At 39.1% G+C, this 60,948-nt stretch overlaps 1 protein-coding gene and 1 non-coding gene across 2 annotated transcripts; both read right to left on the reverse strand.

The window, feature by feature from the left end:
• Window positions 1-15,551: 15,551 nt before the first annotated feature.
• Window positions 15,552-15,658, reverse strand: LOC112082415. The gene has a single exon (XR_002897084.1). It is a non-coding gene; the product is annotated as a small nucleolar RNA R71 (small nucleolar RNA).
• Window positions 15,659-53,650: 37,992 nt separating this feature from the next.
• On the reverse strand, window positions 53,651-59,669 carry LOC112088923. Its single transcript, XM_024159441.1, has 9 exons — window positions 59,536-59,669; window positions 58,780-59,441; window positions 57,868-58,664; window positions 57,599-57,722; window positions 54,452-54,550; window positions 54,226-54,340; window positions 54,004-54,128; window positions 53,831-53,915; window positions 53,651-53,744 (listed from the first exon to the last, which is right to left on the reverse strand). Exons 1-9 carry the CDS (start codon window positions 59,667-59,669, stop codon window positions 53,651-53,653), a joined length of 2,235 nt encoding a protein of 744 aa, XP_024015209.1.
• Between the last annotated feature and the right edge of the window lie 1,279 nt (window positions 59,670-60,948).

The raw sequence follows: 60,948 nt of genomic DNA on the forward strand, positions 1-60,948 counted from the left end.
CTGCGCCTAAAAACATACCTCTCTCCAACAAGATCGGTCTTAGAAAGGAAGATGTCCAAGCTTTATGGAGATCAATAGCTTCTGGGAAGTACACAACTGGATCAGCTAAGTCCTCTTGGATAAGAAATCCAGCGCTGAGATATGTCCACAAGATCCTCTCTCACAGCTTCTTCTTCAAGCTTCATGTTGGGAGTTCATAAAGGTGATCTGAATCTCCTTGGTGTGGGGCTGAAACAGTTGATGCCAACTTATGAAGATGGGAAGCCCTATGAAGGAGATGCTTACACACCTTGCCTTGCCTCTCAATTAGCAAGGTCTTTGATGTTCTACAAGGAATGCATTTGGGGTTCAACAAAGAAGGATGCAAGGCTGGCCCATGGTTGGGTTGTAACAAAGATCTTGAAGGCAAGATGGTACATGTTCAAGGAGAACAAGGCAAGGTTTGACCTGATTAATGAAGCTCATTTGTGTAAGATCGGTTTCTTTCAAGGAAGAGTTGGAGCCAAGCTGGTTTACAACTTCAAGTCCTTTATTGATGAGCCAGTCAAACTCTCCTGCCCAATCCCTCCATCACCATGGTCCAAGTAAAGAGGAACATTCACTTCTACTTGCTGAAGTAAGAGCTGTACAATGTCCAAACTGATCCACCAATTCTCAAGTACAAGAAGGCTTGCAGAGAAGAAGCTTCCAAGGAAAAGAAAGCAACCGCTGAAGATGCTACCACTAGTGTTGCTGGTGTTGGAGATGATGGTCTGCCTCCACCTCAAAAACGTTATGGTGGGAACAGATATCACTTTGATGATTACAACTGGGAGGAGCCAGGCACTTCAGGGTTTAAAGCTCAGCAAAAGATCGGTGTTCTCCAACAATGGTGCAAGTACCAGGACAAAATGATACACAAGATGGCAAAGTGCATCAAGGAGATGAAGAAAAGGATCAAGAAGCTTGAAAACCCTTGCAAAGGTGGATCTCCAACACCGGTTTCACCAAGGAACAAAGAAGAGGTTGGAGAGAGTTCCATCAACTGCACAGCCCTGGTCCCATATGGCACAGCATGGGTGGATCTTGAAGACGGTTCTGATGAGGCAAGCCATCACTCCTGGGAGACACCATCCGGTCACACTTCAAACCCCTCCTACTCCTTGGGGTCTGACTTCCACAGCTCTTAGGTAACACTCCATCCTTGTAAATATGCATCTAGCTTAGCTTATATTCTCTTTGCATTTTGTGACTTTGCTTTGCACTTCTTCTTCATGCTTTTATAACACATAGCACAAGGGACTGTGTTATTTAAGTGTGGGGGAAGAGTTTCATCCTTTACTAATCATATTCTCTCTGTTCTTATTTTATACTTTGAGTTTTGAGTCTCACTCTTGCATGCATTCATGTAGTTGCATCTAAGTGCATGTAAAAAACCATAAAAAATAAAAAAATCAAAAAATTTTCACAAAAAAAAAATGTTCATGTAGTTGCATTCTCATTCTTTTTAGGCTTGAGTCTAGTTGCATCATATAGGTTGCATTATGCAATGGAGCAATGATAGGTTTTCCTTGAGAATAAATCACTTTGAGAATTTGGATTGAATATGCTTTTGAAATGACTTCTATGCTTGCAAGGCTTGAAATGATCTAAATCTGAGAAACAAGTTTGAATTGAACTCAACTCTAATAAGTGAAAACCCTGAACTTGACTTGAAATTATCATTTGGTGCATTGTTTGAATAAGCTTGTGGATACCATGATACATATTTGAGCTAGAATCCTGTTTTTGCGACCCTCTTCCTTAGCTCAAATAGCTGAATCTGCATAATAGATCAGTTTTCCTCACCCTGAACCCATCCTTCTTTCAAGCCAATTGTTTGTGTGTGATTGAGAGGCCCCCTTGGACCAAACTTAGCAGAAAGTGTTAGGTTTAGGGCGACAAGGGCAAGTCTTTTTGTGAGTAAGTTCCATCATTAAGGAGCTGAGAGATTTGGCGAGATTTAAGTGTGGGGGAATACTTGTTGGTGAGTGGAAAAAGGAGAGATGAGGGGAAATAAAAGGAGAATGGTGAGAACTAGGGGATAGAAAAAAAAGAAAAGAAATCAGTCTTGGAGTTTTGAGTCAAAGAAAGTGAGCTCTAGTGTTTTAAAAAGAAAGAGTCTAGCCTCTAAGTGAAAAGAAACGTAAAGAAGCCAAAGAGCTCAAATGTTTTAAAAAAGAAAGAAAAAAGAGGCTAGAGGTTACAAAAGAAAGTGAAAAAGAGCTATGAAAGTTTGAACTCCAAGACTTGTGCATGGAAAGAAAAAGTGAATCCCCTAGTGAGAGAGGAAAGAGTGTGAAAAGTAAGCAAGTGAGGAAACTTTGAGTAGAGTGTGGGGTGGGATGAGTTTTGCCCTTGTATGCATAGGTCGCCTTTTACCTTTAGCATTCTGCCAAAGTTTGGTCATTCATAGAGAGATCCCTTTGCTGCATTAAACCCACTCAGGAGCTGATGAGATCATTTTAGTCTCATAACCTCACCCTAGCCAAACCAGCTTGTTCAGACATTGCATCATCTGATTCACTTGGTTAAAAGCTTAATGAATGTCAAAAAGTTGAGGAATAAGAGAACTTGTGGAGATTTCTTGTTGTGTTGATTAAATCTGAGTATGGTCTTGCTTTGCATATTGAGCATGAACTTGAATTCTCTTAGTGGTCACTTCTCTCAAAGGAAATACGAGCTCCCAATGCATTCAACCTCTTTCGCTCATTTGTTCTTTGTGCTTGAGGACAAGCAAATGGCAAGTGTGGGGGAGTTGATATTCATAATTTGCATCATTTAGGTTGTACATTTCATTCCAAATCATGTATTTTCTCATGCATATTAGGTCCTTAGGTGTTGTTTTAGGGCTTAGGAGTTGCATTAGATCCCAATGAGTCTTTGCATGTCTCGGCCAAAACTTTCGGGTACACACACATTTCAGAAATCGCATTACCGGAAGGTCTTTCCAGTCGATTCAGTTGTGGGATATTTCACCAAGGTTGGAGAGGATTAGATCATGGTTCCAGAGCAGGTGGAATCATAGGATTTTAAGGCGTGAGGAGAGAGTCAAGCTCGTTGGAAGGCACGCCTTTCTCGCTACCGTTTTGGACCGACCCGATGAGCTCCGAAGAATGTGAAGGACGATGCACTTCCAGACCGATTCAGTCTACAAGGCCTTCATAAAGATTTGAGATATTTGAGTCCTCTTTTCAGAACGTTTAATATCATTCAATTTGGAGCTATTAGCAAGAAGATAACGTTTCTGGAATGGACGCATGTCTAGAAGCCTCTTTCTGGTCGTGTCAATGCACTGTGAAGATGAGCCCTCCAGGGAACCTTCCACTTCCCAAGCGCCAAAGGATCCTTCACCAAAGTTGAAGATATCTGAGTGTTCTTTCCACTGAAGTTTGAATCGCGCCATTTGGCCCAGTATCCTGGGAGTTACTCTCCCACGAATGTGAAGTGGTCCGAGGAGACCTGAAGCCTGCGAGATAGTCTTGCGACTTGGTTAACTCGCAATGCCTAGAGATTAATGTCTGGGGTTTGAGCTGCGTGTTGAGATGTGCGAGTAAGATAACACTGGGTAAGGTCTAAGGTTCCCAAGCAAGAAAAATACTAAGTCCACAAGCGTGCGACTTGAGCATGCGAGTTGGCCAAGCTTGGAACTGAGCCGCATGAAGACTCGCAATTACACCGACTTGAGCATGCGACTTGGGAGTGATGAAGACCATCCCGCACATATTTCTGAAGGCCCCTGCTACATGGTCGTGCGAGTTAAGGAGCAAAGGGAACTGAGCCGCATGAAGATTCCCGTTTTACACCGAGAGAGTAATGCGGCTGGGCTTACATAGATTCTATCTAGCTGAAGCTTCTTTCTAGGATCATGCGAGTTGGGCATGCGACTTGGGACTAAAGGAGGACCAAGTCGCACACATATTCTTCCCAGATTTCATCTTGGTCATGCGAGTTGAAGAGGAGGAAGACTGAATCGCACAAAGACTCGCAGAACACACCTAGATGGGCATGCGGCTGAAACTAAAGGACTTAAGGCTCACAAGACTGCTTCTTTGGCTGTGCGACTTGGGCATGCGACTTGGGAAGCTCCTGACCAACTCGCAAACTCGTCATATTGTCCATTAAAGCTGGATCAGGACCCGTTTTGTTCCGGGTTGACCCGGTTCATTTTAGAACCTACATATAGTTTTTTAGGGTTTTACCCCAAGGACTTAAGCTTGATTCTTTTTGTTTCTTGCCTCTTTTGTGAAAGACTCCCATTTGAGAAGAGTAATATCGAGTTTTAAGAGTTCTAATCAAGAGAGTTTGAGAGATCTTTGTGTTTAAAGCTGCAAATCCATCATTACCTATCTTCTCCATCTACATTTCTCATCATTAATCATGCCAATCTTCTCAGCTTGCAAAGGTTTAAGAGAGATTAGCATGATTAGTGAGTAATCTCCATATTAAGGTCTTAGATATGTAGATTAGGGTGCTTAGGTGTTAGATTAGTGAGTTTAGGGATTAGATCATTCATATTCCATTCTCTACAACCTGTTCTCTATGCTAGATCCATACACATCATATGTGGTCTAGATTCTGGGTATTTCATGCACAAAAGTGTTTGATGAAATGCCTGAACCAAGGTTGTTAGAGGTTTAAGTATTATTCATCATGGAAATGATTGTTTATATGCTTAAATGACAGATTAAACTGGTTCTCAATGCTTGTTGATTCATGTTTCACTAATGATGATTAGGTTGGAAACTGTTTTAACATAGATGTTAATGCCTTCATGAGAGGATTAGCTTAGTTAATGATGTTTAGGTTGAATGGTTTGCTTGATCACATGATTCATTAGTTCACTAGTTTAGCACCAAAGGCACCCTAATCCACTATCATGTCTAAGACCTTTCTCATCATCATACAAACATTCTCATCTCATTTAGCTTACTTACTTGCTTGTTTAAGTTGATCATTAGTTTTCATTCTTGTTTTAAGTTCTTAGTTGTCATTAGTCACCAAAACATCACTCATTTGGCTTGAATTAAGAACTGAACCAGCATCTTAGTGTCTACACATGATGGATTGATACCCTTTGTACTGCAAAGTGACAAAAGGGATTGATAACCCTTATTTAGAGCCTTGAAAACTCTAAGTTATCACACATTCGTTGGATCCATCCGAAAGAGATGGATGCTAATCTTACCCAAATCACTGAGCTGATGGAGCGCATGAATCAACAAATGGATCGGTTGGAAAGGCAGCCACGACAGTCTGATGCAGAACAAAGTGGTCACCAGAATCGAGAGGAAACAGAACATTTGAGGAGGGATCGAAATCAGGAAGAGGTCCTAGACAACCCCTTTTATGATGATGGTCACACGTCAGGAGCAAGCCGGTCCAGGCAACGGTATGACCGAGGTGCACGCCGAGGTCGTGGAGGTCAGTTCCGCATGCAGGAGCTACACAGACAAAACCGCAACCGGCAAAACTCAGAAGATGATGACCAATATCCACCATATAGACGGGATGAGCATAACGATCCAGGCCGTGACCGAGGCTGACCTGATAACGACCTCGCCGGGATGAAACTCCGGATACCACCATTTTACGGGAAGAACGACCCGGATGCCTTCCTGGAATGGGAAAAGAAGATTGAGCAAGTTTTCGGGTGTCAAAATTTCTCCGAGCAAAAAAAGAAGAACTTGGCCGCGACTCAGTTCCACGGATACTCGGTTGACTGGTGGGACTAGGTGGTGACTAACCGAAGAAGAAACGGGTTCCGACCTATTTCTACCTGGGATGAGATGGCGGCCCTGATGAGACACAGGTTTGTTCCAGCCCACTATAACCGGGAGCTGAAAACTAGACTCCGACGGTTGACTCAGGGAACAAAGACCGTGGAAGGTTATTTCCAAGAGATGGAACAGCTTATGCTAAAGGTCGATGTGGATGAAACCACGGACGCGACCATGGCCCGATTCCTAAGTGGTCTGAACCGGGATCTACAAGACTGAATGGAGCTACAGGAATACACGAGCTTATCCGAGATGTTGCACAAGGCCATATTGGTGGAACAACAACTCAAGAGGAAGGGAACCTCTCGGCCCGCCTATGGAACTAGCTCCCGGTCGAACTACCGAGAAGACAACGCCACTTATCCAGCCCGGACCGATACGCGGCCTAAACCAGAAACCAAGCCAAGTTGCTCCACAGCCGACTACCGAGGAAAATCCAAAGCTACACCGGCCAGGACGCGAGACATCGAGTGCTTTAAATGCCGAGGTAAATGGCATTACGCGAATAAGTGTCCTAATCAGCGTGCCATGTTGATTCTTAATTCAGGTGAGATCGTGTCTTAGGGAGAAGAATACATTGGTCCTAAATATGATGATGACGACGCTGAGGAATATGCGGCTGAGGGAGAGTTATTAGTTGCAAGGCGAGTTCTACTAGCTCTGGAACTGGTCAAAGAGGAAGACCAAAGGGAGAACGTGTTCTATACGCGGTGCCATGTGAGCCTTATTATCGATGGTGGGAGCTGTACGAATGTCGTTAGTACCACTATGGTGGAGAAGCTCGGTCTGGAGACACGCAGGCACCCTCAGCCCTACAGCCTCTGTTGGTTAAACAATCAAAGACAGTTGAAAGTGACCAAACAGGTGACAATACCCTTGTCCATTGGCCGATATGAAGACCAGGTCGTTTGCGACGTATTGCCTATGGAAGCGGGTCATTTCCTTCTAGGTCGTCCCTGGCAGTTTGATAAGAAGGCCATCCATGATGGATTCAACAACAAGCACACGTTTGAGCACCATGGCCGAAAGATCACCCTGGTGCCTTTGTCACCACGAGATGTATATCTGGATCAAATGAAACTTGAGCAAGGCAGCAAAGGAAAGAATGTTGTGAACAAATCCCCAAACACCACCACCAAAAATGAGAGTCTGACCGAACCCCCAGAAAGGCCTTTGAGAGAACACCCGTGAGCAAAGAAACCCTTTTCATAAGACCTTGTGAGCTTAAGCACGCGGTGCACACCAAACAATCTCTCGTTCTACTCATGTTTAAATCTGCTTTGACTAGTCTCACTGACCCACAGCCGGAATTTCCGAGCAGTGTTTTACCTCTCTTGCAGGAATTTAAAGACATTTTCCCAGATGAGAGCTCCATCGGATTACCACCTATACGCGGGATTGAACACCAGATAGATTTTGTTCCCGGTGCTTCTCTGCCTAACCGGCCCGCGTACCGAACTAACCCTGTCAAAACCATGGAGGTACAAAGACAGGCCGGAAAGCTCATGGAGAAAAGAAACATTCGGGAGAGCATGAGTCCCTGTGCGGTCCTGGTCCTGCTCGTGCAAAAGAAGGACGGATCATGGCGCATGTGCGTTGACTGCCGGGCCATAAACAACATAACGGTAAAGTATCGACATCCCATTCCCCGTTTAGATGATATGCTTGATGAACTTCACGGGTCTTGCCTGTTTTCTAAGATAGATCTAAAAAGCGGATATCATCAAATACGGATGAAGGAGGGAGACGAGTGGAAGACAGCCTTTAAGACCAAGAATGGTTTATATGAATGGCTTGATATGCCTTTCGGTTTGACTAACGCGGCCAGCACCTTTATGCGGCTCATGAACCATGTCTTGCGATCTTTTATAGGTGTCTTTGTTGTCGTATACTTTGACGACATCTTGGTTTACAGAAAAACCTTGGCCGATCATTTAGAACACTTGCAGATGGTCCTAGAAGTACTTAGGAAGGAACGGCTCTTTGGTAACCTGAAAAAGGTTACCTTCTGTGCAGATAGTGTCATTTTTCTAGGTTTTGTTGTAGGAACTAACGGAATCCAGGTGGATGAAGAGAAGATCAAGGCGATTCAGGAGTGGCCTATTCCTAAGACCGTTAGTGAGGTCAGGAGCTTCCACGGCTTGGCCGGGTTTTATCGACGGTTCGTCAAAGACTTCAGGACACTCGCCGCCCCACTCACCGAGGTCATTAAAAAAGATGTTGGCTTCAAATGGGACGCGGCACAGGAAGAAGCTTTCCAGCTCCTAAAAGACAGGCTTACTCACGCCCCTTTACTCTCTTTACCTGATTTTACTAAAACTTTTGAAATCGAGTGTGATGCTTCAGGTATAGGTATCGGTGCGGTCTTGACTCAGGAGAAGCGACCCATAGCTTATTTCAGTGAAAAATTGGGTGGAGCCACATTGAACTAACCCACGTACGACAAGGAACTCTATGCCCTTGTTCGCGATTTACAGACTTGGCAACACTATCTCTGGCCAAAGGAGTTTGTGATCCACATAGATCACCAGTCGTTAAAACATCTTAAGGGGCAACAGAAGCTGAACAAGCGGCACGCGAGATGGGTTGAATTCATTGAAAGCTTCCCTTACGTCATTCAATACAAGAAGGGAACGGACAACATCGTGGCCAACGCTTCATCTCGACGATACAGCCTGATCTCCACTTTGGACGCCAAGATACTCGGCTTTGAAATGATAAAGAGGCTTATGCTTCTGACCCTGACTTCCAGGAAGTTTATCAATCTTGTTCTAAATTTTCTAATGGCAAATACTTTAGAAATGATGATTTCCTGTTCTATGAAAACCGATTGTGTATACCTAATGTTTCACTTCATGATCTTTTGGTTAGGGAAGCACACGGCGGCGGCTTAATGGGACACTTCGGAGTTACTAAGACCCCCTCAACATGGTCCAAGACCATTTCTTCTGGCCACACATGAAAAGGGACGTGGAGAGGATCTGTAGCCGGTGTGTTACTTGTAAGTTTGCTAAATCCAAAAGCCAGCCACCAGGTATGTACAAGCCTTTACCCATCCCTAGTTCACCTTGGTCCGACATTTCTATGGACTTTGTCTTAGGTTTACCGAGAACTAAGAAAGGACGAGACTCAGTCTTTGTGGTTGTAGAGCGGTTTTCAAAAATGGTCCACTTTATCCCTTGTCATAAAACAGATGATGCATCTAATGTAGCCGATCTGTTCTTTAGGGAAATTGTTAGGTTGCATGGCGTACCTAGAACCATAGTCTCTGATAGGGATACCAAGTTTCTCAGTTACTTTTGGAAGACTCTGTGGTCCAAGTTAGGTACTAAGCTTTGTTTTTCCACCACCTGTCACCCTCAAACTGATGGACAAACCGAGGTAATGAATAGGACTTTGTCGGCCTTGCTTAGGTCTGTCATTAAAAAGAACCTCCGAACTTGGGAAGACTGTTTGCCACACGTAGAGTTTGCATTCTCCGTTTCAATTGGTTTATGGCTTTAACCCCCTTACCCCACTTGATCTTTTGCCTTTACCATTTTCTGAACATGTGAGCATGGACGGTAAGAAAAGGGTCGAGTTTGTGAAACATATGCATGAAAAGGCCAAGCAAAACATTGAACGAAAAATGGAGCTGTACAAGAAACACGCAAACAAAGGCCGAAGCAAGAGAACATTCGAACTAGGCGATCTAGTGTGGGTCTACCTAAGAAAGGATTGGTTTCCCGAAGAAAGAAAGTCCAAGCTACTACCCCGCGTGGATGGTCCCTTCACAGTCCTAGAACGGATCAATGACAACGCATACAAGCTTGATTTGCAAGGTAAGTATTCAGTAAGTTCCAGTTTTAATATTGCTGACATACTTTCTTATGTTTCAGATGGTCCAGACTTGAGCTCAAGTCCTTTTCAAGAGGGAGGGATGATACGATCATGGACCTAGAGCATGACCCAGATAAAGAAGTCGAGGTTCCGGAAGCTCACTTGACCGTACCAGAAGGACCCATGACGCGATCCAGTGGCAGGGGCGGTTCAAGCTGTGCTTAATGGGATCAAGACTGGACCAGATGACCCGGCATCACCCAAGGTCGTGACCGTGCTTGTGAACGCCGGCTGTAGCTAACCTGGTCCGGGTGATGGCTTAATACTCTTTTTCCTTACACCCGGGTTTGTCCCAATGGGTTTACCAGGTGGGGTTTTAACGAAGTTAAGTCCATTGCCCAACTCTCGACCTAGGTTCGTTTACGGTATGGTTCATGGGACGGAAGCTTAGGAGTCATTCTCGGCAAAGACATTCAAGAGTCGGTCAAGGGCCAGCCGAAGAGTTATTCAAACGTTTTCTTTATTTCAGTCAAAACATTTATGTTTTTAGTTATTTCCTAAGCATGGCTCTTCGCCTGCTTTCTCTTCTATTTAAACGCGATGTATTCTCATTCTGGAACTTATTCACTTTTATCTTAATAAAAATTTCGAGATTTTTTATTTGTTCTTTCAAGATAAAAAGCAACCTATGCATAGATAGAGGTTGCTAGAGGTAAAAAGCAACCTATGCATACAAGGGCAAAGACTCATCCCACCCCACACTCTACTCAAAGCTTTCTCACTTGCTCACTCTCTCAAGAACCTCACTTTTCACACTCATTTTTCTCTGACTAGGGGACTTACTTTTCATTTTCACACTCAAGTCTTGGAGTTCAAACTTTACACAGCTCTTTTTCATTTTCTTTTGTAACCTCTAGCCTCTTTTACTTTCTTTTGAAAACATTTGAGCTCTTTGGCTTCTTTTCTTTTCCTTTTGCTTAGGGGCTAGACTCTCTCTTTTCAAAACACTAGAGCTCACTTTCCTTAACTCAAAACTCGAAGACTGATTTCTTTTCTTATCTATCCCCTAGTTTTCTCTCCACTCTCCTTTTTCCACTCATCTCTCCTTTTTCCACTCACCAACAAGCACTCCCCCACACTTAGATCTTGCCAAATCTCTCAGCTCCTTGATGATGGAACTTAACACTCAATGAGACTTGCCCTTGTCGCTCTAAACCTAACACTTTCTGCTAAGTTTGATTCAAGGTGGCCTTTCAATCACACACAAACATTTGGCTTGAAGGAAGGATGGGTTCAGGGTGAGGGAAAACTGATCCAGATGTGTATTCAGTTATTTGAGCTAAGGAAGAGGGTGGTAAAAACAGGATTCTAGCTCAAATATGTATATCGTTATCGACAAGATTATTCAAACAATGCATCACAGGATAATTTCAGGTCAAGTTCAAGGTTTTTACTTATTAGAGTTGAGTTCAATTCAAACTTGCTTCTCAGATTCAAATCATTTCAAGCCTGCAAGCACAAAAGTCATTTCACAAGCATATTTAATCCAAATTCTCAAAGTGATGTACTCTCAAGGAACTATCATTACTCCCTGCAAGATGCAACCTATATGATGCAACTAGACTCAATCTAAAATGTGAAATGCAACTAGAATGAATATTTTCCTGTGAAAATTTTTCTGATTTTTCAATTTTTTTGGTTTTCATATGCACTTAGATGCAGACTCAAGATGCAAATCAAAATAAGAACAAGACAAAACATGATTAGTAAACACAAAACCCCTTGGTATCAAACCGCGTGACAGGCGGGAATCATGTTCATAATTTGCATCATTTAGTTTGTACATTTCATTCTAAATCATGTCTTATTTCTTGCATTTTAGATCCTTAGGTGTTGTTTTATGACTTAGGGGTTTGCATTAGGTCCAAGTGAGTCTTGCATGTTTTGGAGTCTTTACAGGTGATTTGGAAGCGGTTTGGGCCTGAAAAGATGAAGTCAGGAGAAGAAATGGTTAATGGAGCTTTAAAATTGGTGAAAACAGCCTTTTGGAGGTTCTCGGCGATAGCCTGTACCGCAGGAAGCTTTTTCTCGGCTATTTCATGTACCGCGGGTGGATTTTTCGGCCAAAACACGTACCGGGTGTTCAAGGTTCTCGGCTAAAAATTTCGGGTGCGGATACATCTCCGAAACCACGTTACCGGAAGGTCTTGTCGGCCGATTCAGCCTTTGGGGTCTTCATCAAAGATCAAGATAATTGAGTCTAGATTTCAGAACAGTTGTAATCGATGGATTTGGAGCATCGAGATGAAACATACGGCCACCGGAAGACAGATCTCTCTCTCGCATCCATTCTGGAGCAATCTGATATGTCTGAAAGATTGCCTGTCCGTGGAGTTTTAACGTCCGATTAAGCTTACAGTGTCTTCAAAAAAGTTGGTGATGATCCGGTCACAGATCCAGAACAGGTGAAATCATTGGATTTGGAGTCGTGAGCAGAGAGTTAATCTCACCGGAAGGCACACCTATCTCGCTACAGTTTCAAGACCGATCTGATGAGTCACAAAGATTGCATGGGACGATGCCTTTCCAGTCTGATTCATGATATGTCTATATTTTACATCATTTAGAGTTCATTTTAGAGTCCTCATCATGTGTTTTCCCATGTAAATTGAGTCTTTAGGCGTCAAAATAGGATTTAGGGCTTGCATTAGGTCCCAAAGAGTTTTGCATGTTTTGAAGTCCTTATCAGGTGCTTTGGAAGTCATTTGGAGCTTAAGAAGAGGAGCAGAGAAGAAAACGGTGAAGAAATGGGTCAAAAATGGTGTAAACCGCTTGGAGGAATTTTTCGGCCAAAACTCGTACCGGTTGGACAGAAACCTCGGTCAAAAAGCTTACCGAACGCTCATTACCGACCAAAACCCTTACCGATCGACCAAAATCAGCCTGGGTCGAGTATCGGGTGCAAAATACCACGGGTTAAGTTTTTGGCCGAGGCGAGAGAATTTTACGGCTTAAAAGCTTACCGCGGTACATAGCCCTCGGTCATTTTCCTTACCGCGGGAAGCTTTTCTCGACCAAAACCTGTCTTTGCCCGTGCATTTCAAAGATCAGCAATCTGGGGACTCTTCCAGTCCGAATCAGTTGGCGTGGTCTTCATCAAAGTTGTAGAGAATCAAGCAAAGATCCCAGAGCCGTTGGAATCATCCAATTCGGACCAGTGAGGAGAACGATACAGCTTCCGGAAGATGCACCAGCATTACGCACATCCGAGAAACGAATGGCGGATTCTAAAGACCACGGCGGACGGAGCCTTTCCGGACCAAACTAGCTTACCCGGTCTTCATCAAAGTTTGAGATCTGTGAAAGAACTTCTCAGCAGTTGGAATCGCTCAGTTCGGAGCAGTGGTTCAAAACATAAGGTCTCCGGAGTTCACATTGGTTCAAAAGCTTATTTTCTGGTGAATCCGATGCGGTGCAAAGATGTGAAATCCAGGAAGCCTTCCACTTCCCAAGCTCCGACAGTTCCTTCACCAAAGTTCGATTTTATTGAGTCATCTTGACTATGGAACTGGTCTCAGAGCAATTGGAGTCGTGTGTTGAAAGTTACTGTTTCCGGAAGGCAATATGGTCGATACGAGCCCAAATGAGTTGCGATACGCGCTAAGTGTTTTCTCAGGACTCGGCATCATTACCACGACATCGTCCAAGTCAAGGCTCATATCTTGGGAGTATTCTGGATTAGACCTCGTGCTGATGCCTCGGCATGTTGGGATCAAGGCATGCACACATAAGAAGTGAAGCTGAAAACAACTAAGTGTTGAACATGCACCTCGGTGTAATGACCTCGGCGTGCATGCCGGACTCTGTTCTCCCGAACCCCTCCACTACCAAGCCCCTCGACATTTTATCCCGAGGTCCCTTGTCACAAACCCAGAATCAAGAACAAGACGGCTCAAGAACACACACATGAAGATGGATCAAAGACTAGGGTTCATGCATGTTCTTGACGTGTTCTTCACGAGATCTTCATTTGGATCCAGACTCACGTGCACTCCTCGACATGAAGACCTCGGCTTCACTCTCCGACACACCGTGGCACTCACCCATCAACCCAAGAAGGCGGCTCAGTACCCGGTTTGTTCTGGGCTGACCCGCGACACTTTCCCTTTGCTATAAATACATTTTAGGACCAAAAACCTAATCATCTTATCTCTTATCTGTTTTTAGCTCTAAGAACTTGCCTCTTTTGTGAAACCTGATTAATCTAATCCGATATCTCGTTTTTGCATCAGAATCTCGTTCTTTCTTTATTTCTTTTATCATCCAGCATCAAACTCCTTATCATGACTAGCTACACGTCTTGCAAAGGACTTAGTGAGCTCGTTATGATCAGTGAGTAGTCGTTTAAGCGGCTTTAGATAGGTAGATTAGGGTGCTTTCAAGATAGATTAATGGGTTTAGGTGTCTAGTCTTGCATGTTTCATTCTTTAACCGACGAGATCTCTAGGCTGGATCCAAGCACATCACTTGAGGTTCAGATCTGAGACATATCTCGCATCAAAAGTGTTTGTAGAAATGTCTGAACCACTCGGTTAAAGGTTTAAGATTCTTTCATCGCGAGAGTGATAGTTTGTTCTCTTAAATGACATTTTTGAACTGAATCTTATTGCTGACTGATTCATGCTTCTCAAAAGGGATTTTGGTATGAAAGAGGATCAGTTTAGATGTTCAATACTTTCATGAGAAGATTAACATGCCTTGAGTTCAAAGTTAAATGAAATCGCTTGATAAAATGATTCATTAGCCCATTAGTTTAGCTTGGAAGCACCCGAGTCAAGTATCCTGTCTAAAGCTTCTGCCTTTATCATATTTATTCATCATTCGAACCATTTATTTGTCATTTGCATTTTTCTTTGCTTAAATCTCATCTTTTGTTTTACTTCTATGCTCATTTGCTTGTTACTTAGTCTAGCCAAAAACCATTATTATTCCCTCTTGACTTAAGGCAACAAATGACATAGATAGTGTCTCCACTACATGTTTGGTTTGATAACCCCTTGTACTACAAGGACAGGGGTATTGATAACCTCTTTAAAGGGTGAAAACTCTTAGTTATCAATTGGCGCCGTTGCCAACTTGTGGGAGCATTATTCTCTTATTTGTTCTTCAGATCAAGACTTTAATTTCTTTTGTTTTACTGACTCTTTTGCAAGTTCTTGTTTTGATTTCAGGTGCATGAAAACCAGGTCTCGTAGCACCGAACCGCCTTTACCATACGACAATAACATCAACAGGATTGAGAGGCGAGCTCGCGAGAGAGAACGGCACTTTGAAAGACTTGGAATGGCAGAACAGCAAAGGATCGAGCAACAGGCTCAAGAAGCCGAGCACCAGGCTCAGGCTAATCAAGCGCAGGCAGGAAGAAATGAACAACAAGCCTATGTTAATCAACAACAAGCTCAAAGAAACGAGAGGCTTGCTCAGCAAAATCAACAACAAGCTAATAGAAACGAGCAACAAGCCCACCATGTTCATCCGCCACCGCCACAAGCTCAGAGACAACCTTCTCCGGTCTTTGTTGGAGAGAACGACCGAGCTAATGCGCACCAATACCGAGCCGGGATTCAAGCTCCACCGGTTCAGAATAACAACTTTGAAGTTAAAGCTTCCCTGCTCAATATGGTGCAGAACTCAAAGTTTCACGGTCTAGCCGGAGAAGACCCTCTTGAGCATCTAGATCAGTTTGATCGAGTTTGCGACTTAACCAAGATCAATGGCGTTTCAGAAGATAGCTTCAAGCTACGTTTGTTCCCATTCAGCCTCGGTGATAAAGCTCACCAGTGGGAAAAGAACCTCCCGAGGGGTTCTATACAAACATGGGAGCAGTGTAAGATGGCGTTCTTATCAAAGTTCTTTTCCACATCACGCACGGCTAAGCTCCGGAATCAGATCTCAAGTTTCACGCAGCACAACAATGAGAGCTTTAGTGAGGCTTGGGAACGGTTTAGAAGCTATACTAACCAATGCCCACACCACGGCTTCTCAGAGGCATCCCTCTTGAGTACTTTATACCGAGGTGCACTCCCCAAGATCAGAAACCAACTCGATACAACTTCAAATGGAAATTTTCTTGGGAAAGAGATCAATGCGGCAATGGAACTAGTCGAGAACCTAGCCATGTCCAATGACACGTATGGAGAGGACTTTGATAGAGAAAACCGTACAGAGGGATCTAGTGATGAACAGCGTATGAAAAAGGATATAAGAGAGCTTCAGAGCAAGCTTGACAAGGTTTTAATGGCGACTCAAAAGCCAATACACTTTGTAGGCGAGTTTGATGAGCAAGGGCCAAGTTTTGACAATGTTAACGAAGATGGTCTAACTCAAGAGGAGCTGAACTACATTGGGAATCAGCAGAGGTATCAGCGGTTTAACAACTACAGCACTAACCCAAACCTCTCATACAGAAACCCAAATGTAGCTAACCCTCAAGACCAAGTATACCCTGCTCAACAACAACAACAAAGCTATGCTCAAAAGGCTCCTTTTCAGAATACCTTCCAGCCCAAGCAACAGTTCAGTGGACAACAGCACGGCTACACTCAGCAGAATCAAGCGGCTCCGGGTAACAACTTCACCAGCCAACCGCAGCAACACAAGTTTCCACCAGGGTTCAATCCGCAGCCGATGGGTAATCAGCAACAAATTCAGGGAACGGGTCAGAATCAGATGGGCACCGATGTCTGTGGGATTTTACAGCAACTGTTACAGGGTCAGCAGAGAGTTGAGAGCCAGCACGCGACAATGCAGCAAGATATCAGAGCGCTTAAGCAGAATCAAGCTTCTACATCATCACGAGGCCCGACTTTACCAGGTAAGCCGGAGCCGAACCCCAAGGAATATGTGAACGCCATCACATTGAGGAGTGGTAAGGAATTACAAGCTCCAACGCCTAAGACAAATCTCATTGAGGCCAATGAGCAATTAGAGGGGGAGGCAGCCTCAAATGATGCACGTAAAGAAGAGGTTTTTGAGAAAGAACCGATCAAGGACAAAGGAAAAGAGGTGGAAAAGATAACTGAGCTTGAAAAGCCCTACGTTCCACCACCACCTTACCAACCCAAGATACCATTCCCAGGGCGTTTCAAAAAGAAAATCTTAGACAAAGCCAAGGCGGTCTTTGAGAAACCCTTGGAGAACATGCAACTTACCTTACCCATCATAGATGCTTTCTTAGCTATACCTCAGCTTGGAAAGTTTCTAAAGGATGCGATCCTCAACAAGACAAAGGAGCTCCAGGGTATGGTAATACTAAGCCATGAGTGCAGTGCTATAATACAAAGAAGATCTATACCAAGAAAGCTATCCGATCCGGGCAGCTTTACTTTACCGTGTGCTTTAGGTCACTTGAAGTTCTCAAACTGCTTATGTGATCTAGGAGCTTCTGTGAGCTTAATGCCTTACACGGTGGCCAAGAGATTGGGAAACAAAAGCTACAAGCCGGCCAAGATCTCTCTTGTATTAGCTGATAGATCGGTTAGACTACCGGTGGGGTTGCTTGAGGATTTACCTTTAAGGATCAGTGAGATAGAAATCCCCACGGACTTCATAGTTCTTGAGATGGACGAGGAACCATTAAACCCAATCATCTTGGGCCGACCGTTCTTGGCGACCGCAGGAGCTATAATCGATGTGAGAGGGGGCATGATTGAACTACACATCGGTTCCGAGATGATGAAGTTCAACGTGAAGGAAATGATGAAGAAACCGACCATTGGAGGTCAGGTTTTCTATGTGGAAGTTATGGAGGAGCTAGCTGATGAGCTCCTAGAAGAGTTAAACGCAGAAGACCCATTACAAGTGGTCTTAACACGGGAACAAAGCGAGCACGGGTATTTGAACGAGGAAAGCGAGGTGTAGAAGCGTCTTTTGGACCAACCGAGGGAACTTGGAGCTGAGGCGAGGTTTTTGGAGCTCAGGAAGAGTGGCCTCGACATAATAGACAACGAGGGATCCAAGGGTATAGAGGAGACACCTCGGGATATCATGGCCGTGACAGCTTGTGCCGAGGCCGATGGTAAACCGCGCGAGAACCAAGAAAAGACCGAGGAAGCTGTTCCGGGCCAATGCAGCTTTGATGCCGATTGGAATGAGGCTGACGCACCCCCTGTTGAGCTCAAGCCTCTACCAACAGGGCTCAGGTATGCGTTCTTGGGTCTAAACTCCACTTTTGCTGTGATCATAAACGATAGCTTGCTTGAACATGAAGAATGTGCATTGCTTAATGAAATAAGGAAATTCAGGAGAGCCATAGGGTATTCCTTGGCTGACATTAGAGGGATCTCTCCTGATATATGCACCCACAGGATCCACCTAGAGGACCAAGCCATGTACTCTATTGAGCACCAACGTCGCCTTAACCCGAACCTTAAAGAGGTGGTTAAGAAGGAGATACTTAAGCTCCTTGAGGCAGGGATAATATATCCAATCTCTGACTCTCGGTGGGTATCTCCTGTACACGTTGTGCCCAAGAAAGGTGGGATCACGGTGGTGAAAAACGATAAGGATGAACTCATAGCCCAAAGAACTATAACCGGCCATCGCATGTGCATTGACTATAGGAAATTGAATTCTGCATCAAGAAATGATCATTTTCCTTTACCATTCATTGATCAAATGCTTGAACGGCTAGCTAATCATCCTTATTTTTGTTTTCTTGATGGATACTCGGGGTTCTTTCAAATACCCATAGACCCCCGAGATCAAGAGAAAACGACATTTACTTGCCCTTATGGCACTTATGCCTATAGGAGAATGCCTTTCGGTTTGTGTAATGCACCGGCCACTTTTCAAAGATGTATGATGCACATTTTCTCTGATCTAATTGAAGAGAAAGTCGAGGTGTTTATGGATGATTTCTCCGTATACGGCTCCTCTTTCTCCGAATGTCTTGCTAATCTATCTCAGGTTCTAAAGCGATGTGAGGAGCATAGGCTTGTCTTGAACTGGGAAAAGTGCCATTTCATGGTCCAAGAAGGCATTGTCTTGGAACACAAGGTATCAGAGAAGGGTATTGAGGTGGACAAGGCTAAGATCGAGGTGATGGTGAACCTACAAGCTCCGAATTCTGTAAAAGGAATAAGAAGCTTCCTTGGGCACGCAGGGTTCTATAGGCGGTTCATTAAATATTTCTCCAAGATAGCTAGACCTTTGACGAGGCTATTGTTTAAAGAGGTGGAGTTTATCTTTGATGAAGAGTGTGAGGAAGCGTTTAAGAGAATCAAGGAGGCTTTGATCAGTACACCGATTGTACAAGCTCCCGATTGGTCTTTACCATTCGAAGTAATGACTGATGCATCGGACTATGCCGTGGGAGCTGTCTTGGGACAGAAGAAAGATAAGAAGCTCCATGTGATCTACTATGCCAGCCGCACCTTGGACTCGGCTCAAGAAAAGTATGCCACCACCGAGAAGGAAATGCTCGCCATTGTGTTTGCATTTGACAAATTCAGGAGTTATCTAGTGGGATCAAAGGTCACGGTTTACACAGATCACGCGGCCTTGAGGTATCTGATGTCTAAGAAGGATGCTAAGCCGAGGCTGCTGAGATGGGTCTTATTGCTCCAAGAATTTAACATGGAAATACTCGACAAGAAAGGAATTGAAAACGGGGCCGCAGATCACCTCTCAAGGCTGAGGATTGAAGAACAGGTCCCTATAGATGATGCTTTACCCGAGGAACATCTCATGTTAGTCCGGTCTTACTTAGAAGTGGAGGAAGCCAACACGATCAAGGAAAGAAGCCTCCCATGGTTTGCGGATCTTGTGAACTACTTGTCTTGCGGTTTAGAGCCACCGGATCTCGATACTTATCAGAGGAAGAAGTTCTTTAGAGATGTAATGAGATATCATTGGGACGAGCCGTACCTTTACATGCTTAACAAGGACCATCTCTATAGGCGATGCTTGGCTGAAGAAGAGATCCATCCTGTGTTACAAGAATGCCACGGTTCATCGTATGGTGGTCACTTAGGAGCATTCAAGACGGTTGCCAAGGTTTTACAAAGCGGTTTCTGGTGGCCGACTATGTTCAAGGACGCTCAAGATGTGGTATCAAGGTGTGAGGCTTGTCAAAGGTACGGTAACATATCCAAGAGGAATGAGATGCCCCAAAATCCAATCTTTGAAGTAGAGGTCTTCGACTGTTGGGGCATTGACTTCATGGGGCCCTTTGTAAGCTCATATGGGAATCAGTATATCCTTGTCGCGGTGGACTATGTGAGTAAATGGGTTGAAGCGGTCGCATCTCCAACCAACGATTCAAAAGTGGTGGTAAAACTCTTCAAGAGTATCATTTTCCCACGGTTTGGAGTCCCAAGGGTAGTTATCATTGATGGGGGAATCCATTTCATCAACAAGACTCTTGAGAGCCTTTTGAAGAAGCACGGAGTAAAGCACAAAGTGGCCACACCTTATCATCCGCAAACTAGTGGCCAAGTGGAGGTCTCTGACCGACAGATTAAGGCCATTTTGGAAAGAACCGTGAGCTCATCTAGGAAAGATTGGAGCAAGAAACTTGACGATGCTTTGTGGGCTTACAGAACCGCGTACAAGACCCCCATTAGAACCTCACCGTTTAACTTGCTCTATGGGAAAAGCTGCCATCTACCGGTTGAATTGGAATACAAAGCCTTGTGGGCAGTAAAACTTCTGAACTTTGACATCAAGACCGCACAAGAGAAGAGGGTTTTACAGCTTCATGAGCTTGAGGAGATCCGTTTAGATGCTTTTGAGAGCTCTAAGATCTACAAGGAAAGGACCAAGGCGCTCCATGACAAGAAGATACACAAGAGAGAGTTCAAAGAAGGGGACCAAGTTCTGTTGTTCAACTCAAGACTTAAGCTATTCCCTGGGAAGCTGAGATCTAGGTGGTCCGGTCCGTTCACAATTCTTGAAGTAAGGCCTTATGGAGCCGTTGTGTTAAAAGGAAAAGATGGACAAGGTTTTGTGGTAAACGGTCAGAGGGTAAAGCATTACTTGGCATCAGAAACAAGAGAGGGAGCTACCTCAGTTCCTCTTCTTCAACCGGAATCAGCCTGAAAAGGTATGAAAAGTCAAACTTAGAGACGTTAAACAAAGTGCTCTTGGGAGACACCCCAAGCTTATCCTTGTACATATTTCGTTTTTCATCTTCTTTTTCTTTTTATTTGAAGCTTTTTGAAGGGTTTGTTAAGTGTTTCAGGAGTTAGACAGTGAACCTTGAGGATGAAAGTAAGAAAAGGCTTGAAAAAAAAGACACGGCCTGATGATTTAAGTCAGAGAGTATTCGTAGCCTCGGTATCGACCCTCGGTATATTCATACCGCGGTCACCTTTTACCGAGTGAAAGCTTGAAAACCTCAGCTAAGCTCCTCGACTTGATTTCATCATGGCCGTGTCTGAGAATTGCTGTGGTGAAATGACTAAGTGTGGGGGAGGCTCACGGTGTAAACACCTCGGTATAACTATACCGAGGGGCAATGTTCACTTAAAACGGTCAAAAACCTCGATCCGAGGCCGCGATCAGTTTACACCAAAGCCAGCCCATTTAAGCCCCCAAGCACCAAGTGTTCTTTGTTAAAACAAGTGACCTCGGCATGATACCCTCGTGGTGGAGCGTGCCGAGGTGCCCGGTTTCAAGAACGTTCAAAAACAAGAACACTTGGGACGCTTAGATCGAAGAAGAAGGTTTGCGTGGTCTGAGGAAAAGACTTGAAGGCCACGGAGAATTACGTGTCAGCATAAGCTCAAACCACTCGGCTTGGTGCCCTCGGGGTGGAACAAGTCGAGGCCGCTCATGTTAACACAAGAAAAATAACTCTAGACCGTACGGCCCACGTCATCCCCATGTCGCGCTATTTGAAGGCTTTGCGCGGTAATTTGAATTTGAACGCCCGGTCAAGATGGTTTTTGGCACGGTCAACGGCTGGAGCTGGAGGAGAAAGGGGGGGACCAGTCCCACTACAGTCCAAACGCCAGCTGGAAAGCGCGCTCCAGCCCATACCAAGCTAAAACGCAGAGTTTGCCTTCTTCTCTCTTTTCTCTGCATTTCACGAACACAACTCTCTCATTTCTCATTCATTTCGCGTGATTCCAAGCGTTCTAGACTCGTTAGGGTGTTGTCTATTCTGCATAAGCATCTCACTGAGCTTGAATCTTGGATTCCCAAAGGTATTTGCATCTTAAAGAACTCATCTTTTTCCTTCATTCTTTGCGAGCTTAAATGTTTGTAAAATGTGGAATCGATTCTTTTAGAACATATTGGCCTTTGGGAACAATTTTAAAAATTCTATCAGGATAGACAACACATGAAAAACTGGTCTTTGCTCTGAAAATCACTTGTTCTTGAGTTTTTAAAATGCTTGAGAAAATGCGCTTGGAATCAGCTTAAATGGTGCACCGAGTTGTTGAGCTGAACTAACTAGATATCTTGTCTCTCTCCGGCTGTTCTAGTTTGTTGATACTCTCTTTGATGTTTGGAAAAGCTATAAACCTGGTCTTGTTAGAGAAAAAGCTCTGTTCTTGCTATCTTTAGATACATGTGCTTAGCGATACACTTGATTCTAACGGTTCTCTTGAGAATCTGCCTTGCAGATGACCGGCGACCCGAACCGTTCCTGCTCATGAGACGAACAAAAACAAGGTCCAGAGGAGGGGTACGAAAGGAAAAGCCGTAGCCGTGGCACGCAATGGAGGAACAAGCAAGAAAACCTCGACAAGACCCGATGGCGAGCCAGCTGCAAAACGAGCAAGGAACGCCGAGCTCATTCCGGCACCAGCTCCTGAATCAAGAAGGAATGGGAAGCAGGCAGCCGTAGGATCTGACGAGGATGAGCTCAGAGCCATAGTCCCCCATGAAGCCAACTGTAGCAAGAAGGCCAAGAAGGAACCGAAGCCCGAGCCCGAGGAAGAACATTTCCCAACTGTTGAGGAGTACTTGGACCACTTTAACTCTATAAGAGTGGCTCAAGGTCGGTTCCCTGATATGGAATTGTTGAGAAAGCTCGAGATACTCAATGATGTTACCCTCATCTTTCAAAACATGGGATTGGCCGAGTTCTTCACGATGAGCGATGTTGCCTATGAAGGGATTACACAACAGTTTCTCGCCACTTTGGAGGTTGTCATCTATCCCAAGAGAGATCCCAAGCGTTTACATGGAAAAGGGTTCGGCCACATTGAGTTTGACATGGAAGGCGTACACTACAAGGTCAGTTTCAAGGAGCTCGATGAGATATTTGGTTTTGAAAGGAATGTAAGCTCGCTTGACAAGTTCATGAACCCAAAAGAGGAGTTGGCTGCTTTGTGGGAAACGATCGCTTTGGGACCTTACTTGGGAGGCAAGAGCAAGACGAGTTGCATCAGGAACCCTGCGATCAGATACACCAACCGAGTTCTCGCCTCTACATTCTTCTCGGCCTATAACCCTGGTGTTATTCATACGGCCGAGCTTGAGTTGTTGGGACTTGGACTGAAGCCGCTCATCACTCAAATGAAGAACAAGAAGGAGTTCCAAGGGCCAATGCATGTACCCTCTTTAGGCGCGTTCTTTGCGATCCAAATGCTCACTTACAGACACAATGTGTGGTGTGACCGAAAGAAGAAAGGAGCAAGGAGGCTTCAGAACGGTTGGATTGTCACCAAGATTTTGAGAGCTCAAGGGTTCATATTCCCTGATTCACCATCGAGGCCGAGTCTCATTGATGAACAATACCTAAGTAAAAGTGGATTCTTTGGAGGCAAGTCAGGGGATAGATGGGTTTACAACTTCACACTGATGCACAGAGACGGCACACAGGTTCTACTGCTTAACCGAGGCCTCACCATGCTTGATAAACAGTGTAACGTCTCCTTCTATGTCCTCAAAGATCAGTTTTACAACCCATCTCTCGACCCACCAATGCGCAAGTGCACCAAGGCCGCACCTAGCAAGCCTCAGAACGAGAATGGCCCTTCAGGATGTGAGAATGAAGAGGAGAGACACCCTGAGAGGAGGATTGGAGCAGGGCGATACCATTTTGATCTGTATGTATGGGGCGAGCCTGAATACCACACCAAGAAGCTGTATTCGCGAGTGAACACCCTCCAAAAGTGGTGTAAGTGGCAAGACAAGACCATTCACGCGTTGGTAGAATGTGTCCAGCATTTGAAAAGGAAGGTCAAGCAACTCACCAGGCCGTCCTCACCGGATAAGAACTCGGCGACCTCAACCGCGCCGGTTACACAAGAAAAGGTTGGAGAAAGCTCAAACGCGAGGAACCCGGAGTTTCCACCAGGCAAAGAGGACTGGATCGATCCTGCCTCGGCATTCGTCCCGGAACCCTCGGAAAGCAGCCCACCACGTCAGTCCACGCCCTCCTGCTCAACGTCAAATCCCTCGTACTACTTGGGATCAGACCTCTCCGACTGAGGTATCGCCTTCAAACTCTTGTAAATATGCATCTTGTATATACCATCTTGCATTCGTTTAGTTTGTCTTTTTACTTCTCTCACACGCTTTTATAACACAAGGGACTGTGTTATCTAAGTGTGGGGGAGGAGCTTTGTGTTTTCTGATCTTGTTTTCTTTGTTCTTATTTGACTTTTGATAAAATTGCATCATTCTAGTTGCATCTCATTCTAAGATCGAGTCTAGCTGCATCATGTAGGATTGCATCAGTGCAAGGAGCAATGATATATTTTTTCCTAGAGAGTAAATCACTTGAGAACTTGAACTAAATATGCTTGTGAAACTCATTCGGTGCTTGTAAAGCTTGAAACGATTTGAATCTGAGAAGCAAGTTTAAATTACAAACAACTCTAACCAAGTGATAACCCTGAACTTGAATTGTAAATATCTTTTGATGCATTGCTTGAATAGGCTTGTGGATACCGATATACATACTTGAGCTAGAATCGTTATTTTTACCACCCTCCTTCCTTAGCTCAGTAGCTGAATCCGCATCATGGATCAGTTCCCTCACCTTGAACCCATCTTTCTTTCGAGCCAATGTTTGTGTGTGAATTGTAAGGCCACCTTGGACTGAACTTAGCAGAAAGTGTTAGGTTTAGAGCGACAAGGGCATGTCTCATTGAGTGCTATGTTCCAACATCAAGGAACTGAGAGTATTGGCGAGGAATAAGTGTGGGGGAAAGACCTGTTGGTGAGTGGAAAAAGGTGAGCTGAGTGGAAAAGAGAAAGTGGAAATAGCTAGGGGAATGAAAGAAAAAGAATTGAGTCTTGGATTTGAAAAGATGAGCTCTGTTGTTTTTAAAAGAAAATTTAGTCTCTGAAATGAAAAGAAGCCAAATAGGCTCAAGTGTTCTAAAATAAAAAGAAAAGAGGCTATTCGCTATGAAAGAAAAGAGCTGTGTAAATAAGTGAACACCAAGGCTTGAGAATTAAAGCAAGAGAGAGTCCCCCTAGTGAAAAGAAAACGATTAAGAAAAGTGAGGAAGCTTTGAGTGGAGTGTGGGGTGTGATGAGTCTTGCCCTTGTATGCATCAGTTGCTTTTTACCTTTAGCATTCTGCCAAAGTTTGGTCGTTCATAGAGAGATCCCTTGCTGCATTACACCCGCTTGAATATTGATGAGATCATTTTTATCTCATGACCTTACCCTAACCAAGCCAGCCTATTTGAACATTGCATCATTTGATTCACCGGTTACGAACTTAAATGAATGTGAAAGAGTTGAATGTGATAATGACTTGTGGAGATTCCGTGCTTTAGTTGGAAAATATCTGAGTATAGCTTTGCATTGCATATTTGAGCATGAATCCGTGTTCTCTTTGTGATCACTTCTCTCTAAAAAGGAAATATGAGCTCCATCTGCACTACAACCTCTTTCTCTCATTTGTTCTCTTCGCTTGAGGACAAGCAAAGGACAAGTGTGGGGGAGTTGATATGTCTATATTTTACATCATTTAGAGTTCATTTTAGAGTCCTCATCATGTGTTTTCCCATGTAAATTGAGTCTTTAGGCATCAAAATAGGATTTAGGGCTTGCATTAGGTCCCAAAGAGTTTTGCATGTTTTGAAGTCTTTATCAGGTGCTTTGGAAGTCATTTGGAGCTTAAGAAGAGGAGCAGAGAAGAACACGGTGAAGAAATGGGTCAAAAATGGTGAAAACCGCTTGGAGGAATTTCTCGGCCAAAACTCGTACCGGCTGGACAGAAACCTCGGTCAAAAAGCTTACCGAACGCTCATTACCGACCAAAACCCTTACCGATCGACCAAAATCAGCCTGGGTCGAGTATCGGGTGCAAAATACACGGGATAAGTTTTTGGCCGAGGCGAGAGAATTTTACGGCTAAAAAGCTTACCGCGGTACATAGCCCTCGGTCATTTTCCTTACCGCGGGTAGCTTTTCTCGACCAAAACCTGTCTTTGCCCGCGCATTTCAAAGATCAGCAATCCGGAGAACCTTCCGGTCCGAATCAGTTGGCGGGGTCTTCATCAAAGTTGTAGAGAATCTAGCAAAGATCCCAGAGCCGTTGAAATCATCAAATTCGGACCAGTGAAGAGAAAGATACAGCTTCCGAAAGATGCACCAGCATTACGCGCATCCGAGAAACGAATGGCAGATTCCAAAGATCACGGCGGACGGAGCCTTTCCGGACCAAACTAGCCTACCCGGTCTTCATCAAAGTTTGAGATCTGTGAAAGCCATTCTCAGAAAAGTTTGAATCGCTCAGTTCGGAGCAGTGGTTCAAAAGATAAAGTCTCCGGAGTTCACATTGGTTCAAAAGCTTATTTTCCGGTGAATCCGATGCGGTGCAAAGATGTGAAATCCAGGAAGCCTTCCACTTCCCAAGCTCGGACGGTTCCTTCACCAAAGTTCGAATTTATTGCGTCATCTTGACTATGGAACTGGTCTCAGAGCAATTGGAGTCGTGTGTTGAAATTTACTGTTTCCGGAAGGCAATATGGTCGATACGAACCCAAATGAGTTGCGATACGCGCTAAGTGTTTTCTCAGGACTCGGCATCATTACCACGACATCGTCCAAGTCAAGGCTCATATCTTGGGAGTATTCTGGATTAGACCTCGTGCTGATGCCTCGGCATGTTAGGATCAAGGCATGCACACGTAAGAAGTGAAGCTGAAAACGACTAAGTGTTGAACATGCACCTCGGTGTAATGACCTCGGCGTGCATGCCGGACTCTGTTCTCCCAAACCCCTCGACTACCAAGCCCCTCGGCATTTTATCCCGAGGTCCCTTGTCACAAACCCAGAATCAAGAACAAGACGGCTCAAGAACACACACATGAAGATGGATCAAAGACTAGGGTTCATGCATGTTCTTGACGTGTTCTTCACGAGATCTTCATTTGGATCCAGACTCACGTGCACTCCTCGACATAAAGACCTCGGCTTCACTCTCCGACACACCGTGGCACTCACCCATCAACCCAAGAAGGCGGCTCAGTACCCGGTTTGTTCCGGGCTGACCCGCGACACTTTCCCTTTGCTATAAATACATTTTAGGACCACAAAACCTAATCATCTTATCTCTTATCTGTTTTTAGCTCTAAGAACTTGCCTCTTTTGTGAAACCTGATTAATCTAATCTGATATCTCGTTTTTGCATCAGAATCTCGTTCTTTCTTTATTTCTTTTATCATCCAGCATCAAACTCCTTATCATGACTAGCTACACGTCTTGCAAAGGACTTAGTGAGCTCGTTATGATCAGTGAGTAGTCGTTTAAGCGGCTTTAGATAGGTAGATTAGGGTGCTTTCAAGATAGATTAATGGGTTTAGGTGTCTAGTCTTGCATGTTTCATTCTTTAACCGACGAGATCTCTAGGCTGGATCCAAGCACATCACTTGAGGTTCAGATCTGAGACATATCTCGCATCAAAAGTGTTTGTAGAAATGTCTGAACCACTCGGTTAAAGGTTTAAGAGTCTTTCATCGCGAGAGTGATAGTTTGTTCTCTTAAATGACATTTTTGAACTGAATCTTATTTCTGACTGATTCATGCTTCTCAAAAGGGATTTTGGTATGAAAGAGGATCAGTTTAGATGTTCAATACTTTCATGAGAAGATTAACATGCCTTGAGTTCAAAGTTAAATGAAATCGCTTGATAAAATGATTCATTAGCCCATTAGTTTAGCTTGGAAGCACCCGACTCAAGTATCCTGTCTAAAGCTTCTGCCTTTATCATATTTCTTCATCATCTGAACCATTTATTTGTCATTTGCATCTTAGCTTTGCTTAAATCTCATCTTTTGTTTTACTTCTATGCTCATTTGCTTGTTACTTAGTCTAGCCAAAAACCTTTATTATTCCCTCTTGACTTAAGGCAACAAATGACATAGATAGTGTCTCCACTACAAGTTTGGTTTGATAACCCCTTGTACTATAAGGACAGGGGTATTGATAACCTCTTTAAAGGGTGAAAACTCTTAGTTATCAATTCAGTTGCCAAGGCCTTCATCAAGATTCAAGATCTTTGAGTGCTCTTTCCAGAAAATCTGAGACCATCCAGTTTGGACATATGTGCTGAAACATACTGTCTCCAAAGTGAACACTGGTCTAAGAGCTTCGTTTTATCGTTTCAATGCGCTGCAGAGATGAGCCGTCCGGGGAACCTTCCACTTCCCAAGCTCTGAAGGTTTCTTCACCAAAGTTCGAGATACTTGAGTGCCCTTTCCACTGAAGTTGAAATCAAGCCATTTCGATCTATATCCTGGATGTTACTCTCCCCCGAATGCGAAGTGGCCCGAGGAGACTTGAAGTCTGCGAGATAGTTTTGCGACTTGGTTAAACTTGCAGTGCCTAAAGATTTAAATTCTGGAAATGAGCTGCATAGGGAGATGTGCGGGTAAGGCAATCCTGAGTGAGACCAAAGACCCCCGAGCAGGAAAAATGCTAAGTCCACAAGATGTGCGACTTGAGCATGCGAGTTGGCCGAGCAGTGAACTGAACCACACAGAGACTCGCTGTTTACACCGACTGGGGCCTGCGACTTGGGAGTGAAGTAGACCATCTCGAACAAATACTCGAAGTCCTGTGCTACATGAATGTGCGAGCTAGAGATCAAAAAGACCTGAATCGCACAAGCACTTGCGGTTTACACCGAGAAGGGAATGCGGCTTGGCTTACAAAGTTCTGTCTCGCTAAAGCACCTTTCCAGACTTGTGCGAGTCGGGCATGCGACTTGGGACAAAAAAGGACCAACTCGCAAACATATTCTCTCCATAATGCGTCTTGGTTGTGCGAGTTGAAGAGAAGAAAGCCTGAACAGCACAAACACTCGCGGTTTACACTTATATAGGCATGCGGCTGAGGATGAAGGATTTAAGGCGCAAGAGGGTGTTTCTATGGCTGTGCGACTGGGGCCTGCGACATGGGAAGCACCTGACCAACTCGCACACGTGGAATTTTACCCATCTAAGCCGGGTCAGTCCCAGTTTCTCCTGAGCTGACCCAGTTCGTTTAAGGAGCTATATATATTTTTTTTAGGGTTTTACCCTGGGGACAAGCTTTATTCCTTAGTTTTTCTTTGCCTCTTTTGTGAAAAGACTCCTTTTTTGAAGAGAAATATCTCCTTTTGTGAGTTCTAATCAAGAAAGAATCAGAGATCTTTGCGTTTAAAGCTGTTTTCCTTCTTAATCTATCTTCTCCATCTTCATTCCCCATCATTAATCATGCTTAACAACACATCTTGCAAAGGATTGATTGTCTTAAGTATGATTAGTGAGTAGTCACCTTAATGAGGTTCTAGATGTGTAGGTTATGGTGCTAAAGTGTTAGATTAGGAGTGCTTAGGGCTAGATTCATTGATTCATCTCTCTAAATAGTTGTTCTCTAAGCTAGGTCCTTGCACATCACTTGTGATCTAGAATCTAGGTTTTTCATGCACCCCAAGTGTTTGATGAAATTCCTGAAAGGGCTATATTAGAGGTTTATGCATTAACCACATGATGATGTTTTGTTATTTGCATAAATGATCATTTAGAACTGATTCTTAATGCAGTCTTGTTGTTTGATCTCCAATGATGATTGGGTATGTGAAATAACTTGATTTGTGTCTTGATGCTTGGGAAATATTAAGGCTTGATTAGAGTTCTAAATCATTTGAATCATGTTTCATCATTGTCATTAGCATTTCTAGTTTAGCACCAAAGCACCCTAACCAGCTATCATGTCTAGAATCTCATGCTTCCATCATTCCATATCATCTCATCTTGTTTAATTGCTTGCTTGTTTAGCTTACTTAATCACTTGTCCTTGTTCTAGTTTTAATCTTGTTTTCAGCATTAGTCACCAACAAACTTTACCATTTGCTTGAATTAAGAAATTGTCTTACATTCTAGTGTCTACCACACATCGGATTGATAAAACCTTTATGCTGCAACAGCTAAGGGATCGATAACCCCCATTTAGAGCTTAAAAACCTCTAGTTATCAATTTGGTACTAAAGAAAAACATGATTCCCGCCTGTCATGCGGGTGACCCGGTTTCGATCCCCGGCAACGGCGCCAATTGATAGACAAGAGTTTTTAAGCTCTGAGGGCTATCAATCCCCTTGTCAAAGTAGTATAAGGGGTGTCAATCTAGGATGTGGAAGCTAGAACACTAAGCTATGTGATATGTTTCTTAATTCAAGTAAACTAGTGAGGTTTTGATTAAACTAATGACTACTAAAGACTTAAACAAGATTCATAACTAAGCAAATGATCAAAACAAGTAGCAAATGACAAAGGATATGAAATGATGGAAGCATGAGATTCTAGACATGATAGTTGGCTAGGGTGCTTTGGTGCTAAACTAGAAATGCTAATGACAATGATGAAACATGATTCAAATGATTTAGAACTCTAATCAAGTCTTAATCTTTCTCAAGCATCAAGACACAAATCAGATTATTTCACATACCCAATCATCATTGGAGATCAAACAACAAGACAGCATTAAGAATCAGTTCTGAGGGATCATTTATGCAAATAACAAAACATTATCATGTGGTTAATGCATGAACCTCTAATATCATTTCATCAAACACTTGTGGTGCATGAAAAACCCAGATTTTAGATCACAAGTGATGTTCAAGGATCTAGCTTAGAGAACAGCTATTTAGAGAGATGAATCAATGAATGTAGCCCTAAGCACTCATAATCTAACACTTTAGCACCCTAACCTACACATCTACAACCTCATTAAAGAGACTACTCACTAATCATACTTAACACACTCAATACTTTGCAAGATGTGTTGTTAAGAATGATTAATGATGGGGAATGAAGATATAGATGATAGATAGGAAGGATTGCAGCTTTAAACACCCAAAGATCTCTGATTTTCTCTTGATTAAAACTCACAAAAAGAGATATTTCTCTTCTAAAAGGAGTCTTTCACAAAAGCGGCAAAGAAATTTAGGAGAATAAAGCTTTTCTTGTCTTGGAAAAAACCTTAAAAAACATATATAGTGTCTCTTGCAGACCGGGTCAGCCTAGGACAAACTGGGTACTGACCGGCTTCAAATGGGTTATGTCTCAAGTGTGCGACATGGTCAGGTGCTTCCCATCCCGCAGGCCCAAGTCGCACAGCCATAGAAACAGCCTTGTGCGCCAACAATCCTTCAGCCTCAGCCGCATGCCTATCTAGGAGTAAATCGCGAGTGTTTGTGCTGTTCAGGCTTTCTCCTCTTCAACTCGCACAACCAGGATGCATTCTGGAGAGAATATGTGTGCGAGTTGGTCATCTTTAGTCCCAAGTCGCAGGCCCAAGTCGGTGTAAACCGCGAGTTTTTCTGCGGTTCAGTTCTTTGCTCGGCCAACTCGCATAATTTAAGTCTCCTCGGACCACTTCGCATTCAAGGGAGCGTAACTTCCAAGATATGGATCCAAATGGCATGATTCCAACTTCAGTGGTAAGAGCACTCAAAGAACTTGAATCTTGATGAAATCTCCAGCAACTGAATCAGACTGGAAAGGCATCGTCCCACGCAATCTTTGTGACTCATCGGATCGGTCTTGAAGCTATAGCGAGACAGGTGTGTCTTCCAGTGAGCTTAACTTTCATCTCACGACTCCAAATCCAATGACTCTACCTGTTCTGAATCCGTGACCTGATCATCTACAACTTTCCTGAAGACACTGTAAGCTGAATCGGTCGTTAAAACTCCCCGGACAGGAAATCTTTCAGACGTATCGGATTGCTCCGGAATGGCTGTCTTCCTGTGGCCGTATCTTTCAGCTCGATGCTCCAAATTCATCGATTCTAACTGTTCTGAAGTCTCGACTCAATTATATTGATCTTCTTTGAAGACCCCAAAGGCTGAATCGGTCGGAAAGACCTTCCGGTAACGTGATTTCGGAGATGTATCTGCACCCAAGATTTTTGGCCGAGAACCTTGAACAGCCGGTACATGTTTTGGCCGAGAGATCTACCCGCAGGATGGATTTTAGCCGAGAATCTTCGACCATCAGCACAGCATTTTGCCGAGAAATTCAAAATTGCTCCTCTACACCATTTTTGATCATTTCAACTCCCTTTCTTCATCTGAATCACATTCTCCACTCCAAATAAGCTCCATAAACACCTGTTTAACACTCCAAAGTCCAAACCATGCTAAACTCTTTTGGACCTAATGCAAACCTCTAAGTCTTAAAACAACACCTAAAGACCTAAATTGCATGAAATAAGAAATGATTTGGAATGAAATATACAACCTAAATGATGCAAATTATGAACATATCACATCATTCAAAAAATTATATATATACATATAATTATAAATTATTATTCATCACTAGTTTCAAGTCTTACCATTCACTTTGTTGCATTGTGTTTAGATTAATTCATCTAGTCTCATGTCTTCTTATTGCTCTAGTTGCTTGCGGCTAGGTTGCTAGACGTGAAGAAAAGAAAAACCCTAGTGTCTAAAAAAAGAAAGTTTGCATTTAGTCGTATTGCCTTTGTTTTAGAGTTAAAAAAAAAAAGAGACAGCAGAAAGTAATTACGTTTGTTTCGTTCCCACTTGGTATTTTTATTCTCTTGTTGTTTTTTATTAATTCACAGGGTAACTAAGATGGCAGAACAAACCGCACCTAATCAAGTCATCACCGAAGCTCTTGTTGCATTGACGGCCCAACTCACCACCATGAGTGAGAGGATGGCACGTATGGAGCAACAACAATAGAAACCGCCACGTCGTGATCCCATACGCAATGCACCACCAATTGGGCAACAAGACGGAGGAGTTGAGCCGGGAGAGAATCAATACGCACCACCACCAAGGGCGCGAGATCCTCAACACCGAGGGAGAATCCAAGAAGAGGAGGCCCCTAGGTTTAGCAGCATTGACCCCAAACTAACAGCTCCGACCTTCGCCGGCCGAATCAATCTGGAGGCTTACTTAGATTGGGAAGCACGGCTCGAGCATATCTTTGAATGCTACAAGTATAATGACCAGAAGAAGATCACCTTCGCCGCGACTCAACTTATGGAGAATGCACTCTCCTGGTGGGACCGTGAAGTGGCTGAAAGGAGGAGACACCAACATGGCCATATCACTAGTTGGGATGAGATGAAGTTCCAACTCCGCAAGAGGTATGTACCACCATATTTTAACCGTGAGATGCTAAAAAGGTGTAGAAAGCTTGTGCAGGGAAACAAGTCAGTGGAGGAACACTTTGAGGAGATTAAGCAGATCAAGAACAGGCTAGAGACTGAGATACCTGAAGAGGATCTCATGGCTCAGTTCTTAGATGGTCTCCAAAACCGCATCTATCGCAAGATTGATATGTAGCCGTATCATGACCTCCAAGAGCTCTTGCATTTAGCTATATATGCTGAGAAACATGTCAAGAGTAAGCCAGCTGCAAACAGGCCTAAACTGCAATGGAACTCCAATGCACCAAAGCCATATGACAAAGGCAAAGTAATTAAAGTGGAGTCTCGGTTTAAGAAGCAAGCACCCGAGCCGTCCAAGAACAACCGACCTGATCAAGGTAAGTTCACTAATAATCCATCTAGAACCCATGACATTACTTGTTTTAAATGTCTAGGCAGGGGTCACTACGCAAAGGAGTGCCCAAATCATGATCCTCAACGCGGATGGAGGCTATGAATCACAAGAGAAGCAAGAAGAGGAGGTCCTTGAGACTGATGAGGAGGTCAACTATCTAGAGACCGGAGAACTCTTAGTGACACGCCGCATTCTTAGCACTATGATCGAGCCAGATGACACCATGCAACGTGAAAACATCTTTCACACGAGATGTACCGTGGGAGGCAAGGTATGTAGTTTGGTTATAGATGGAGGATCTTGTACTAATTTTGTGAGCAATTACATGGTTGAGAAGCTAGGTTTGCCTAAGAAGAAGCACTTGAGGCCATATAAACTAAGGTGGCTAAACGATAGCACTGAGCTCAAGGTTGCCGAGCAAGTTACCGTGCACTTCAATATCGGCAAATATCATGACCAATTGTTGTGTGACGTGCTTCCAATGCAAGCTGGACATCTCCTGCTGGGGAGACCGTGGCAATTAAGAAACCTCTCATAATGGTCGCACCAACCAATATTCATTCATTCACGATAAGCGTTAGCACATTTTAGCCCCTCTTAACCCTTCTGAAGTACATGAGATTCAAATAAAGATGGCTGAAGACCCCGAGGTAAGTAAGACTAACCTATACATCACCCCAACTGTTGTTAGTAAAGCATTACTTTCTCAACAAACTGTGCTACTAATGATCTTTAAAGAAAGTGTGTTCTCAGGAAACGAAACCAATGATTTACCTATAGAGATCAGCAGCTTGTTAGATAAGTTTCAGGATGTATTTTCAGAAGAGATGCCACCAGGTCTACCACCTCTCAGAGGCATTGAGCACCAAATAGATTTGGTCCCTGGAGCTGCATTACCAAACAGGCCAGCGTATCGCATGAACCCGGGAGAGACCAAAGAATTGGAGTCTCAAGTTCAAGACTTGATGGCCAAAGGCTACATCAGAGAGAGCTTGAGCCCCTGTACCATACATGTGTTGTTATTCCCTAAGAAAGATGGGACATGGCGCATGTGTGTAGATTTCCGGGCCATTAACAACATCACCATCAAATACCGGCACCCTATACCAAGGCTTGACGATATGCTAGATGAACTCAGAGGCTCCACCGTGTTCTCTAAGGTGGATTTGAGGAGTGGATATAATCAAGTCCATATGAAGGAAGGAGATTAGTGGAAGACCGCCTTCAAGACCAAACAAGGGCTATATGAGTGGTAAGTAATGCCATTCGGCCTCACCAACGCCCCCAGCACCTTCATGAGGCTTATGACCCATGTTCTAAGAGCCTTCATCAGTAAATTTGTAGTAGTTTATTTTGATGACATTTTGGTTTATAGTAAAAGTTTATCAGATCATCTTATGCACCTTGAGTTAGTTCTAGAGGCTCTTCGACAAGAAAGTCTTTATGCGAACCTCAAGAAGTGCATCTTCTGCACTGATCATCTTGTCTTTCAAGGCTTGGTTGTTAGTTCACAGGGATTACATGTTGATCAAGAGAAGATACGAGCCATAGAAGAATGGTCCACACCAACAAGCATCGGTCATGTGAGGAGCTTACATGGTTTAGCAAGCTTCTACCGCCGTTTTGTGAAAAGTTTTCAACTCCAAAGCAGCACCTCTTACTGCGGCGGTCATCAAGAAGAACGTATCATTTAAGTGGGGAGCTGAACAGGAGAAGGCATTTCGGAAGCTCAAAAACAGCCTGACTAAGGCGCCGGTGCTAGCTCCACCAGACTTCAACAAGACCTTCGAAGTTGAGTGTGATGCCTCTGGCATTGGCATTGGCACTGTACTCACAGAAAGACGACGACCTATAGCATTCTGTAGTGAGAAATTAAGTGGAGCAACCCTCAATTATCCCACCTATGACAAAGAATTATATGCCCTCGTTTGCTTATTAGAAATATGGCAACATTACTTGCTCGCCAAGGAGTTTGTTATCCACACAGATCATGAAACTCTAAAACATCTAAGGGGGCAAATGGCACTCAAAAGAAGACATTCTCGATGGTTATAGTTTGTGGAAGCTTTTCACTACGTGATAAATGATGGGCTTGCGGGCCTAGAGTTGTTTTTTAACAAGCTCGTTGGTCTTCCTTAAGTTTTAAATTTATAAAATCCTAGTGTCTGCAAGTGCACAGATGTACGTTGTAAGACTTAGGGTATCGATCCACAGGGAGGATGTCTAATCTGCAAGAAACAACAAACTAGGAAGTAAGCAAACTCATAAACCAATAAAAGATTTGGGGTTTTTGGTTAAGATTCTAAACTAAACCTAATCTAATATTCACAAGAAATGCAATGCAGGATGAGTTGTTAAAAGAACATCTAAAGCATATCGACTCAAACTGAAGACTCTTAAACTCATAGGTGGCGATTTAGACTTCTCCGGTTTACTGAAGACTCTTAAACTCAATGTATGGTGGCATTTCCAATTAGTTTCCGGGCGATTTATCTTCATCTGTTTCTGGGAATCTGCATTGAAATAGAATAGACAGATGTATGATTAACCAACTGTCATCACCTTAATCAACTAATCTCTTAGATCTAGCAATTAACTCTCGCTCTCATGCTAAACTTAAGATCATGCATTGGACATTGAATTCGCCTGCTCACATCTTCTCTATAGGTAGCTTTCGACTCCTATAGCGACTATGTTCTTCTGAAGCTAGATATGGATGATTTGATACAGCACTCTCGTGGCTCTGATCGATCCTAGGCTTAGAGAATAGGTCATGAATCTACTCTCATGCTTTAGAAGAGATGAGATTCAGAATATGGCTAAGAACAATAGAAATTCTAATCGATATATATGCTTGTCGATATCTTCAAACAACTTGACTCTCTGGGACTAATCTACATGATGCAATGAATGATGAAAGACATATAAGAATGCAAAACAATGAAACAGAAAATTTAATAAGATAAAAAGGAGGAAGAACAATGGATCTGGGGAAAAATCCCCATCTCCATCACCTAACCCTAGAAAAACAAAGTTTGGTGGCTCAAAATCTCATTACAGGAGCACACACCCGTTTAGGGCTGCTAAACAACGTATTTATAGGTCCTAAGGTCTTCCGGGTCTCATTTAGGGCTTCTATGAAGATAAATGACGAAGTGGGCTTTGATGTTGGGCCTTGTGGCTCGTCCTAAGGTCCACCGGGGGTGAGAGTCTTCCAGAGCAGGTAAAACATGTGGTTCCCGCGGGTGAGAGTCTTCTGGGACTGGTGAACTGGGTCAACTTGTTCTCCATGTATCTTTTGATTGCACCGTTGGATCTTTGTGATGTAAAGTGCTATGGAAATCTGGTTGTCTCCTCTTGATTGTCTCCAAATTTGAGCTGAATCGGACGGTGAGAAAGTCTTCATTTGAGGCTGAACTTCTGACGGTCTGACTCTAAGCTAAAAATGTGGATTTCTTCCATTTTGCCATCAAATTCTCTAAGTTTCCTGAAAAGAGCCTTGAAACTACAAATACATGGCAATCATAATAAAAGTTCCTAAAACCAAGTAAAACCTTTGAAAGGCATTTGAAATCAATGGTGAAAAGTGGTCAAAATCAGGTGTTATCAATAAAGTACAAGAAGGGAAAGGAGAACATTGTAGCTGATGCCTTATCAAGGAAATATGCCCTTGTAACCACAATGGAGGCCAAGGTTCTTGGGTTTGAGCACATCAAAGGACAATATTGGGTGGATCCAGACTTTGGTAGCACTTACATGGAGAGTGAAAAGGGAGTATTCGGCCTTTTTATAGACATGATGATTTCTTATTTAGAGAGAAACGCCTTTGTTTTCCACAGGGTTCCATGCGAGAGCTTATCATCAGAGAAGCACATGGTGGAAGCCTCATGGGGCACTTTGGCAGAGATAAAACTTTGGCAGTTATCATAGAGTATTTCTTTTGGCCACACCTCAAGCGAGATGTCGAGAGATTCTGTGCCAAATGCATCACCTGTCTTAAGGATAAATCCAGGTTACATCCACATGGTTTATATATGCATTTATCTATTCCTAATGCCTCTTGGGAGGATCTTTCTATGGACTTTGTATTAGGGCTTCCAAAGATCAAGAACAAAGACTTTATCTTTGTTATGGTGGACCGATTTTCAAAGATGGCACACTTCATTTTTTTTTTCTTGAAATGTAAAATTTATTGATCAACAAAAGACAAAAAATATACAAGCTGAAGCGTTTCGGGGAAAGCAATTGTAGAGCCTTGATACAGGTTGCTAAAAACAGAGCATACTAGCAGAATGGGAATCAAAGTGATTCAGCTTATACATGCGTAAAGGTACAAAGATATGCCCAGCGAAGAGAAAGACCATTTTGAGCAGCTTCAGATGATGGGCTCAAGGAGACAAGCGCCCTCGAATAATCCTATCAATGGAGTGAGCAAGCCAGTTGGGAGAGTGCCACGGATCTCCATGCCTCCTTCCATTTCTTTCCCGCCAAATTCCATAGATAGTCGCCTGTAATACCAATCGGGCAATAATGAATTCCTCCCGATTCCATCTCCCATGAATAAATGAATCCATGGTAATGTGCCAGTACAGATTGATATGGTTACCAAGAAGACGACCCACAAGAGTAGTCCAAACGGTAAAATAAAAAGGACATGCGAAGATCTTATTATATCGCCTGTTGAAAACTTGTTTTTGATCGTTAACCAGGTGAGAAAAGCATGTCGTGGTACAGCCTGCGAAAACCACACTAGACGGTGCCAATTCACCTCTGGTTTGTGCTCCCGAATCTGGTTCCAAGTCTTCTGAGAAGAGTAGTTGGGCTTATAGATGTCAGTATCATGTCTCCAAAGAAAAATATCCGCTCCATCCAACAATGCCGGAGGAGGAGTGGAACGAATACTTTGGAGCATCGTCTGGAGATTTGGATTACGGGAGCGACGAATAGTCCATTCTCCTGCCTGAGCTACATCAGCGACCTTTGCCTCTCGTCGAATTCCCAAGAGACGCGAGTACCCACATCACCGGTGACGTTAATGAGTTTACCCATTCCAGCCCAGTCATCGAACCAAAAGTAAGCTGAGATCCCATCTCATATCTCTGTTTTGATGAAATCATATACCAGAAGCCTGAATTTAAGAAACTTTTTCCATATCCAAGATCCCCGACAGCCCTCTTTGACAACCCGGAACGACTCATTCCGAAGGAGATAGTGTCGCGTCCATGCAACCCAGAGAGAACCAGAGTTCTCAAAGAGTCTCCATATGAGTTTGAGAGAGAATACCCGAGAAGTGTCTCGAAGCTTTCAGATTCCAAGACCTCCTTCTTCCTTCGGAGTGCTCAGTTCAGACCATGCAAATTTAGCTTTTCTTGTGTCATTTAGTGAACCAGACCATAGGAATGCAGCAAACATGCTCTCAATGGTGTCAAGGCAGCGTTTAGGAAGCCGGAAAGCAGCGCACCAGAATTTTGTGATACTTGCAATGACTGAGTTGATGAGTTGCAGTCTTTCCACAAAGGATAAACTTTTACTCGTCCAAGACACCATTCGAGATCTTATCTTGTCTATAAGCGGCTCATAGTCTGTCTTTTTCATACTATTCGTTGTCAAGGGGAGGCCCAAGTAATGGATAGGAAGATAAGCAATGGGAATATGAAGTTGTGTAGCTGTAGTGAGAAGAGAATTGGTAGTTCTACCTGCTACAAAAAGTGAGGATTTTGCAGCATTATTGGTGAGACCTGATTCCATAGCAAAGTCATCCAAAACCTGATCAAGAGTACCACGCAATGACTGCTCTGTTCCATCCATGAAAATCATCATATCATCAGCGAAGCTGAGGTGGGTGACTTTCAGGTCAGCACATTTTGGATGGTATCCAATTTTCCCCTATGTGGCCACTTTGTCTAGAAGTTGGGATAACACATTAACAGCAATCACAAATAGATAGGGTGAAAGAGAGCATCCCTGACAAAGACCTCGAGAGCTTGTGAAAAACCCTTCAAGCTTTCCATTAACCGATACAGAGAAAGCTGCGGTTGATATACAGCTTTGAATCCATCAAACAAAAATATCAGGCCTCTCCATTGCTTGAAGTGTTGCGATGATGAACTCCCAACGCACCGAATCAAATGCCTTAGAAATGTCCAGTTTCAGCGCACAACGAGGAGTTAATGAGCTTTTTGTGATATTCCTTGACCAGTTCAATGGCTAACAACACATTATTTAAGAGCAGGCGTCCTTTGATGAAAGCACTTTGGTTTGGAACCATGGCCTCTGGTAATACTGCTTTAATTCGGTTAGCTATAAGCTTACTGATCACCTTGTATAGAATGTTACAACATGCAATTGGTCTATACTCTTTCATCGTAGCAGCATCAGGTGATTTGGGAATCAAGGCAAGGACCATAACGTTTACACCGTGAGGCATGAAACTATAGAGAAGAAGGATTGAACTGCAGCAGTAATCAGATCCTACAATCTGCAATGCTCCTTTGTAGAACTCAGCAGTAAACCCATGTGGCCCAGGAGTCTTATTTGATGGCATTGAGAATAAGACCTTACGAATTTCCTCAGGGGTCGGAATGAGAATCAGGGTATCAACCATGTCTGCCAGGCACCGATAAGTGAATAAATTTTGCAGAGAAGCTTCAGAAAGGTGTGGAATGTGGTCCGACGTGACATTGAGAAACTGTTGAAAGTGTCTCACCGCTTCAGCCTTAATGAGTCTCGGATCAGTGATTTCTACCCCATCAGCAGTTCGAAGTTTTCTAATGGCATTTTTTCCGGTTCTGCTCTGTACAGTTCGATGAAAAAAGGTTGTGGTATGGTCTCCATGCCGAAGCCAAGTAATACGCGACTTCTGGCGGCAGAACTTTTCTTCCACACTCACCAAGTGATTCCATTCTTCTGTGGCTGATTTGACAGCAGTAAAGGTCGCTGGGAAGGATTTTCCAAAGCTTGATTTTGGCAGATACACAACTGTTGAACAGCCTCTTTTTTTTCAAGGTGATGTCTCATAGCGCTCCCGGTTTAAAGCTCTCAGTTGGGGTTTTAGAGCTTTTAACTTCTTATGAAATCGATGAAGCGCAGATCGGGAGGTGAACAGAACCAGCGATGTCAACCATATTTGAGAGATTACGACTGCGAACTGGGGGTGGTCAACCAGGTAATTAAAAAATTGGAAGTGGTGTCGATTTCTGGTCGGAGTTGAGGATAGTCTGATAAAACTTCGAGTATGATCGGAGATACCATTAGTTTTGAACAGAGCATTAGCATGAGGGAAAGCTGCCAAGAAGCTACTATTTACCAATACCTGATCGAGTTTCTTCCCAATTGGATCCATTTCACGGTTGTTCCACCACGTGAACACTTCATCCCTTGTACCAAGACTAATGATGAAACGCAAATAGTCGATTTGTTTTTCAAAGATGTGGTGAGACTTCATGGACTACACCGGACCATTGTCTCTGATCGAGACACCAAATTCCTCAGTCACTTTTGGAAGACATCCTATTACTAATAAAAATTGAAGCTAAATGCTTCTAAAGGTGTCCACATAAGATTAAAAAGGATAATTATATTGGTCCACATCAAAATTCAAATTAAGAATGTTTCCAAAAAATAATATTATTATTAATAAAATATATATAAAAATAAGGAAATTATGTATAAAATTTCCATTAACAATAAAAAACTTAAATAATATTAAATTAAGAACATTTCGTAAACAAAAAACCAGTTTACTTATATATTAAATAATATACAATCAATAAAAGAAAAAAAGTAAATTTTAACATTGTTTTTCGATTTTCTTATAAAACTGATATAAAAATAATAAAATTGAAGATGATGAAAAAAAATATTTTTTTCCATTAGAGAAAAACATATACTATTTTTTGTCAATATTATTTTTATTAAATAGTAATTGATTATTTTGCAATAGTTTTAGTTATTTTTTAGTATACTAACCTAAAAACATTAGAAGTTATTACAAATTAAAACGAGTGAAATATATTAAAACGAGTTGTTAATCCGTGGAGTATTAATAAAAATTTTAAACGAGTTGAAATTATAAAACAAATTAAAATAATATTTACTATAACATAAAAAAACACATATATTAATATGTAGAGATAATTGGTGGTTAAAAAAATATTGGTGGTTAAACATAATTTAAAAGTGATAGTAAATTTGTTAGTATATAAAAAATTTATTTAATAGTTTATTAAGGGATAATTAAAAGCTATCAAGTATAATTTATACTCATTAAAACAGTAAAATAAGGAGAATTTTTTTTTGTTTTTCTTGGTTGTCAATAAAAAATCATTTAGAAGTTATTACATACATTATGTTACTCGACAAAAACTTGATATTTACCAATCTAAGATAAACTTGACAACAATTTATATTGAATTCATCAATCTTTGTGATTTGAAATTAATTTCAAATTTTATTTTATATTTATTTACTGTCATAGTTTATAATATATAAAAACGAAAATTTTTTTTATTAGTTTTTTTAATTTAGAATAAATCAGAAATTTGTATCGACTAAACTAGCTAAGGAAAGAGAATAATTTTTCACTTTATTGTTTTTTTCATAAAAAAACTTATATAACAAGGATGCAATTGATGAAAAAAAATTATTTTCATGACTAATAAGTGATATATAATACTTTATTTTTGTGTTAATACTAATTAAGTACTTTTTAATTAGTTTGTTACATGTTAGGTTGGTTTTGGTTTACAAAATGTTAAGCATTCGACAAAATAATATGTTTTTAAAACGGCACATATATAGATTCAAACAAGATCGTTGAAACCTCAAAGTCTATATATAAATTCTGAAATATTTTTTAATAAATTTTATACAACAAATTAAGAACTAAATAAATATAAATACTTAATTGTGATTTTTATCAATATGATAATATTAAAAAACTACCCACGGGTAGCGTGGATGCAAAATCTAGTTGTGGAAAACGTTGGGCACCAAACTGCTTTTTTCCACCACTTGCCACCCTCAAATAGACGGCCAAACCGAGGTTGTGAACCGTACTCTATCTACTTTACTTAGAGCTACGGTCGGTAAAAACTTAAAAAACTGGTTAGATTGTTTACCCTTTATAGAATTTGCTTATAACCGTGCTACTCACTCTACTTCTATGTTTTCTATTTTTGAGCTAGTATATGGATTCAATCCCCTCACGCACTTAGATCTCACCACATTGCCTCCTGGGAGCTTACACCGAACAAGACGCTGAGAGCAGAGCACAGCGCATTAAGAAGCTCCACCAAAAGGCTAAGGAGAACATAGAAAGGAAAAACAAGCTCACAAAGAAGAGAGTTAACAAACATCGCAAGGGAGGTGATATTTGAACCAAGAGAGTGGGTTTGGTTGCATCTGCGCAAGGAGAGGTTCCCAAACCAACACAGCTCCAAGTTGGCCCCAAGAGGAGACGGCCCATTTAAAGTGTTGGAGCGCATCAACAACAATGCTTACCGTTTGGAGCTACCAGGTGAGTTTAATATATCTAGAAGTTTCAATGTGACTGACTTGGCTCCATTCAATGCAGATGAACCAGTTCTGAGGTCAGAACCTTTTCAAGAGGGAGGGAGTGGTGAGGACATCTACCTTGAAGATGATGGGCCCGAAGAGGAAGCAGAACAAGACATCACAATGCCAACCATGAAAGAGGCTCTACAGACACGTTCAAGGACAAGAGCAGCCTGTGAAACATTTGACAAAGCAATCTGAAGCTTATTACAACAAATGGAATCTTATGGCCATACATCAATAGAGCAAAGGATCTATGCCGAGCAAGAAGCCAAGAAGAGGACCGAGCCAATACTAGTACAAGAAAATGATCATAGCTTTGTGTTCCATCAATCAATCTTGCCCCTCAAGGAGATAGAATCGGAGCATGGACCAAAAGGCCTTGAAGTTGACATAATCGAGTTTCAAGAAGCAAATAGTACAAGCCAAACAATAACAACGAGCCAAGCCTTTGTATGCGTGGACAACTCCAAGAATCCATCAAGAACCCAAGACAGCTTCAAGATTCCACACACTCCACATTGGCCCTACATCACACCAAATAAGGAAACTTGTGTCTTCACAATATCTCCAGCTTAAAGGATGCACCGAGACACTTTTAAAAGCAAGGTGAGTATTTCAATTTGAATTTCTAATGAGTTTCCTTGTTTGTTTTGCAGGTTTTGTCTTTTAGTCCTTTTTCTTAGTCGTTTCTAAACATTTGTCTTAGAGTAAGGGAATTTTTTCTTTTCTTTTAGAGTCTGTCGTTTTGTTTCATTACTTTTGTGTTTTGAGTCGAACCCTAGAAGGTTCACAGCTGACAGACTATTAATAAAGTCCCATACGCAGCTTTGTAACACAACCTTTTTTCCATTATCAATAAAGATCAAACTTTCTTCAAAACTAGTCTCTTGAGCTTTACCGAGATACTTAAGCTTGTGTGGCTTCCCCCTTGCTTAGTGTTTCACCAGAATTATCACGGTATCACCATCCCTGTGTGGCGTCTATTCACTCAATCACTCGTTTTACCTTTCATCTCATCCCTTTGTGCAGATAAGGAGCGCCCATTGGCCAATTGTTTCACACCATCGATCCCTTCCTTGTAGCATCACCCATGGTGCCTAAAGCAATGGTGAACATGAATCAATGATAGGTGACTGTGTGCTTTTAGGTTATTCCTTAGTGACATGCTTATTTGTGATTTAGGACTGGACTAGGCGGTAGTTGAACACATTTGAAATAAAGTACCCCAGAGGAATTTGATTGGTTTCAATTTAGATAAAAGAATACACTAGCTCTATTTTATCTGGACTTAACATTGACTTAATTTTCTCATTAAAGCATTAGATCAGGGAAACTAATCACACATTCAGGACTCCTTTATCCTTTTTACCAGTTTTTGTTGATCATGAATGGTTAGTTCATCTTTAGCTAGTTTCCCACCTTACCCAACCTCTTTCAAAGCACATGCATTCTTGTTTTTCATTGTCATATATACAGATATGTGCAAAAACGTTGGAGAGAAAAAGGATCAATGCAGTTTTCAGTCACTGAAAACGGAAACTTATGATTTCTGGAATGATTCAACAAAAGAAGAAAACTTGGTCTGCCTCAGGAAAACTTCAAAACATTAGTATATTTTCGTTCTATAGACTCTCTCTCTAAATAAAAGGTGTTTCCCCTTTTAAAATAAAAAATAAAACAGAAAAAGAAAAGAAAAATTAAATAGGAAAGGAAAGGAAATTAAAACCTTAGAGAATCTAGCATGATCGATTTTTTTTAGGCAAGCTTTGGTTTGATTATGTGAATTTTGGAAATCATCTTATTGATTCCAGGAAAATATCTAAGTATGGGGGAAGTAGCAGTTTGCAACAATGGAGGAAGTATTATGAAACAACACTTGGCAAGGAGAAGTGACTGAAAATTGCGTTCATAACACCATATTTTGACCATTTTTATGGATCGCTTTAAAATGCTTTTCAAATGATTTTTATTTTTTTAAGTGTTTTTATTATGGTTTTCTAGTATTTGTAGTCTCAAGACTTTTTTCAGGAAACTTAGACAAAAGCTTTGGAAATTGGATAGAAAGACTAGATTTTTAGCTCAGAGTCAAACCGTCAGAAGTTCACCCACAAATGAAGACCTTCTCACCGTCTGATCCACGTCAAATTTGGAAACCTTAAAGATGGAACAACTGGTCAGGGTCTTGGATGAAAGTTGGTTATGATCACGGGAGTGACATAGTCATACATTTATGGTCTAGTTCTAAACGTTTTAGCTAGAATCTTTTATATTACTTTTTAGTAGTGTTTTTGAATCGTTCATACCCTATAGAGAATCCCCTGACAACCCCAATGCCTCGTTTTAATAGATTTACACCACTTTTCTTAAGCTTTTGAAATTAGGTTTTCTATAGTTTCCCAGCCGATTTTATTCAACTTTTTAAATTAGGTTTTCTTTAGTTTTTCCAATCGACTTTCTTGAGCACTCTCCCTTTTCCCGTTTAGTTTAGGATTTACGTTTTTAGTGACACCAAACTCCTTTTTATCGACAGTTCTAGACTTCTTTACTTTAATCTCTTTCAATAGGTTTTACAGAAAATATCCTCTTTCCCTGTGGATTTGATCCCTAAGTACTATAACTAATTAGCTGTGCACTTGGGGCTTTCATTGTATAAATAAACCAAATTATTACCTTTTTTTGGTGATATCGACGAAAACATATGGAGTCACATAGCGACAATTAGATCCACCAAACTGGTTTGGTTTTGATCTAAAGAGACTTGCCTTCCGTCAGAAGAATTACAATAATCCTTTAGCAAAAGAATCCTCTAAACAAACATAAAGATCAATCACACATTTTAATGATAAAGTTATTTAATATAAACAAAACAGTAAGAAAAATGACCTGATGATGCTTGAGGTATCTCCCAAGTGATAATAACTTTCGATGGGTAAGCAAAACTGTATTCAGAAGAATACATAGATAGGTTAGTGTGTAAATAAATGAACACCATAGTAGTAACTTATCAAATAAGAAATATCGACAAAACTCTAGCCAAAAAAAGTGAAAATTATGAGGTCACGATAGAAGTACACAAGGTATTTATAGACTAAATAATCTAGGTTTAGATGCTTTTTCCTTTTTCTTATCACCCATGATAACAATTAACATAATCGAATATTCTTTTATGACAACTGTAAAAGCATTTTTCTTATTCTGTTTAAAGTGATAAATATCCTTCCACAATAATCGTAGACTAGATTTTAACCCTGTGCGTCCGCACGGGAATGTTTTATTTTTTATTTCTAATATAAGTTGCATTTATTTTTTTTGTTTAGATATAATTTATTTTTGTTATTTATTTTTTTAAATCAAAAAATTGTTATCATATTTTAATTTAAAACAGTAAAATTTATATATTAGTAGAATAAGAGTATACGTTAATTAAGTATACATTGATCTAATGTTAATTATAAACTTTGTTATTATGTGAATTTAGATTTACACATAAACAATCTTTATATCTATGAATTTGCTAATCCATCCGTTTAGTTGTCTTAAATCATTTTTAATATCTTACATGTTTTGACAAACTAACCCGTATAAGACTATAATTATAATTGTATAACCCTATAAATATTTACTAATATGGAATATTTGGACCAATTGATTATGAAAAAATATAATAAGATATTTATTTACTATTTGTGCTATTAAAATATATATATATATATATATATATATATATATATATATATATATATATATATATAAACGGGCTAACCTGTTAGTTTAATTGTCTCAAATCATCTTAACTAGATTTAGATCCGTGCTGTGCACGAGAAGTTTTTTTTTTTAAAGATTTCAAGTTTGGAGAGCATATACAATTAAAATTTTTATTTGTGTGTATGTTGATAGTTAGGTTATAAGAATGATTTTATATATCTGTCGCATTACTTGAATGTATATTAACTTGGTATGGTTTTGGTTATTTATAATTCAGGATAATATTAATTAAATTTTCAATGTTGTCTACATAATATAAACATATATAGTATTAGACGAATATATATACATATATCTATCGTAATGAGCAAACAGCTATAGAGAATAATGAAAGCAATCTATGTTATTAATAAATCCTTAATTTGACATAATTTCATAGAATTCAAACGTTGACTACTTCACTTAGTCACCTTTGTAGCTAAACGACATGAATAGTTGAACCTCCAACCATAATTAAGTACTATGTCTTTAGTCTTTAACCTCAATGTCATTGTTCTCCGTCTTATTGGAATTGAAGTACCTAAATAGTTATATACAGATATGTTATTACTGGCATTTAGTAAAATATCAAATATTTATATAGTACTTACTTATCTTTGAACTTGTCAACTTCAACAATATGGGGATCAAAAAGAAACCTTGACATTCCTCTTGCATCAGAAACAGTCAATGTCCCTAAAACATATATTTTAGGTATACTTAATATTTGATTAAACCATAATAACTACTGTTATCATGATTAAATGTTAATAAATTAGTTAGAAACAAACCATTGTTGTAAGCTATACGCCAGTCTGTCAATACACATGTTATATTAGAACCACAGGCAGACCACCATTGTGATTGGAAATCATCTGCCAAGTTACCATAAGCAACACAACTAATTTCAACATTCCTACAATTTATTAACAAAATATATTGTTATCTTAATAACATACAACTAAATGGGTAACGATTCAAATACTTACTTGATATTTCTCAACGTAAATCGTAGTCGACTATAGTATCTACGAAAATCACAATCTAGTCCGTAATCCTTAATCCTTGTAAGTCGTCCAACGTGGACAACAGCACCAAGTAGATCTAGTATCACATAAAGCATCAAAAGATGTTTAAAATAATTTAAATTGAAATTCAATGATAATTATATAAGACAAATATGAAATACCAATAGGATACTTATGATCAATAATCCCATCCAAAATATCCTCAAACTCTGAGAAAGACATAAATTGAGTATCCTTGTGGACCAAGAGTTTCCCATTTTTTTAAAACCAATATTTTGATTTTCCAGTCCGATCTCCATGAATGCAAATCAGAGACTCGGTGATAGAGTTCCATGGTTAAAGGGTATGATGTGGTATCTAGGTTTTATACAACTGCAAAATCCAATATATATAGGAGGCTTTAGGTTTATAGTAATACAGTAAGATTAATATGTCTAATAGAAACCAAATATCTCGCATGGATATTTCTAAGATCAGGAAACTATATTTATCGTTTGAAATTTAGAAACTAAATATCTATTAATAAATTCATATATATTATTTTTGATTATAGATAAGTGATTTTTATTTATTGATGATACGATAGTACTATTTATATAGAAGTACAACGATATATATAAACTGTGTAATATAATAGAAAAACTTGTTTAAGTTGGTTGCATGTTAAGGATTGTTAATACATGTCTATTTAAAATTCCTACTACTCATTAGCGAATAAAAAGGCAAAATATATGACTAACAAATAATGCTAAAAATTAATAAACTAATAATACACTTTATTGAAATCAGATTAAATATGGTAGGAAGAGAAACAAATTGTTTATTAAAACAAACTTAGGAGAATACCACTCATAATAAAATTTAAAATAGAATATAAAATATAAGATAGCATAACATAAGTCCTAATCCTTTCTTCCTTGAGAACTTGAAGCACTCACGTAGACTTCCGTTATCTTCTTTGCAAGCCTAAGAAGAATATTTTTCATGTAGTTAGTCAGTAAAAGAAAAATCATAATCTAAAACTATTTAATGTTAATAACGTTTATTACTTGATCCCAAAGCTTTTGACTTCATCCAATGGCGGGGCAATAGCAAAACGTGAAAGCGATCCCTCCTTGTAATTTTCAATTGTCATATCATCTAATATATAAATAAGATAAGGTCATCAAGTTTTGACTGTGTATAAAGTTGTCTTATAAATATGAAAATCATATAAACGCACCAATGTTTTTCTTAACCAACCAATCAGTTAAGACACAAATAGCAAATGGACTCTTCCCTACAGGACCTTTGCATTTCCCTTCTATCTCGTAAGCCAAGTCATCATGTGCAACACAGTTAAGAGTACAATTCCTACACATTATAATTATTATGATTATATTGTATCTCAAATAATGATATAAAAACATGAAACCATTATATTACTTACTCCAGATCTTTAATTCGGAATCTCAGTGTTGGAACACTTTTGTCATCGGGATAAACAACAGTTACCATATTTTCAACATGATCCAGAACACCAATCAAATCGGGATTAAAAAATATTGTAGTACAACAACTGATCAGTATTACACAATCAATCATACAATACTATAATCGATAACACTAACATAGTTAAATACATAATTAATAAAGATAAATGTTAATACTTACCAACTGGGTAGAAGTGGCTGTAAGGCTTATTGTAAACACGGCTGAAATCAACAAAACGAAGGAAAGGATCTCCAGTCAAAGGTCGGATGAAACTGACCTTAGTTTCACCATCTAAAATTATTTGCTTAACGTGTCTTGTAGTCCGTTCTTCCCACTTAGAAGGAATTAGTTTGAATTTGGATAACTGCACCCAATTTCCTTCTTGCAAAACGTATTCGAAATATGATAGATTGAGGTTACCAACGTAGGCAGAAATTCTGCAACCCTGTTAGGGTAATTGATATAAAACATTAGTAGCAAAACGATATGAAGTACTAATAATATAAAACATTGATAGAGATGAGTATCAAACTTACATTCTCATCAACCAATATGAAATTCATCACACGAAGACCGTCAGCATCAAAGGCCCCCCATCTCTTTAAAATCTTCACCTTAATTGTCCAACCATCCTCCCAAGCTTGTAACTCATGCACCATTTGGTATTCAGCCATTTTCTTTGAGTTTCCGATTAAAGATGTAGAAAACGGTTTGCAGCAAAGGTTTATATAGGAGTATGTTAGTAAATTAAGGATATGACGTCCCAAAATTATTTGCGTATATACGAAGAATTTTTAAAAAATTTGCAACAGTCAGTGATTTTAGGAATATGTATCTTGTTAGTTATATTTTAGATGGCATAAATAACGATTATCTATATTGTTTCTGAATATTTCCATAGTTTGGTTGAAGTTGTTACGATACATTAAACAGATTATAGAATTAAATATTAACGTATATTTTGTGCAACTTCAAATAAGTAATATGACAAATATATGGAAGTCGTATTCGTAATCTTTTTTAAAAATGATTTGTTACGTATATATTCATTATATGTGTTATCTCGCGTAACTAAGGAAAGATAATTATAGAATATGCAATCAAATATTAACAATGATTAATTTAAGGAATGCTGAACCCTAAACATAAAGTTTCTAATAATATTGCTATCATATATAAATTCTTCCGGAAATCTAGTCATTATATTTTCCAAATCCTGAAATATAAGGAGACAAAGAATTGGACATATAGCAAGTAAGAACAAATAAGAACAAATATCTTCATTAATTATTTAGCAAAATATTTTAATATACATCCATTATTAACTCACTTATTTATTATTTTTGTGGTTACATCGTTAGTACTAAAATAAAATTAAATTACAAAGTTGATAATTAAGTAAATTTAAAAATGAACGATAGTATTCGTTTTATAAGACTTTTTAGTTCCATAAATTGTAATCTTTTGAAAATTATAATAATCATGATAATATAAAATATATTTAATATAGTTAAAATAAAAAAGGTAATTGTTCAGTGTGTGATACTGATAAAATAACAATGTAAACAGATTTAAGTTAATTAGTTTCATTTGTTTAAGTTAAATAAATGTAGACAGATTTAAGTTAAATAACAATCATGATAACTAATTGTTTAAGTTAATTAGTTTCATTTGTTTAGTATAATTTAAAATCTGATTAAAACATGCAACAATTATTTGAAAATAAAATAGATTTAAAAACATAAATTAAAAAGATAACATCAAATATTTAAAATTAAACAAAATCTGAAATAAATTAAAGTCTTAACATGCAATAACATAGGAGGACATCACTCCTTTAGATTAAAGTCTTAAAAAAAAGATAGATATTAAGATAAGATTGAGATGGGCCGAACTAAGCATTTCTTGATCTAGAAGATGAAGCATTGTGGGCCGAATCCCTCACTTTTACCCACATCCTGAAAAAAAAAAAGATAAATAAAACATAACTAAGTATAAGTATATCAATCAAACGATTTATACATGTAATAAGTAAAAAAATAAAATTATTACTTAGCCCGTAGATTGTAAACTTCATCGAGTGGTAGATGAACCAAGAAACGTGATAGCTTTCCTCCTTCATAATCATTGATAATAATTTCATCTATATAAACAAAAATTCATCATATTACAATTATATCCAATCCATTGTAATATATGGTACAAAAACAAAGCTAACTATATGATATTACTTACTTAAGCTTTTCTTCACCATCCTATCAGTCAATGCACATATGGGAGTTGGTCCATTCAGTACCTCACCGTTAGATTTTTCCTTTATATAATAGGTCAAATCACCATGTGCAACACACTTAAGTGTATTACCCCTAAAAATGGAAAAAAATTAATACTAAAAGACATTTAAATAAAAAAAAAAATTTAACTTAAGAATGTCATTACTCGATATCAGTGATACGAAAATGCAGAGTTGAAACCGTTTTCCCATCGTTACCAACATCTTCAACAATATCTCCGATATTTTTGTCGAAAACACCAAGCAAATCTGTATTTTAAACAGATAAATTATTGCATGTCCATTTTTACTTAACATAAACCTTTTACGCATACATGCAAACCACTATGAAAATATTGCATTTTATAAAATTACAAATAATAGTAAAAGAGACTAACCGATCAGATAATAGAGAGAATAAGGACGGTTGAGAACACTCGCAAAATCAACGAAACTGATGAAAGGATCGTCCGTTAATGGTCTAATAGAATTCACCTTTGTTTTCTGAGAGAGGATGATTTTGTAAGCATGTTTAGTGGATCTATCATTCCACCCGGAATTAGCCAAGCCAAACTGGGAAATCCGAACCCAAACTCCTTCTTGAAAGACATGTTGAAAATATGAGAGTTACGTTTCATCAACGGTAGCAGCAACTCGAGAACCCTAGAGTAAAAAAATAAAAATTGAAAAATACACAACAAAAAGACTTTGCAAAAATAAATAACTATTTTTGAAAACACAAAACTTACACTTTCATCAACCAGGATGAAATACATCCCATCCTTTCCGTTTGAATCAACAGTCTCCCAACGCTTGAGAACTTTCACTTTGATGGTTTGCTTGTATTCCTCCCATGGTGTTAAATCACTAACCATTTGATATTCGGCCATCTTTTTTACTCAGAGATATTGATGTTAAATTTCTAGGTTTTCTCTTTGTGAAGGATGAAGTTATGGAAAAAAAAAGTTCCTTATATATATATAAGACATAGACGGTTAACTACTCTAAAGTCGCGATTGTTTGTAAACATTTAAGTGTAGTAAATACAAAAATGGTTCATTTAATTTGTTAAAAAAGGAATAAGTTCACCGAATATATTTCAATCGGTGTAAGATGTCAGTAGCTGTCTCTGTTTATATTCCGAGTGCATAAAAAGGAAGTTACAGATGTAAAGATATAAGTATACTCCTATCAAATCACATGAATATTTATGCAAACTTTCAACTACTATATTTATTCATGTTTGTACACTTCATAAACTATATGTTGCGAATCCAAGGGATATAAATTATAAATGTGGTGAATATTTTTATTTCCTACAATACTTATAAACCATATACTATAGTATTAGTAATTAATATATTATAAATTTAAAAGGAAGATGTCATTACTGTATAAAATATACATAGATATGAACTTTGAAAAGTGATATTTATGTTTGTAAAGTTTCCTCAATCTAAATATATAATATCACTTAATAAAAGCTGCAATCAGATATCGATCAAATCAATTTCAATATCTTAACTTTGCATGCACAGGTCATAAATTTAAGTATTCAGCAACAAAACAACTACCAAACGATATTAAAGTAGTTGTTTCTAAATTTTTAAATAGAAACTTTGACTTAAAAATTTCTATGCGTGATTTTGCGTTCTTGATTTTTCCAAACATTATAATACGAATACATATGCAATTACGACTCTATAGTTAGTTTAACTGAACGTTAAACCAGTATATTTAAGATTCAATATCATATTTGAAAACATGTAGTAATAAAATTCACACATTTTAAACATAATAGATAAAATATGGTTACTACATATTTCATAGTAAAGTCATAAAAAGTAAGAATCTCCCATATTTAAAACATCACATAATAGTCATTGTAGATAAAAACATAGAAATACCATAATTCAAAAGTATATAATTATACAAAGATAATAAATTTTGAATTCAATCAGTCTCTACTCTTCACGGAAGATGGACTTGCCTCATCATCATTACTACCCAAATCAATGACATTGGTAGGTTTAATTTGGTTATTCCAAAACCTGCAGATAAATAAATTCATGTAAACAGTAATTCAAAAAGCTACATATTTTATTAAATTATAATGTGACTGCCTATAACAATTTACCATCTAACCAAAGTTTTGGCTTTTGGACAGTCGGGATGAAACTCGATTCTAGAAATCCCTCCTGTAGACCGAAGATAGTATCCATCTAGGAAAATAATAGAATTGTTATTTTCATATACAAAGCTATACAACATTAAATAATTAATCAATATTATTGGTATACAAAAACCAACCTTCTCCTTGTTTAACAGACCAGTCAGTTAACATAACATCAAATGGTAATTGTTCCTCACTGAAAATCTTGTCATTAAAATCAAGTGCAAGTGGTCCTAATGCAACACACGATAACAATAACCCCCTACATAGAAATTTCAAATTTTAATATTAACAAATAAACAGAATATTTAATCAGATAGAGAAAATGGTAAAAATGAAAAAGGAAAAATTGAGCTTACTTGTAATCCTTCAAAGTGAATGATATACTGGTAGTCTTCTTATCATGTCTCTCAGGGTAGGAATCATCATTTACAGTGACCAGATGATCAATACTGATAACAAAACCGTGAATATCTGAAAAAAAAAATTTTCAAAGTGCAAACAACACATTCCAATCAATTGAACTTTATAAATAAATGAAACTTTAGTCTAAAATAAGATTACTAAGTAAAGGCATTAATATACCGATAGGAAGACCAGGCTCTGTTTTATCACCATGCACATCAGAAAATGAAACAAAATCTTGTACAATTTCAACATCGATAGGATCTATGTCTTCTACTTCTGTGTTATTTAGAAACCGGATACAACTACCAATAGGAGAATTTGGTTCATCCGATGTATCATCAAAGACCACGAATTCAGAAAAACATTTCCATTCACCCTCTTCAATTGTCTTGTCGAATGATTTAATTAAATCGGTAATATAGAGATAAGCTTGAATAGTTTCACCATGTACGTATTAGTTATTTATATAATACAAAAACCTGGTTAAATATAGTATAACAAAAAGTTTAAAAGATAAGTGAATAAATACAAATTAAATACCTCTTCATCCATCAACAGAAACTGTAAAGATGGACGTTCTCTTGGATATTTTACATGCCATTTCTTCAAAACTTTGCATCTTATAGTCCAATTTGTTTGGTCACAATGCATATCTGAAATTAGGTCATAGTCTTCCATTGAAGTATATGCGAGAGAGCTTTTTTGTTTCTAGAAAATAGTAACTGAAAGTTTGAAAAAATGGGTAATGAGATCTCTCTTATCTAGGAAACAATAATGTCTTCAGATTTCTTTTCAAATTTATGATATATTGTTTTATTCAAAATATCCAAATATGTCATCGATTTAAACAGTATATTTTATCATATCAAAAAAGGAACTTACACAGCCACTCAATATATGTATTGAAAACATAAAAGGAAAACAGTTTTATGTCATTGTATTTTCTAATCAATTATAAAGCAGCAGAGAATATTTGATATTGATCAAATATGTACATAAGTGTTACAATGTTACAAAAGGAAAAAGCATCACCGTTTATATAAAGAATATATATCACGCTTGAATAATGTAAATCTGATTATCGAAATGTCTATATTTTGGTAATTGCATAGTTTGGAGATTATTATAAAACATGCGTAATATTAAAAACAGAAAAGGTACTTATGTCAAACAAAACTTAATTTATTATCCTCCTCACAAATTGGAAATTTAATAAAGAACAATATAATAGTCTAAAAAATTTAAAAGTGCTTATGGGAAATAATAGGTTGATTTGTGCTTGTGCTCGAATATAACCACTTGCAGTTATTATAAATGCTGTCAAATGAAAAAACAATAGTGAGTAAGCAAAAAAATATTGAGTTCGAAACAATATAAAATTTCTATTATAATAACTGAATACACACAATACTTACTATCATTACTAATGGTAGATACATCTAATTCCTTGGAGACTGGTTTTACAAACTGCATCAATAGAGTTCTGATATTTCATTAACATGCATGGTATGAAACAATAGTATTAAATAAATATAATTTAAATACCTTCGACATATCTGATAGGAGTGATAGTTGTAGAAATTATGAACTAAATATTGAAAAGGGATGTTGTGTTAATGTATTCAGCATTAACGAGAATAAGAGTGAACTCTTCAATTACAAACCATGAGTTTTCTACAATATTATTCTCAAAGAATTGCATGTATTTTCTGTAAACTGTAGCACAAATTGTATGACCCTGTAAAATGAAGAAAAGTACAGGTTTTTGAAAGTATTCATTATGTAAAAAACAGAAAATGAATGTAATGAATTCTACACTTTACCTCTTCGTCATATAGTTTCATATTAAGAGTAGTTCCTCGATGTGGAGTATATTGTTTCCACTTCTTAGTAATTTTAACCATAATTTTCCAATCAGTAAGTAGAAATCATGACGGTATTATATATCAAAGTTCTTGCAAATGGCTGACAAATTTTACACAACAGAGTATTTATATAAGGGATAACTTCTTTGATAGGGTATTCAAGTAAATAATATCTAATATGTATAAGGGAAACTAACTAATAGAGATATATTCGGGATATACATAGTCGATATCTTCGTGCAATATATATTGAAATCTAAAATAACCATAAATATAATTCAAAAATGTTTTTAATAATTCATATTAATTAATTAACATAATATAAACCGTTTTTAATTAATGTTTAAATAATGTACTTGACTAACTTTGATTAATTTATGTTTGTTTACATATGAGGCTGATATGAAGTGATCAGGATATTAGTCTGTCAAAACTCAATTACATATAACGTAAATAAGTAACCTACGACTATATAAACAAATTATACGACGATATATATCAAAGTAACATATGAGCTGTGTGAAAAAAATCATACATCCAAATTGAGTAACCAATACAACATAAGTGAATGTATTAGGGGGAATAGTATATAAATATCAAATAATATACCAAATTGCTGACAACAGAACATATCAGGATCATTTGCACCAACACGACATCAATAGCATTACTTGCAACTTCCTGAATACATTACAAATCCATCATACACGTTAATTAAAAACTCATACTAAGCAAATGTAGATAGTGTTCAAGTTATAACTTACCAGTAATTTTGAATCTATATCTTCAGGAACACTTCTTTGAATACAACGTTCATTGTTTGTTTCTGAGGTTTACCATCTTTGTCAATAACAAGCACATTTAACCCATCCTTTGATTTTACTCTAGATAGAGCAACATATAACTGGCCATGAGAGAAAACAGGCTTTGGCAGATATAAACCGACGCTTGAAAGTGTCTGACCCTGACTTTTATTTATGGTCATAGCAAAGGCAACAGCCAAAGGAAATTGTCTTCTTCGCATTCTGAATAGAAATTTTCCTTCAGGAGGTGCGACATTCAACCTTGGAATGTAAACTTTCTGACCATGAGTGTCACCAGTTAAAACAATAGCTTCGATGATATGATCAGCTAATTGGGTGATTTATAGCCTTGTACCATTGCACAAACCAGCCTTTGGATCTATATTCCTTAATAGCATAACTGGTGTTCCTACTCTTAATCTCAAAGAATGATTAGGAAGACCAGACAACTTTATATTATTCAAAAAGTCAGGAGTATATACTCTGCTATCCTGGTTAGATGTATCAGATGGATCTATATAATCAGAACTTAGATAAGTCTTCTCCTCACCTTGATAATAAAAAAATTTATAAATATATCAGTATAGTATATAAATATGATAACTAAACTTAAAAACTAAATGAATTAAACGATAAACAATGGTAATTGTATTTACCTGTCAACATAGAAAGCATGTAATCGTTGATGAGGCAAACATCGTCATTAGTTGGACACAAAATAGCCCTTTCTTCGTAAAAGTGAGGATCGGATTGCTCTTCGAAACTTAAACCATAAACTTCCTGGACAATAGATTAAATGGGATCATCACATTTTTTTATTAGAAGCTCATCAGGAATGTCGATCATAACTTCTCCGGTGTTTGGTAGATTAATTTTACCATCGCCAACTTTAAGAATCCATTCTGAAAATGATTTGATTTCCTACGCTTTCATCAAGATTAGCCAAAAGCCTCATGTTTTTTGTAAGCTTGAGCACCTTACAATCATCCCATAAATATGACGAATTAATAAAAGCCATAACAATGTCTTCCCTTCCTCCACCACTGATAACTGGCAAAATTTGTCTAAAATCACCACCAAACACAACAACTTTTCCTCCAAATGGTTTATCCTTATGACGCTTAATAATGTCACGCATAGTACGATCCAAACTTTCAAAACAATATCTACTCATCATAGGTGCCTCGTCCCATATGATAAGAGATGACTCAGCAACCAAATTTTCTAAGTCTGTTCCAGGTTGAATATTGCAAGTAGTGTCATCATCTGGGCTTATTGGTATACCAAAACGGGAATGTGCGGTTCTACCACCAGGCAATAACAAAGATGCTATTCCACTACTTGCAACAGTCAAAACGATTTCACCTCTAGCACGAACAGCAGCGGATAGTAGTTTCCATAAATGAGTTTTTCCAGTACCACCAAACCCATATAAGAAAAATACTCTTCCTTTATCTTCTGTGACAGCTTCCATGATCTCTTTATAGACATTCATCTGCTCGTTAGTTAAACCAGGAAGCATGTTTTCTACGATAGCCTTCATTTCTTCTCTATCATAGTTTCTTTCATCGTATATTAACCTATTGATACCAGCTGTGTTGTAATCACCCTCCGACAAAGGCATTCCATCATAATTTGAAAGAGAACAATCATTGCTTCGCAGTATAGTCTCAATTGCATCCAATGTGTAATTTTTGAGCTGTTCATCAGAGAGGTCCAGTTCTGCGAAATGATCACATCATATGTATTGAAATCCAATAATTCATATTAACATAAAGTATTATTGTATACATAACATCTATAGTTATAGACAGTTTTTAAAAAATTAATGAAATACCTGGATTGTTTTCAATAGATCTTCTTCTGTAAAGAATATCATCAGATAGCATATTCCAAGTTTCTTCCCAAACTCCAAATGGATTAATTAGGCTATCAGTCAATAGCATAACACAGAACAGCTTTCGAAGGAAGTCACCAGAACCCCACATGCTTGCTTCATTAATCCCATCTATATATTCTCTATCATCATCTAGTAAACCCAATGCATAACATGCATAATTGTATGTAGAATGTAAAACACCATCAACTGTCTTCAAATCATCAAACCCCTTAGGACATTTGTGTCGGTTGAGTAGAACACGAAGATAGTACAATTGGCCACATTTAAGAGGTACATAGGTTATTCTACCAACATCTAACCTATTTTTCTGTTGCCTTGGTTTCCATTCAATATTTGTACGATCATAAACAAACATTGTAGGAAACTCAGCATATGTTAGGTTTTCAACTTCTGGATACTTATTGCAAGCTTCAAAAAATGCTAATAACATTGAGCTCTGTACTGACCTGCGATTTAGAACAGTTTCAACTGGATCATCATCATCAAAAAGTACTGATTGCTCGTTTTCTAAATGAAAATAGAGTTTCTCCACTGGAGTTGTCCTAAAATGGATTAGAAATGCTAGCAAACGCCATGTAGCTTCAAATGAAGAAACATATCTACATAACAATAGAACAGTAGAGATTTAGTATGTAATCAAAACTAATGCAACTTATAAAACATGCCTACAATCTCTATCCAATTAAATACTACCTGCAATCGAAGAACTCCTTAATTTCATCTGTAGTATCCTCGCCGTTTTCATCTATATTGGCGCATGCTACAGAATCTGTGCCTTGATTTAAATCATTTTCAATAGTAGCAATCCTTCTCGACAAAAGGGACATGGACTCAGCTTCGTGCCGTAAACTCAACTGTCAGATGGTCATCGACGGTTTGGTTTAAAGAAGCAGTGCCTCGGTTCTCTTTTCACCTTTGGCAGCTCTACCTATCTAGACTCCCGACACGTGACAGACTCATCAGCTGGGGTTTAGAGATTTCTCCCTCTTGTGTTCTCTGTATTTCGGGTGTTGAATCTCATTCCCACTTTTTCTTTGACTGCGGCTTCTCTCGCCGGCTATGGACATCTCTGGCTTCCAAAATCTGGCATAATCCTCCTGTGAATTTTCATCAAATTTCAGCTTGGATTGAGAAAATTCAGTCATCTCCTATTTCCAAGTACCGGGCTATTGCTAAACTGCTTTTCCAAGCGGTTGTTTATTCTCTTTGGAAAGAACGCAATGCGAGAATCTTTAACTCTGGGTCATCCACTACTTCTTCTCTCTCAGCAAGCACCGACCGCATCATGCGGAACAGATTACTCTCATATCCAGCTACGGATTCAATTAACTCTCAATCTCTCCTAGAATGTTATTTTGGTTGTTTTATGGACTTCCAATAGCTATCTCTTGTTCCAGTTTTGTGATTATCCTTCGGGAACTAAAATGGGTTGTTATAGCTTGTAGTATATAACCTTTATTTTTTTGGTAATATAATTAACATTTAAACCAAAAAATAAAATATATCATTTTCATTTCTGTCATTGAAATATTATTTAAATTTAAATATTAAAATTAAATCTAAATTAATATTTGGGTTCTTATTTTTGTAAAAATATAATAATAAATTTTTATATTTTTTGATAATATAACCTATATTTAAGAAAATCTATAACAAATCTAAATTAAAAACTAAATTTTCGAATTTATATTAAATTAGAAATTAAAAATATATTATTTTATTAATATAACACTAAATTAACTTATCTGTAAATCTAAATTAAAATTAATATTTTTGTTTGGCAACAGAAATTTATCTAAAAACAGAATAGTAAAAATTTTGTTTGGACAAAAAAAACCCTTCTCTTTTAACAGTAAAAATATAAATTAATCAAAACCAACCAATCAGAATATATGATTTTCATTAATCAAAATGACACATAAATATGAGCTTTAAATCACAGCCCGAATATTTTCACAAATATTTTAATAGATATATGACTAGATTCTAAACTTATCTGTTTATAAGATTAAAAAAATCTTTTTTTTGAACAAAATTTTTCAATTAAAAGCATGAGAAGGGAAAAAAAAAATACAAAGGTCTTAGTGTTTTAGGTCTAGCCCATTT

Source organism: Eutrema salsugineum, unplaced genomic scaffold (genome assembly GCF_000478725.1).
Source record: "Eutrema salsugineum unplaced genomic scaffold, Eutsalg1_0 scaffold_8, whole genome shotgun sequence".
Taxonomy (NCBI): domain Eukaryota; kingdom Viridiplantae; phylum Streptophyta; class Magnoliopsida; order Brassicales; family Brassicaceae; genus Eutrema; species Eutrema salsugineum.

Coding starts and splice junctions, on each gene's coding strand:
- LOC112088923 (XM_024159441.1), bottom strand. CDS start 59,669: ATGTCCCTTTTGTCGAGAAGGATTGCTACTATTGAAAATGATTTAAAT. Junction 57,723..57,867: donor TGGCTAATCTTGATGAAAGC/GTAGGAAATCAA, acceptor TCTATTGTCCAG/GAAGTTTATGGTTTAAGTTT. Junction 53,916..54,003: donor GTCTGTTAAACAAGGAGAAG/GTTGGTTTTTGT, acceptor TTATTTTCCTAG/ATGGATACTATCTTCGGTCT.